The following is a 72,089-nucleotide window of genomic DNA, read 5'->3' as shown; positions in this document are numbered from 1 at the left end:
TGTTTTGTCATTAGAATAGCTTTAGTGAGTTTAAAAACAATGGAATTATTTGTTGCTACTTCATTTTCTGGGAGATAGAGTTGCTATGGTATGTTAACACAATGTGATAAACAAGATGCTAACTCCACAGGGCATTGCTACCCAACTATGACTTTTACTTTGTTTGAGATCTACCCTGTATGAGTACTGGCCTCCTACATTGAGATTTGCCTTACTGACTCTTCTCTTGATTCATGTAATAGCAAGGAGGAGCTCTGGCAGAAAATCCAGCAGTGGAGACTGGATCCAGGGAGCTGAGGAGTTTCTGTGTTTTGTTTTTTGATTTGTTGTTGGTTGGTTGGTTTGGGGTTTTTTTTAGGGCTCAGGCTGCACGCCAGTAGATTGCAAAGCTAAAATTGTAATAGCGATCACCTTCAAATGTGCCTGCTTCGTTAATTTTTTCAACACTGAAAAAAGACAGAGGCCAAGAGAGCAAGATTTGCTGACTTGAAGAGGAACCAAAATGAAAGCTGTTCAATCTGAAAGAGATGTTTTATTTTAAGGCTCTCTGAAGAAACTACCGTTGTGAAGCTCTGTGACAAAGGATGATTAATTAGAAAAGTGGTGGGGAAATGTTCATGTTCATTCTTTTTTATTTTGGAAGACAGTAAAGCCCCAAAACAAGAAGCATAATCAAGGTATTGACTTGGAATGTACACTCTATTCCCTCCAGGAATGCTACCAGCAACATCCCATAGGATTATTGATTTTCTCTTCCCCCGAGGCTAGATTTCATTTGACAGTTACTTTTGCTCTGAGACAGGTTAAGAAAAGTTCCTCATATGGTGGTGAGTGTAAAAAAGTAGCATCTTCAGACTCGAACATCAGTTTCCCTGACTTCCAGCAGAACGGTCGCAGGCTCTGACAAATCCAAATGAAGAAATCTTATTCCAATTTTCAGGTACTGAAATAATATAACCATTGTAGAGGAAAAGTATCTAGATAGTAGTAGCATCAAGTACTGCAAGAAAAATAACAACAGCCTTCAAAATAGATGGGCAAAGAAAGATATCAATTACTTCAGAGGTATGGTTCCAATTGTGCCATGGTTTCTGTTTTAAAACTGTTTTTTATGCCTTTGTGTAAAGAACGCCATTACTTCCCTGGAACTGATCATTCTTAAAACAAACTGCTTTATGGTTATAGGGTAAAAAACAGACAGTAGAAAGTATGCAGCAATGCTGAGTATGTAAAATCGTGACATTTTAAGCACATATACACATGTGTACGTACATACACATATATGAGTGTAGGCATGGACACACAAAACCAGTGTTTTTATTAGTCTCAGTCTGCAGGTTAAAACTGCAGAGGTGTTGAAGACTATGAACAGATAATGTTACAGATAATACTATGATATCCATATTCTTTTTATGAAGGTACGGAATGAAGAATAAAAAAAGTCATTACTACCTACTTATCAATCATTCTGCTATTTAAAATGTTTTGATAGAACATTCAGAATGTAAATATATTGTATCAGATCTTCTTGTACCATAAGCAGATATGCATAATGTGCAGGCTGAATTGTGTTTCCATAAAACACTGAGTAAAAAGTGATGAATAAATTATATAAAACAGCAGAGTTACTTATCTGCCCCTCTTGCCCCTGGTGCTCACTAGTGCACTGGTTCTGCTGGATACTGTTCAAAGAGAAAAGGGTTCTCTGCAGCATGCAAGAAAGAGTGGTGCCAAGCCAACATCATTCCTGTTCTATTCACACCTTAATATAAGCAAATGTTTAGCAGGGAGCGATTTACAGAAAGGAGCTGAGAGGTCAACTGCCTGTCCTCTGTTCTAACTGATCAGACTCTTGAAGCTTCACATGACAGACACTACACTGACTGGGCGGGTGTGCCATTCTCACCCTGCTTCACTCCAGCTCTGCATGAATTGCTGCTTTCCTTCCTCAGGTATGGCTCTACTTACAGATTCCAACCACAATTATTACCCAGCACAATTATCCTGAGTGGGTATCAAGGAAACCTCAATCTGTAGATTTCAAATTCAATGGTCTATCAGGACTGTGCTTCCAAAAGCCATCTGGAACAAAACCTAGCATTTAACAAGCACTTATTGTTACATAAAACATTCCCTCTTGTACATACACTATGTTGTTAGAATACTGCAAGAGCTCCAGTAAACAAAGTAATCCCTTCAGTTATGCTTTTCCCCAGGAATTTTTTCACAGCATGTGAGTAATTGTACTGAGGTGTTTGTCAATCTTATTATGTAAACAAGCTCTCTGTGATTATTTCACTTGGAAAACATCCATTTACCCATGAAACTCATAAGAAAAATCAAAATTTTAAGTTGTCACAGCTTTTATATACTACACATTTAGTGTTAGGAGAATAACAGGATAAAATCTGCATAAATGCACAAGGGTACTTTCTCTTGTAAATTTTTGGATTGGCTTAGTTCATCATAAATCTACCAGATAAAAGTATGCAAAGTCATAAAGAAGCTACTTTACAACTTAATATTGTAATAACATTGTTTTATTTGCTAGAATGAAGAGATATCTGCACTGAAGTGTATGCCAGGGTCAGTATTTTTTTCAAGTATTATTCCCCTGTATGTAATTTGCACATAACAAAGTATAATTGAAATATAATCAAGACATGGTCACTGGAACTTAGCTACAAAAATTTATAATGCTGTGAGATAACTCATCATCTGTCAGGATGAAGGATAGGACCAACTATTACTGAGCCGAATGAAGTTTTTTTCTAAATAATTAAATAAGACTTTTAGAATAATCTTGGTACAGCTGATAACATTGGGTTTAAAATCTTCAGTGTAAAGGCTTCTTTTTTCCCCCTCAAAAGCTATACATACAAGATTATATAGATTATTTTAGAAAACAGGATAAAATACTTGTGAAAATATTCTTGTACTTCAGGATGGTTAGGCATTACGAATATAACAGCTATTGCTATTTTTATGTGGAGTATCACTGCCTCTTTTATGATGCTCATTTTTTAAATAATACTAAATGAGCTGAATTTATGCACATAAATTAGTACTTCTACATTTTCATTTTTATTACATATATTCATCACAGAGTTGCACAAATTAATTTTTAAAAATTATTTTTATGTTCAAGAGAGCAGAAACAAAGGATAGCTAAATGAATATCAATAAGAAATTGTAGAAAATCAATAGGGGAAATTAAAAGATAACAAGGGAACTCCATAGCAGACAGTAAAGAAAATAAAGCTAATTTAAGCTCTATTTAGGACAGAAAGAATTCTATCAATACTATTTCGGTAAAAAAACTGATTTAAAAAATCATAAATGGCCTAAATTTTCAATAAATATTTCTACTTGCTACTTGGAAAAAAAGGAAAATCAGATACACATTGTGTATTTACCATTTTAAAAAAGAATATAGTTAACAGGTTACAAGATGGGTAAGAACTTACTGGGTGACTGCACTCAGAGAGTCATAGGTTGCTACTTGGAGCCACTGACAAGTGGAATAGCACAAGGGTCTGTCTGGTCTTGTCTGACATATTTATTAGTGACCTGGGCACAAAACTGGGGATACCAATTGTCACACTCAAAGGCAGATTCAGACCTAGGCAGGGCAGAGGAACAGGCAAATAGGGGCAAGGACAAATGGGAGTCCTGGGCCTGGGTTAGAAGAACCTGGCACCACATCATATCATCCACTCCTGAACTGTATGAAAACACTGCTTCCATGGTTGTTATTTACACTGCATTGTGAAAAGCAACAGAACCAGTAATCCTGGAATTCAATTCTCCTGAGGAAGGAACTCCTGCCCACCTATCCTTGGGTCAGTGCATAGGCTGAAAGCTTCCTTCTGTAACCCCACATGAAGGCTGCCCTTGCTCTGCCCAGTGGACTGGTCTTCCAAGACTCAGGTCTCACGTGACACAAGAGTAACCTGGGCTCAGAATTCCATTAAAGTGCTGTGAGAAGGTCTGTAAAGTGACAGAAGAAACAAAGTCTCATTGAGGCGTGGTATTATTGATATGATATCTCTAGTAGCTTAAATATACAAGAGAGAAAATACCATAATGAATATATGAAAAGACCTGATGGGAAAACAGCAGGGAGGTCAGCTGGGATGGTCTGTTTAGTTCAGAATGAGTTGTGAAGCATTGGGTCAAACTAGCAGTGTTGTCAGTGTTGATGCTGCTGGTAGCAGATAGCACACTGAAACAGTGAAGATATGTGGTGGTGTCCAACCCTTCCTCCTTCTGACTGATTCCACACTGTCCGCCAAGGGTTTTCACACCAGAAGTTGTGGGCGCACTGTCGTTTAGACTAACAGCTTGTTCCTAGCTATCTCTTTTATGTTAAATAATAAATCCTTGGGTTTTTACTTTTAAAAAGTGCAGGTGCATCTCTCCTGACCTCAGGCTGTCTTTATGCCTGGATGAAGATGGCCAGGTGAACCAGCCCAAAAGGGAGCATAACAGCATTGCAGAAGCTCAACAGTCACATGGGTTGGCCTTGGGGCACGTACTTGTCTCACAGATGGGTCAATATTTGCCAAGACTCCTCTTAGTAATTGCAATTCCTCTGGAGACTCTACAAGCATTTCCCGGGAACCAAGAGCACAGAGTAGACATCAATAGACTAAATTACAAAGTCTGACCTTGTGGTACTTGTGCCTCCACTAACTAGAACTGACTATGTGGATATTTGTCAAAACTCTAACTAGGTCTCATTTCACTTTGTTTTTTCTTCCCACACAGTTCTGCAGAAAAGACTTTGTATAAAGTTGCTTTGAGAGACATCCACAGAAGAACAGTCAATGACAGATGTCACCACCATTACAGCTGACAGATAGAGGTCCTGAGCTGAAACTGTGTCCAAGGCCAGGAAAAACAGATTAGGCAAAGATTATCAAATCCCAGCACCTCACAGTGCTCCATTAAGAATGCCTATGTAGGCATGAAATGGATGTCAATAATCTCCTTTTGGCCCTTTGCTCCCAATTCTGTCTGCTGAACTGACCCTGCTGAAGCAACTCCTCCAGCAGAATCCCTGCAGAGGTTGCAGGCGCATCCCCTGTGGCATTTTGGATTGGTCCCCTAAAGCAGGGGCTCACATGGCTGAAAGTATTTGAGCTGCCTGTGACACTGGAGCCACCACAATGCTCAGCCGCAGCTGGCAGCACCTGCAGGAGAAAGCTGAGCCCAGGGAAGCTGTGGAATTGTGATTAGTTTCTGTTGTAAGAAGGGTTGTTCACTGATGCTATTACCGAGGTAGCAAGTGAGAAATGAGGGATTGTGACTCTTACTTAGCATTGGATAAGAGTATAAAGTAGTAGAAAACCACATTATATAATGTACATTATATACAGTGTTGAGCAATGCACAATGGCTCATAGAACAGTTAGCCTTGCTCGGCTTTTGTGCCCCTATTAAGAGAAAAATGTTGATAAACTGGCAATTAGCTCTCAGAAGAGGCAAAAAATTACTGAAGCAGATTCTATACTGCAAGACTTCGGGATTCCTTCTAAATAGTTCAGGAAGGATAAATACATATGCAACTGTTACAATATTGTTTGTGTAACTGGCAGGATATGGCCAAAATTTTAAGAGAACCGCGTAAAATTAAAAGTAAGTAATACATCTGAGCAATTAAAAAAAAAAACAAAACCATTGATTCTCCAATGCAGACATCATTCTAAATTATAATCAGGAGGTTTTAAGGAGATGTGCATAACTTCAAATAGCTAGCAAATCTTAAAGACTTCATTAAACAGGGCTGCTGGGTTTTGTTCTTAATGTCTCTTCCTTTTTTTACATTTATTAATCTACAAATTGCTGTATCCTGATGAAATTCAGCTCCATGTCTCCACCCAGTGGGCGTTTCTTGACCAAAACCAAAAAGAGACCCTAAGAAGTGCATGCACACACACAGTACCAGCAGAAGCATTGGTGGTGTGAATTATTTCTTTACATCTCTTCTGTAGAATGCTTCAGCTGAAATGTAGACACGTATTTGAAATTACCTTCTACAGCTACACAACTACAAATGTGAGATCTTTAGAAAGAATATTTTCCATAATATTTTTGCCATTTCTGTAGAAATGGTAATTGGCAAGCATCCAAATCCAGTTGGCACCAGACAAAAACTTGAATGTCAGAATGGGTCTTTTTTAATCTAAAAATCTGAAATTAGTTTTTATTTTAAAAATAAATATGAAACAGCACTGGCTTGTGATTATAAATAACCCCTTACTTCCTAGTACTTCTTTTCCATCCTAAAACTAAGGAAAAGTATTTTCTACCTTTTTTTTTTCTTTCCAGTTGAGATTATTTATTGACTTGCAATGGTACTCCTACCTTAAACTGAGAGAACTATCCTGGATATATATCCTAAAGAGCTTATAACAAAATGAGTTCTGTAGATGTCAACTTCTCTGTTAAGTTACATAGGGTATTTCAGATACATGCATTGGTTTTGTTAAACAGTGGTTCATATATGCTGAGTATCATTTACATTAAGAAACACATGGTTGTTACCAGTTCTCCAACTGCCTTTGCTTTCCATTCCTTTCTTTTCTGTCAGGCCTCCAACTAAACTGTGGTATGTCACTATACATTAAAAAATATAAACTTACCAGGAAGTGCACATTTAAGAAATCGAAGAAGAAAACACAGTTTAGGGAACCACTTTTATGCCAAACCAGGAAGAAGAACAAGATCCATTTCTCCATTCCACTGAGAAATAAAAAATACCCTTTTCTGATCCTCCACCATTTCAATGATGATGTCTTCCTTACATGTAATACCAAAACCACTCCAGAATAAACCTCTTTGCCATACAATAGCTCTACTACTCTCTGCAATGATCTGTTTACATTTATTACTGCTACCATAGAACTGAAACTAAAAGACAATGAAATTAAAGGGTAATAAAAAGCTTTTCAGTCTGTAATTCATCTGCAACTACTAACAGATGAGAAAATCTGCAGTCTTCATTCAGTACAAATTAGATTTTGGTGGAGTAGGAATAATAGCCCAAACATATTAGATAATAATTCAAACTGTAAAGAAGTCATACAGTAATCTTCTGTTCTTACATTTCTTATACCACAGGTCAAAGAATCATTTCTGTATCCAGTTCATAATTTTCTAGGAGACTGCACTGTTTTGAGAGATACCTAATACAAACTGACAAGATAGAGATGCTTCTAGCTATTCCTGCTTTTTTGGCGAGCAGGGTGGGGGTGTGTGGGGGGGTGATGTTGTTTTTTGTTGTTTCATAATGTGGATTTTTTACAGCTGCTAAAGGTCTGAGATAGCTTAATTTCACATTTGCCAAATGACATTCTAGGGAAATGGAAAGAGTCTTACCTACACATTACAGTTTCAGGTTAAGCTCACTTCTGATCTGTTTTTTTCCTCTTTTTTTGGTTTTCCGTTAGAAGGTTTTCCTTAAATAGTAAACATCCAAACTTCACCATACCAATGTTTTTGGTTTGTGAATCCAAATCCAAGGAAGGTAATTACTTATTTTAAATGAGTTTACAATACAACCCAAGAATCTTCAGAAAGTTGACAATATTTTAAAATTGTCTTAGTGAGAAAATTATGACCATATATTACTTTTCTAGAATACCTGTACATTTCAGAATCAAGAAATTGGGCAAACAATATTCATTTGCATTATATACAGAGTATTAAATGTAGGTCCATCTTCTAATTAAAATCCTTAGGCTTTCTTCAGTTGTGAATGCTGAAGGTATGAACAATATTCAGAACTTACTTGGAATTTAAAACTTTCATGAAAAAAATGGTGTAGAAATATTTCCTAATATCCAGTCTAAACCTTTCCTAGTGCAACTTGAAACACGATTTCCTCTTGTCCTGTCGCTCGTTACCTGGGGGAAGAGGCTGACCCCCATCTGAATACAGCCCCCTTTCAGGCAATAAGGTCTCTCCTGAAAGAGTGTCAAAGGCTTTGCTTCTAAAAGCTTTTCTGAAGTTGAGGTGGTTAATTTCTACACTTTTTCCCTTATCCAATAAGCACATCACCTTAACACAGAGTGAGATTAGGTTGGTCAAGCAACATCTGCTTCTCATACTCCCATGCTGGCTGGGCCTTATCTCTTGGTTGTCCTGCACCTGATGTGTGATGGCAATCAGGATAATCTGCTCCATAACCTTCCCTGGCATTGAGGTCAAACTCTGAGACCTGTAATTCCCCAGATCCTCTACTGGTTCTTCTTGTAAAAAAAAAAAAAAAAAAAAAAAAAAAAAAAGGACTACTCTGCCAGAAATTAATAAGACTTAGGTTGCAGCTTAAGGAAAAAATCCAAACGAACAAGATAAGAGGTTAGAGGAACAACGAGGTAGCTTTTTATTTTTCCTTTTTGTTTCTCTTACTTTATCTGATTAACATCAAGAATATGCCTAAACCCCAGCAATTGGAGGTGCCGCCCATTCCCGGTGTGCTGCTTCTGAACAGATAAAGGAAGTGAGGATGTGGGCTGGAAGAGCTGCCCTGCCCCCATTTATACAACTGAAAGTTAGAGAACTTGCCCTAATACAAAATACGATGCAGAATGTGATCCTGTGTATGTTGTAACTGTGTTTTGTACCCTTTCTGCACTCTCAAAGAAAATATTTGTTAAATACAAAACGTTTGTAAGTGTTGGCATGATCTATTGCTCCAAGTGCAAAGGCAATTTATCACCATACCTTCACTGCCTTCGGAGCCGAGTACTGTATGATCAAGGAGCAGCAGCTCATATGGTTGAATGTTCAGCAACTGAAATTACAAAAAAAAATTGCATATATATATATAAGACTGGTTTTAAAGTAACATTGACAACAGTAATCACTACCACCTGGACAACAAGACACCATTTTAAAATAAAAAGTGATTATCTTAAGATATTGCCTGAAAATCAACCCGTGTCTACAGGTAAGTATGTGAAGATATGGGTGAGTAAATTACAAGCCTTTTTTTTTTAATCTTGAGCACAGTGCATATTAACTAGTTCTGTGTTTTCAGACCTGCAGTGCAATTCAACATATTGACACCACACAATAATTGCACAAAACACACCTCAAATACATTGATATTTTAATGTCTGTTGGTTTATCAACCACTAAATGTATTTTAATGGATACCAGATTACTTTAAAAGGAGCCCTGTCCAACTCATTAAATTCAAACACCATTTTCAACTGAAGATAACAGCATTATTTACATTATCCAAAATGAACAAAATATAAAACCCCACCAACATTAAATAAGAGACAAAATTATTAATATCAGTAAAAATGTTGACACAGCATGAATTAATGCTTTTTATAGATATAATTTGTACAGAATGGACCATTTTGAGAAATCAAAAATCATTAAAAAAGCTTTAACTGCATTGTCTGCACTGTGGATAATTAAATGTATGTGCTGTATTCACAAGCAATTATGTTAACATATTTCTCTGAGATGACAAAATATCAAGTTAATGATGACAGTGGAATACAAAATATAACATATTACATCTTTATAGAGTGAGGAGATCTGCCTCCAGCAGATATATGCTCCTTGATTTTAAGTGCAGAATGCTGGGGGATTTTTAATTATCATCAGGAAATAAGATGCAGACTGAAAAGCAACACCAAAGCAAAGGGAACTACATTTATAAAAAATAAGGTTGGCTTTAATTTATTAACAAATAGGGTTATTAAATATTTGGTGTTAGTGGACTTTTTGTATCTAAGAACATTGTCTGATGAAGTTTGATGACCAAAAGTTTTCACATAACTGTTGAATATGCAGTAGTGTGGATGCAGATTTGGATGTTGTGTTGCCAACATTCAGGGATGCTGAGAAAGATGGTTTTGTGGATTGTATGTAAATGTTGTAAAATTTCTAGAAGCTTCAAATGCTCAGTATCTGTGCAGATCAGCTTCCTGCAATAATTCTGATGAGTCTTGGCCAGATCAGATATACTGTGTGCACACCAAAAGCAGAGTTCATACAAGCACAGCTAATCCTACATGCTGAAACCAGATGAACTTCCTATCAACAGGATGGCAATCTGTGGAGAGCAGCTTCTTCCATTCCTCCCTGGAAAATTCTCAACTGAAATACAACAGTCCTGTAACCAGTGAGCAACCCAAAACTGGTGTAGGTAGGAAGCATGAAGTATATCAGCCTGAAGACTGTTTAATATAAACACTCAATTAGCACATGGAACTTTTGGGGAACAAGCACTTCAACAGCAGCAGCCTGACTATTCTGGTGGATACTTTTATAAACAAATCTACAAGTGGTCCTTGAAAATGAGAAAAAAAAATCAAAAATTGTTATGTAAATTAGGATTCTGTTTTTTTAAAGTGTCCTGGGTTGTAAGGTAGGATGTACACAAAGTATTTATTCTACCACCATCTTCATGAACTGTTGAAACCAAGTGGGGCAGTGCTCTAGTGTTGGGCTGTCTTCTGCTAATGGCCCATCAATGCCTTGCCCATGACTCACAGGTAAGTCCCTCCAGGAGTTATCTCTGTTTAATGGGCCATCAAGGACCCACTTCACAACTCATCATCCCATTGTAAAATGCTCCACCCAGGGGGAGGAGCCAAGCATTCTCACCTGGATATAATCTGGGGTTTGGGACAGTACAAGCAGCCCTTACCTACTGGATTCCCAGAGGACCAGAGCTACCAGACCTTTCTACAGGATCACTCCTTCAGGAAGAGCACCTCATCTGGACTGCTTCCACCATCCTGCTCAGGTTGTATTCTGACTCTGTCAGTGATCGTTTGTGTTATTGCATTTATTTTATTTTTTACCTTTTTACCTTTCTTCTTATTAAATTGTATCTCTGACTTGGAGCCTCTCACTCGTTTTGCTTTCAAACCACAACAAAAAGAAGTGTATTTATTTATTTATTTATTTATTCTACATTGTATTTGCTCTAACTTAACTGGACAATAAATTGAATGTAAATATTAACTGAATGATAAAAAATTAAGTTTTTTCATAATCTAGCATTATCATTCTCCCATATTTTTCACCACCTGAGTATTCTTAAAGTAATCTAAGCAATGGGTAACTGATTTGTGTTGAGGACTAACTGAAAATATCCAGTGTATTACAGTAGTTTTAATTTTTTAAAGCACTGAAAATAGAAATTATTTTCAACTTTATGCCAGCATTTGACTTTTAGACTCAAGTGACACATCAGCAACTGTAGATCATGTACTTTCCATCTGCCATTGGCAGTTCAAGTCCTCGTACTTTATTCTATCACAGAAGGAAAAAGAAGAAAAAAGGAAAATGGAAGTGAGAAAAAAAAAAAGGAAAAAATGAAAAAAACATAACCTACCTTGTACTAAATCATTACTATTCAACTAAAAAATAAAATTTAGGGTGAAAGAGAGAAATCACTGTCACATTTACTCACTGCTTTCTGAGTCTCAGAATACCTTTCCCTCCATGGCAATACCCCTTTGGTCAGCTGTCCTGGTTGTGTCTCCTCCCAACCTCCCAGGCACCCTAAAGCCCCATGCCTGCGTGGGAGCATGGAAAAAAGGCCTTGGCTCTGTGTAAGCCCTACTCAGCAATAACAAAAACTTCCACTATCAACCTTGTCTGTGTTCAGCACAAATCCAAAACACAGCCCTGTACCAGCCACTGTGAAGACAATTAACTCTACCCCAGCCAAAACCAGCAAACATTTTCTAGTGAGCAAGAGTGGATTGAACAGATTTCTAAAACATGGTAAGCTTAGTTTTTAATTTCTTTTCCTTTAATCCACGAAGAGGGATCCTCAACTGTAGTTTCTCAACTGACAAATGCGTTTTGTCAACTGGGTTGACGGCAAGATATTGAAAAAATGTGGGGATAACCTCTCTTTTGGAGAAAATACATAAATCCAGACTTGAAAATATTGATCCAAATTGCTATTAATTAAAAGCTACATAGAAGAAAACAAATTTCATTACAAAGCTATACATAAAAGGTAGAGCAATTCACATGTTAGAAGTTACAAAGAAGCTTTATAAATGGGTCAACAATTATTTTGTCAAGATCTTTGCCCAGCCACTTTTGGAGCTTTGGCAAGTTTTATTCTTTGTGGAGAACAAATAATAGCCATCCAAGTATAGTATATGTACTTTGTTTTCATGTGCCAAACCTATCTAAGAGCACACAAAACATGCTCCTAGAACTGGCAACTCTTGAGATATCAGATACGTCACATGCATCATTTTAATCCTCCCAAGTGAGTGCAATTTTAGGAGTCACAGTTGGAGGAAATATTAGATTTATGGTCAGATGGTGCTACAGCCTATTATTTTGAATTCAAGATGTCACACAGCTAATAGAATTTAAGTTTTGAAATACAGACCATTTATTTTCAAGGTACCAGATCCTTTCACTCTCAGCACAGAATACGTATTTTCAGGGTGAATGTGTCATTACTGATATATTCTGAATGGACTGATGAGATAAATCAAGGCAATAACAAAAGTAATACAAATGCAAAAAGACATTATTTATTAAAAGTAATTTAATAAAATGTTCACAGCTAACTTAAATATATGTAGGGGTTATGTATTTTGCTGTATTTTCTGAAGAAGAAATTCTACTTGTAAATTTAGATTTGGCTGTCCTTTCTTTGTCTTCTTACTCAGTATTTTATAAGCTTCCATTTTCTTTTTCTTGTACGAACGTTGAACTTCTTCTCTTTGTTGTTTTCTTTTTTCTGCTTCCTGAAATTAAATAAATAGGTAAGATTGTGAAACAATTACAAACCTTCTGAGACTGCAAAGCTATCGATAAGCAATAAAGTTCACTTTTGTATAGATACTGGCAATTAGCTACTGTACTGCCAATAGAAACACCATTTCTTTCAAGTTGAATCAGTTCTTTCAGCACATACTGCAACTAAAGCAAATCATACAGCCTCAAGCTTCAAGAGAAAAGCCAAGTTTTCTTCAGCAGAACATCCTACAGTAAGGTTTGCTGCTGCAATGTATACCACTTCCTTTCTGTGAAATGTGCCTTGACTACCCTCCTTAAATGACAAACTGGCAAAAAAATTCCCCACTTTGTCCCCTTAAGTGCAAGAAAGAAAAAGGTGATACAGCAGCTCCCATGTGAATATCCTGTCAATCCAGACGTGCTAGGATATTGGACACCTCTGCATGGGATAGGCTGATAGATATGGGACATATCTGGACCATGAGTTAGGCAGGTTTGTGATCCTAGGACAGCATTATCCAGGGAAAAGTAATCCAGACCAAACTACTAGTGACCTGTCCTCTTTCAAGCAACACAGACTGCTGCCTTTACTTTTAAGAGATGGAACAAAACAACAAACCCTAATCAAATTTTCTCCTGTAAAACCTCCTATGAAGCACACATGCAACAAAACTACTAATGGAGTGTTAACTATATATGGATGGACTCTCAACACTATATAGATAATCACCACAATGTTGTGTTCAGATTTTATCCAATATCTCACACCCTCTGGTGTTGTAATTTTACTCAGTAATTTGGGCAAACATCCACAAGCCAGATAAACAGCTTACTTCACTTTTATTGTGTCCTACCAAAATATGCCAGACATCACAAATCAGACTGAAAGACTGCTTGAGTTCATTTGGATAATTTCTTCTCATAAAGTTTATTCTTTGAAATGCACTGCCATGCTGATCACATAGGCAAGCATTTCTGCAGAATGCCTGAAGAGATGATAATTTATGGATCATATTCTTGTTTTCCACAGCATGGGTGGCTTCAGTGCTACACAAAAATTACTAAGAATTCCTCTCTGATATAAAATTTACAGGACATAACTCAAGGAAGGATTTCTAAACAGAAATCTAAGAGGCATCAGGAAAAAAAACCCAAGCAATCAAAAAAACATGCATATGCAAAAACATGCACAGAGAACCTCTCTCCATGCAGAATCCTTGATTTATTTTACCATAATGACTAACACAATTTACTCCCTCTTTTTTAAAAAAAAACAGAGCAGCACCAGCTCTAACTTACCTGTAACTCACTTCCTATCTAATATTTTTTCTGCTGTTCAGCATATTGTTGTAAACAACATCCAGTTAAGCTACCAACCAAATGCTTACTACAAAGCAAGAACATACATCTTACTGAGACAGTTGATACATAGATCCTTTTTTTTTTTCTGATCTTTAGTAAATCCTAGCTTTTTTCAGGCCAAAAAGGGCCTTTGAGGAGGCCAAAATTGTGCTGTTATGCTTATTTCTCTTCCCAAGATAAGTAACAGCAAATCCCTTGTTTGCTAATACACATGATGGTGAAGTACATACTTTACTTTTTCATCATGCTCCATTAAGTACTCCACCTAAATGATTACTGTTATTGGGGCACTTAGCTCCTGTTTTGCCTAATTATCTTTAGCAAAACTAAAAATGCCAACACCTGCACTCAGGCAACTCCTATGTGCTGCTCAAAGAGAACTCCCTGCAGTCCTGCTGGTGTTTTGCTTGTTCCCATCTTCTCTAAATAAGCTGATCATAACATTAATTTCTTTTGACACAATCCAATATGTGCTAATATGCAAAAAAAGCAGCCAGCAGCTGAATAACCATGTATCTCACCCAGAATCACAGATCAACTTGCATAAAACTAAATATAGCTGAACTAAAGAAATAGTATGTTTTATAGAGCTATATAGTTAATATTTATACAGTAGCTACTGAAATGTAGTATGTCACCAGGAAGTACTAAATGTAAACATTCTACAGTGTTACACTGTGTGCCATTTTACAGTGCAACAAACAATGTCCTGGGAGAAAAAAATACTAGTTAAATAAGGACTTTTAAACTTAATAATTCAAGTGAGCTATTTGACAATGATATTACAATACGTCCTGTAAAATAATTCCAATTAAATTCAAATGAAGGGAATTACTACAAATTTTGACTGTGGATACTACTACATTTAATTGTGTCACTGATAGTCAAAGGACATAAAAAGGTAAAAATGAAGACTGCATTATAATAATGCCCTAAGAAACAAGATAGATATTTCATTTTTCATCACAAGATGATGGTATTGTAATTACTTCCCCTTCTACAAAATTTAAGAGGTGTAATATAATCCACTGGGGTATGCAGATCAAGCTCTAAGCTTTTCTTGATCTATCAACTGACCTAATAAAATCCTGCTATTGGCAACTGCAAGATTAAAACAGTAAGAACAAAGAGAATGGTCCTTTGAATGTCTGCATGCCTGAATAGCACCATCAAGTCAGAAAAGACTGAAAGAGTTCCAATACCTCCTGTGGTCTTCTCTGGGTTCAGATGGAAGACTGAGAAGTAGAAATGGTACTAATCTAAATTTTGTTTAGAATCAAGGAAGAACTCTGTTCAAGATTTACCTCTTTCTTTCTAGCACGCTCAGCCTTTATTTTCTCATACTCTTCTTTTGCCTTCTGATTGGACGTTTTGTTTTTAAACTGCTCCTGAGTCACAACAGACCTGAAAGAAAAAGTACACATTCTTGAGACACTGATTATCATCAATCACACAAATTCAGAGATACCACAGCCACTGCAGAATCACAGCACAACCTTCCACTGCTTCTCAAATATTCGGGGAAGTCAACTACAAATACAGGTTTCAGAAGACTCATCCTTCTATACTGAACAGATTATTTGCACCACTCTTACATGATACCCAAAACCACCCCAGAGCATGCATGAGCAACCAACTGAACCTCTCCAATGCCAAATGTACCAAAGACCAGAGGGCACACAACTTTCAGTAGTGCATACACCCTATCTTCATGCATCTTCACAAGGATCATATTTCCTGAAGCTAAAAGTAGGCAGAACTTCCCATCATTTCAGCTCCTCAGAGCTAGAACACCTGAACATACAAGCTTAGAGCTGCATTCTCTCTTTCTAGTTCCAACACATGGAAGCAACTGCAGAGAGACAAGAACATTTAGAAAAGGAATGGAAAAAGCCCGAAAAATTTTTGCTTTATTCTCATCTCCATCTGGTGGCAATACCGTGCAATGACACCTCATGTCTCAAGTACAAAACTAGTTACACTGCCATTTATTTTTCTAACAACCAGGAAAAATATTTAGGACATGATGGCATTTTTAGTAAAGCGACTCACCACACTAAAGTCCACGTGAACTGTTAAGATCTAAAATAATTCTTTAGTGATGGAAAGAATTATTTTTTTAAAGAGCCTTTGAGAACTTACTCTGCTGCTTTATTAAGCTTTTCTTCTGATGACACCGAATCATCTGGAGTCCTCCGCCGCCTCTTAAGCTTTTCCTCCTCTGCGAGGTACAGATGTTTCAGGTGCTCTGGGTAGGTCTCAGTAAACTGATCACCCTGCTGTGAGTGCACTTGTTTTCTCTTTTTCAATAATCTCCTGTACTGTCGTTCAATCTTCTGTTTCCTCCGAAATGCAAATCCTCGTCCTGAAAGCAGCAGGAAAAGGGAGTTAAATTCCCCTGCACTAAAATAGTACCAAACCATTCAACTGTTGTCAGGACCCTTTCCATCTGTTTTCTTCCCAAACTGAAAAAAGCCACTACATGGGACAATTTTAATAAAGACCAATCACAAGTTCAAGGAAAAAACTATTATTATTAGGTTGTTCCCTACTTCAGCATTGCAGCTGCACAGAATTACTGAGGATTACTGCCCAAAGCCCTGGGAGAGCACTGCAAACATCAACACTCAATGGCCACTAACACACCTCTGCCAATGTTTTATCAATCCAGAGAAAAGATGTATTAACATTTCAATTCACTCCTACTTCTGACAACTTCTGAAGCAGTATCAAAATAGATCCCAAAATAAGCTCCTAAAGGCAGTCTTAAGAAACCACTGGTAATAATGCTGGCAGGAAAAAAGTCACTAATTCATCCTATCACTCTACATTAATAATCCACTACCTCTTTTCACTTAAATAGTATTTTATTGCTATTACTTTCTTTCTACACATGTCCTGGAAGAGCTTTTCTACAGCTACATCACAGAATGATTACTGCTTAAAGGAAAGCTCAGACTTTGGTTGTTTCCGTCTTGACCGTTAAAGAAAACTTATGTAAGTTCTAGTTAAACATGCTTTTTTCCTAACACCTTATTTTTCCATTGCATTAGTCTGAAGATCTACTGAGTTTCATAATATTCACTAACAAAACAGTTTCTAAAGTGAAGTCAAATTAGTTCCAACTTTTCCTTTTATTCTTTCTCCAAAGCTGCCGCTTCAGCAAAGTGCTGCTGAAGCCCACGCTCTTTTTCCTATTCATTTTCAAATCTGCATAACAACCTATGACTAATCTGAACCTTTTCTCAAACAAGCTTCCTTTTAAAATGTACGCCTTTCTATGGAGAAAACTCAAAGCGAATTCTAAACCCGAAAACTATCGCCGCCTGGCCCAGGGGCTGCAATCCCGAGCCCCGGGAGGTCCCACCTCACACGGGCCGCGCCCGCCCAGCCCTGCAAACCCCGGCCTCGAGCCCACGGCCACGACCTCTCGGGTCTGCGGGTTCCGCCAGCCCTAGCCCCGCTCTGGGCCTGGCAGGGCTGGCCCCGGCCGGCACGCTCGGGTCGAGCCGGCTCACGGCTGGGCCAAGGAGTCGGGCCTCCTTCGGCGCCCCCTCAGGCCCCCTGGCGGCCCCGACGCACCCTCCTGGACGCTGCCGACAACGCTGCGCAGCAGGACGGGCCTCCACCGCCGCTTTCGGCCGGGCCCGCGGGCCGCCTTGCCCGCCTTGCCCGCCGTGGGCCCGGACCCCTCGCCCCGCGCCGCCGCCATCGCGCTCCCGGCGCCGCGCACGGAGATGACGTCAGCGAGCCGCGCCGACGGGCCGCGCGCGAGGCCATGTCGCGTCCGCCGCGCGCGCTCCCGGCCCAGCCGTCCCCGGCGGCGGCGGCGCGAGCCCTGCGGCGCGCGGAGCGGTTCGTGCGGCGCGCGCTGCCGCTGAGCCGCGCGCACACCGTGGAGTTCTTCACGCGCGGGCTCTGGGAGCGCCTCGTGGCCCCGCCCCCGCACGTCGTGCTCGAGGCGCTGCGCGCGGCCGGGCCCCTGGCGCGCCCCCTGGCGGCGGCCCCGGGCGGTGAGTGGGGCGGGGCCGGGGGCGGGGCGGGCCGGGGGAGCGGGGCCCGAGCCGCGCCAGGCGGAGCGCAGAGCCCGGGCAATGCCGCCCTCGGGTGTCCCGGCAGTGCCGCCTGGAGCCGCGGGCTCGTGTCGTCAATTTCATCCTGTTCATTTGGAAACGAAACTCCAAACTGTCAGAGTCCTTCACTCTGACAGACTCCTGGAGGACACCATTAAAATTTTTAAAAAACAAATAAAACAGAACTTACGAAAAGCCTCCGCGAGTGTAAAGATGTAACAGCTAAAAGCCCTCCGAGTGTTGAGGCTGGAGGTGCGGAAGAAGCTGGAAAAGGCTTAAACGCCGCTTTCCTGTGCATCTGTCACAGTCCGTGTGTCTGGCACGGAACAGCAGCTGGTTCACTTTGACAGATCTATTTAAGAAGCACTTCATATGTTTAGTGATTTTCCCGTAACTGAGGAGGCCAGCCGGGCTGCTGACTGTGCTGCAGGCCAACAGGAGGGAAAGGCACCAGTGACGCTCCTTGGGCCGGGCACAGGAATGAAGATAAAGCACCTGAAAGCCCCGGTGCTTTGTGGTGTTCGGAGGGACCGAGCACAAGCAGAGATTGTTTTCAAACCCAAGGTGAAATCTCTGACCAAGCCCTTAGCTGGGAAAAGCCATCGCCGTGCCAAAGCGTGTGGAGTGTGGAGGGCTGTCCCGCTGCCTCAGCCCTGAAATCCTGCGTTACATGGATTTCCAGGCAGGAAAGCGTGTGGGGTGTCAGAGAAGCCTCCACTGAAAGCAGCATGTGCTTTTTGGCAGGGAAGACAAGCTAAGATAATGATGTGGACTCAGAAAGAGATTGAAGAACTGTGAATTGCTACATCACTAGCAACATTTCTCTGTTGAATCCAAAAACCTCTCAAAATGTTAACTGTAAGACTCATTTTTAAAGCGTTGAGTTATTTGGGAAAAATCCCAGAGTTTATTTGTGCATGGAAAAGACACTGGGTTATGAATTACCACGACAGTGGTCTGGTCAAAAAGAAAATGTGTTGGGAAGAGGCAAGGATACACTTAATGTTCTTGACAGGTAATGTCAGAGTCAGAACTAATTCAGGGCAACAAGACATAAAATAGAATGTAAATAGAGGCTGGACCAAAATAATTATTAGATGAAATCATTATAAAGAAAACAGTAAAGGAAAAATACTCTGATCTAACCTGTTTCTGTGGGGAAAGTTCATGGAATGATTCAAACCCTGAAGTGGTGGCCTGTAGAGTAGCATGAGAATCAAGGGGGCAGAGTATTGTTTTGTCGATTTCAAAATAGGAAAATAATAATCTGCATTCAAAATGCATATTACAGAATCTGATGCAGAAATTACTAGAACAAAAAGACAATTTATGTCCAAAATTAAGCACATCTTTTTTAAAGAGTATGAAGCTTTCATGCTGTGGCTAAAATATGACATTTCCTCTTTGGTTTCTGCAGGGATTGTTTCTGCTAATTAAAAGAAAAAAGGAAGAATTGCCATTTTTTCTGACTTTACAATTCTGATGTGCTATTTAGCAGAATGCACTGTAGTGAAGCGGGCATACCCTTGCTGATTAGTTGATTCATGCCTTACTCTCTTGACTGCATGGTACCTGCCCATCCAGTCATATGATGAAAACACTTCATAGTAGAATATGAATTGTTCAGTGAAGATACCTGCAAAGATCTGCTTACGTTTGCAAATTAATGAACTGCTACCCTGTATTAAAATTAGGAAAGAGAGAGGGAAATGTAGTATCATAGCTTATTTGAGTGCATTAGTGCAACTCAGTAACATTAGGGATCAGAAACCGACCATTAGAGGTCTTGAAACCCAGTGTAAACAGAAATTACTCTTCCTTGTTCAAAGTCATTTCATTATAATGATCATGTGAAGGATGGAATCCTTGTTTTTACTTGTACCCTGCAGCAAAATGTAAGATCCCTTTCCAGTTTCAGAAACTGGTTTAAATACATAGAAAAGCTGACACTTGCCATATTGCATTTTGCTTATCACATAATTTCTGTTAATTAGACACAGGCACAGACAAATCTGTGTTTTAAGTATTTTCATATTTCGCTGTAAATTACTGTTTGTACTGTGATTCCAACTTTGGGGCATATGTTTCTTTCCTCTAAAGATTTGTTTGCAAATGTATAGACTGACTGGTTAAAAGACATTCTAGATTTCCTCTTGTGAGCATCCAGAGTAGAAATGTATCAAGAAACCTAACAGTTTTAATATTCATAAATAATGCAAAGTTTACCAATTGCCATTCTGTAGCTTGAAGTTAGGCTTCAGATGCTTTAACTCAGTTGGTTCCTTTTTTTCACTTGTCAAACTGGGACAACAATTTAAGTTTGGTGGGAGTGTTATTACAGGTGGTACTCCAGCAATCTTGTATGAGATCCTGCTAGTCCTATCATGTTCTTCCATCAGATAACCTAGTTAAGGAGGGTTATAGAACATGGGTATTGCTGCATTGGATTTCACTTAAGTGGGATTTATAAGAACAGTAATTACATTTTATGTCAGCTGCTGAAAAAGTGAAAGCACATCTATTTTCTTATATTTCTGTAATAAATCTTACAGAAGAGACATTGGAAAGCCAAGTTGCCCCTTCCCCCTAAAAGCTGTGGTCTTTATTTCTCATCTCTAATATCTTGTTACAATCTTACCCTTCATGAATGCTAACTAAAATTTGTTTAGACAAGGAAGTTGTTTGTGGAGAAATGTGGCTTTCTTTTTAGATTTTGTAGCAGAGAGAAGTAAAGTAAGAAGTGCTGTGCAGACAACGAAACTGTGTTAATTCTTAGCTTAGACAATATTTATGCTTTCTTAGATACAAAATCTGTTTACTGCACTTGAGGCTTCGTAGTGTGAAATCGTGAAAATTGACATGGTTTGGGTCTGTTTTCAGTGGAATGTAATATGTGCATGACCTTTAATTGTGATCATGCAAGGAAATTTAGAGTGTTAGAGCTGAGGTCAATCAAAACAGCTGTGTCCATTCATTGTCATGCCAGATTCAGGAAAGCTACTGTGCTAAGTATGAGCTTCCTCAAAATCTACCTATGACACAAAAGAGAGCCAGGAGACTTTTTTCAAATCTTTGGAACAGTTGGATCGCTGGACTGGTTGCCTTTTATATATTGACAAGAATTACAATTATATAAAAATTATTAGCAAAACTATGTAGAATTCACAAATAGTTTTAGGTAAAATAGAGAGGAATTAGACAATACAAAACAAATTCAGAATTAATAAATTATTCATACTAATATGTTTCACTTAAAAATAAATGTACATTTTTGAAACTCAGTACTAAGTAATAACAAAATGAAGTATTTCATCATGCATCTAACATAATGCACATTGGAATCTAACTATGGCCCACACCTGATTGGAAATAAAAATTAATTTAATTCTCCCAGTATTCATCAGTTGCAAAGCAGCTTGGAAAGGATGTGAATTGAGTGATTGTGACTGCAAACATTTCATATACTGAACAGCTGCATTCCTTAAAAAAAAAAAAAATAGCAGCATATATTGGCAGATAGGGCTGACTAGGACATGTATAATGAGCAAGTTTGTAAACAGAAGAGAAGTGATAATGTTGACTGAATTAGCTTGTCAGTTACACTGAAGTAGGTCTGCTGAAGTAACAGATTTTGTCACATTTACACTGATTCAGCTAAAAGCAAAGTTTGACCTCAGTTCTGAAGGGGGAATACAGCTGAAGAAAAATAATGCATTTTCTCACTTAGGGAAGCAAGGTAAGTGGCCAGTTCTGTCTGATACTAAGTATTTATTCCCTGTAGTTCTCTGTCAGCAGTATTAGAGAGCTGTTAAGCGCTGTTTACAAAAATCTTTTATTTTATGTGCAGATGATGACATCTTTTCCAGTGCATTTTGTGAAAACTCCGAGAAGCTTATCAATGTACATTTGTTTGCCCTGGCTGCCAACTATTATTCTTTGTCCAACCTTGGAGTCTGTACCCCATTAGAAGACGTGCTTGAAGCACTGAAAGGAGACAGTGAAGGAGCAACAGGTATATTTACATTTGTATTTTAATGTTTATTTATTCACTATAGGACTGTAAGAGAGTTCTGATTTTGGAGATTAGTTTGTTTTTTGAGCGGTTTTTCCTACACGAGCCTCACTTCCATTTTCATTTGTTCAAGGACTTTCTTTATTGTCTTTGTTTACAAAATGGATTGTCTTGCTAATATTTGAGCATTTGGTCTCTATAGACCCATCATTTCAGTTTTAAAGGGGATGGGACAGAAAAACAGGCATATTTCTATTTGAGGTACTTTGTTTATTCTCTATGTTTGTCTTGTCCCCAAGTGGCAAGAATCATAGTTGCTACTCATGCTTTTCTTAGAAGTATCACCCTAAACTATGGCAAATGTTTGATGTCATAGAAAAAAAAGATTTTATTAATTCTGTATTTTTGGGACTAATACCAATTAAATGTGATAAAACAAGAGTAATTTAATTTTCTGTAGTTAAAGAAATTGAATTAAAACACTTCTAAATTGGCATGAAGTTGGATACTGGGAATCTTATCGTGATTATAATTTTTAAATCAGGTGATAAACTGACATTTATCCTTACTTGGACTGCCATCATTTTCACTGCGAATGTGCTATTCAGCCTCTCTAGATTTGTCACTACCTTTGAGATGTCTCATTAGTTTTTAAGAGACAGACTGAGCAGCTCTCTGCGTTTGCCCTCTAGTGCTTCTTATCTCTGGTGCGTTAAAACTTCTGATGTTTTTTATCATCAGTGATTGCACCATTATACAAATGTTGTGCATCTCTCCCATTTTCTACAGTGATCTTTTTCCAGTGTTGCCATTTTTCATGGTTGGCTTCCCAGGTTTTTTTAGAAGTACTAGAATGCCATTGCTGAGATACTCCTAATGATTTGTAGTGCGTCCCTCTTACTTTCTGGCTTCATTCCTTATGTTCTTAGTTCATCAGAAATCCTTTTTTCTTCCTTGATAGCTGTATGCTGCTTTTCTTTCCCACCAGCTTTTTAGCTATTTTCATTTTTACTGTATCTCATTCCCCATTTTCCTCCTAATCTTCTGTAATTCTCTAGTTCTACCTTCTTATACTTGTACTAGAGTTTGTACCTGGATTAACATTTTAGCCAAAACTTTGAGGATTCTTCCATCTTCTTGTCATACAGGAATGGAGCATCAGGAATAAGGCAATTGCTGAGTATTTTGTTCTCTGTGTGGCAGGAGTGATGCTTGGTTGGGTAACTGGGGCCTGGGTTTGTATTTTTGCAGTACTTCTGAGTTATACTTCTTGGGAAAAATAAAATGTGTTCCAAATGTGTACAATAGAATTATAATTCAAAACCTTTGTGCTGAATTGGCAGTAAATATCAGTTAAATTAACTTAATTGAAGTTCCTGGCAGAGGCAAAATACCAACTTATGGATTCATAATGTGCAAGTTGCCAAATGAAAGTTGTGATCTTTTAACTTTGAGCTATTTTAGATATTTTGGACTTATTTCTGTATTTCAGAAGATATGTTTGTTCCCTGACATGCTAAAGCTTGCAATTCGAGAGAAATGTAAGTCTGAGAAAACTGGCAACTTTATGATGGCGTTGCTTATATTCTGAAAAACATGCATCAGGATAATTCCATTTAGATGTTTTTAACATGTTTTCTTCTTCTAAGACAAACAGACTTTTCAGCCTATTCCCACAGTTTGCATGCTTACATAGTTCTCTAGCTTCTTTGCAATCTTCATGTAGATACATTGCTATCCTTCCTGGGAATAATTGGGAAGCACGAGTATTTTAAGCATGTTGTGGACACAACTAGTCAGAATGGAGTTCTGAGTCTGAAGGGTGTTCAGCTTTGCTTTGTAACCACCCAGAAGTGAGGGTTGGATTGAGAGTACTCCACCTTTCCAGTATTTTTGTGGCCAAGCTCATAATCATGCCATGCAGTGACTGCTAATGAATCCATCTTTAAATTCCATATGCTGGAATATCACTCTGCCTCAGAAGGGTTTTCTGGAGTATATGATTAGTCCACTTCCTCACCCTAGATCCTGGACTTAAATCACTGTAGTAAACTTCTGTATAGAAGGTGTTGTATGGTGTGGACTGTGGATTTATACTTTTTTATCTGGTGTATCTGAATTTCCACAGGCTGGGGTATAAAACCCCTTCACCCTACTACAGGAGATCTTAAAAATGTCTGTATTAGCCCTGTATAAAAACAGTCTCTCCTCAATTTGCTCAGCTTCACAACTAAAGGTGTAGCTGTAGATAGCACTACAGAGTTAAAGCAGTCCTTCAAATGGAACACAGGTACTCATGCTAGGGATTCCCAAAGGAAATGAGCAGCATTTCATTACCAACTAAAACTGGCAATATTAAGCTTTCTGTTACTCTGTCATATCCAAGCTACTTCTGTAAAGTGTTTGAAACCACATTTTATCTTGTTTTCATCACAAAGGGAAATGGTTCTCTAAATTCATGGTTTTTTTGAAATTAGTATTTGTTCTGCCTGCATCAGTTGTACACATAATAAGAAAATGTACATGTATAATTATTTGTTTCAAGAAAGTAATTTTGTGATAGCAGAAAGAATTTACAGTTTGAGTCAAACTAGTACTTTTCTAATTCAAATTTTCAGTTGTCCAGGCAATATAAAACAGTCCCTAGATACATTTGTTTGCATTAATTTGTAATATCTGCTTGTTTTTCAGAATAATATAAAAACTTACCAGAATGTTGCATAAAAAGCAGGAAAAAATATTTCTTTTTAAAACCGTAATTTTCTCCAAAAAGTATCATTTTCCTTGAGCTGAAATATAAGTAATGTGTTATCCTGCAGAAAGCAGGGAAATAAGTCAAAAACTGCTTAAGAAACTTCCGTAGCTAAGGTGATAAATAAACTATATGTGTAGATATAAACAAATTATGCTTTTTCTGTCTGGAACCTCAGCTTTTGTAAGTTAGGTAATTGTTCTGGATTTCTACCAAGTTTGAAATACTTAATTTGGATTAACTACTTTCTGACATAGGGCTTCATTACCCCATTCAGTCTTTTCATAACAGAGAAAAGAGTAAAGGTGCAGTATGTGGTCATCATCCAAAGTGACAGTGCTGCTTTGGAGAAAAAGCAACTTTTATTTCTGTCAAGAAGTTAAATGTCTGTTTCTTCTTGTTCCAATTCTGCATCTTTTTCTGATGAGCCTACCCAGACACAAAAATGTTCCAACATAAACAAAAAGAGAGACCTTTTTTCTTTTAAATTTTTTTCCCTGTCTGTTTTTCTTTAACCTGATATGGTTACAAATTAAGAGCTTTTTGGGATGCTGTATAGATCTTTACAATTTTAAAGTTAAGGAGATTCTTCAATGAGATGACAAGCACTTGTTTCTGCTATTTGTATTGTTTAAGTCTTTTAGTCTATTTTTCCTTTTGTCAGTTCATAGAGCCTACATTAGATTTTAAGTATTGTCATAACAGTTTATTGTAAAAACCCCAGATGTTTAAGGAATAGACAGATCCCTTGGGGTTTGGGAAAAATAGAGAAAACGCTGGGTTTCTTATGAGCTCAGTTCAATTCCCCACTCTCTTTTAAAGAAGTGACACACTTGGCTCTGCTCCCATCATGATCTGATCAAGGAATGAACATGGTTTTTGCCTAATGATCAGTTTCTGGACAGATGAACACATACTGTGCATAAAGCAGAAAATGGGAAAGTATATTAATCTGCCTAGTCAGGTAGAAAAGTCCTGTTTTCTAGAAGCATGCTCATCAGTAATGATCCAGTTTCTTCTACCATCATTCAGACTTACCATCAATTTAACTAGATCCAAGTGTACTGCAGCATTGGACCTCTAAGAGAAAGACGTGGGTTTCTCCCAAGGGAGTGACTTCTGAGCTCCTGCTTTGTCTGGGTGGCACAGAGGTTAGCAAGTGAGTTCTGGGTATTCTCCACAAGCAGTTAACCCATGATGGAGGTTGACTTCCATCTCATTAAGCACATTCTCCAGCAACACTGAAAATGAGTGATTTTCTGCCATAAAGGTGTAGCAGTTCTATAACCAATCCATAGGGTAAATAAAGAAAAGGAAAATTCATCTTCCTCTGAATTTTCCTAGTATTGCTCATAACTTTTAGTAGAGATATCTCCTTCTTGATATTGTCAGCAAATCTGCACCATTATTAACAAGCTCTACAATGTGATTATTTATTGTCCCTGCCCTTATATTTCATTTATGGAAGAGTAAATGTGACATATGAGACAAAAATAAATATCCAATGAAAAGGAAGAATAATATAGTTTTATAGTTGTAGCTATTGTCTAATATTTGGTCAGGTATTAAATATGCTACATCTTTAAAAACCTGAGTTCTAGGTGTGTTGAATGTTGTTAATTCATCCATGATTCAGAAGTTTACTCTTGTAATAATTTAGTAAGCTTTTAATTAAAAATTACTATCCTGAAAATATATAAACAGTAAAGTATATTTTAGCTTTTTTTTTTTCCTGATTGATCACAAATCCTTATTATTACAGATTGTGTTAATGTGTTTTTATTTTCCTGATACAGGTATCAAACCAGATGAGTTTATGAATAATAAGAAATCACATGAAGTGCAAGTGATGTCAGAGCTGGTAGACAGCATAGCAAATTATTGTGGGATAAAGCAGGTAAGAAAGCATTTCTTACTGTGTGTTAGGTACCTTCTGAGTTACCTTACAGGTAGCTTCCAAGTTACTCTCCTTTTTGTGTGCAAATGCAACACTTTGATATTCTGTCACTGCTGTTCTTATTTTTCCTGTACATAATAGGACTTAAAGAAGAGCTGGTGGGGCCAAACTGAAGGACAATGTTTATAAATGTGTTGTTCCAAAGGAGCTGCCTTTCAGTGGTTCATAATCACTCATGAGTAACATTAAAAAGTTGTGATCATCCTCTATGTGTTGAGCAGCTCGAACCTGTTCTGCTTTTTGGACCAGTCCTACCTCGTTTGTCAGTATTATATTGCTGGCAGTTTTGCACATGTGTCAGTAGAATTGCTGCCTTGTGTCATGCACACAAGGGTGTCACCTAGAGACCAAGGCAGAATATCCTGAGAAATTTTCAAAGCTCCTCTTACTCTGACACAAGATATAAATTATTTCCTATTGTTTAATACTGTTCACCTTTATTTAACATGGATTGAGATCTATAAATTAGAAAGTTATGATGTTTTTAGTTTGAAAAGAGACCAAATTAAGCAGAGATTTATGTAAGAGTGTGAATGAAATACATTTGGTAGGACATGTATGAGGCCTGGACATCCAACACCATTATCATCCAGCAATTACTGCATGAGTTGGCTGTTTGGTACATCAGATGGTACGTTTGTCTTTGGGCAGTGAAAAATTGCAGGATTCCTTTCTCAAAATCGATTGTAACTTAAATGGTTTTTTAATATACATATAATTATGATTGCACAGTGCACTAGATCACTTTTTCAGTAAAACTTTGTGGAGGTTTATTTATGGATCTGTTGACAAAACACAAGCACTCCAGCAATACTTGACTTTTTTGAATAGCGTGTTTCGCATTCTGTTAGACAAAATGCACCAATAGCATTTCCTCAGTCTACATACATATGCTTTCTTTGTAAGCTTTTTCAGTGTTAAGCCTTATGTTAGATTGTTGGGAGCTGCTTTCCGGCCAGCTCTGGCACCGAGCTCGCATTTAAGGGTACAGCTTGGTACCTTTTCCATCCTGTGGGTCTTGGCCTCAGGCTGAAGCGTGGCAATGGCGAGAAAGAAAGGTGCAGTTCACGTGGGTTTCAACTGGGGTTTATTTCACCCAGAGGGCCCATGTAAAAGTGAGTTTTTCCTCTTGGGTTTCAGCTTAAGAACAGGGGGTGTGGAAAGGGGCCAGGGAACAATCTAGAACCAATCTTAGAGGGAGGAGGAGTTACCCAGAACAAGAGGATGATCAGTAGGACCATCCCATACATAAAAAAGGGAGAGGATGGCATGGACTCTGCCAATCACCCTGGCCCCCCACCAGAACTTTCTATCCATCTGGGCAGGGCTTCAGAGTGGTGAACAGGACCCATAATTAAGGAAAAACCAAAAAGTGTTTTAACATGGGGGGACAGGGACAAACCATAATAAAACAAATAACAGAAGCATGCAGAAATTTCGTAAAGCTAAAATTCACACCACAACATTAGGTTCCATACCTTAAGCCTGTGTTGTGGTAAGGCTAAATCTTTAAGTATCTGGGTGAGCTGAGTTTGTTTATTCATTTTAAGCTCTCTAATGATGGTAACTGGCCAATGTAGCTTCATCCTTGCTTTAAACTAGATGTGACAGGAGGCTCTCGACACATTTAATTCCTCTCTCCATCTGAACTGCACTTGCTTTCCATGCCAGGGGCCGTAACTGTAAATGGAGAATTATTTCCTTTCCATGCGAGGGGCCGTAACTGTAAATGGAGAATTATTTCCTCCAGGCTAATAATTCCCACAAAGATTTGGGGAGAAACAAACTGTATTTTTTAAAAAGCAAAGGTTAATAAGGTACCTGCCCAGATTTTATGGTGAGGATATTTTCTCGGCGTATTCTTTTTTGTAAGTAAATGAGTATAGTTTAAAATTAATATACCTGCAACATCCCAAGTTACTGTTGCTCCCACCACAGGGGAAGCCCCAAAACTTGGATTTGCCTCTGAATTGCTGAAGCTGAACTTTGGTTAGGAGGTTATTTGGCTCAGACTGAGTTTAATTTAGATAAGTAATGCCGTACTCTTGCTAGATTTGTGTCAGGCCTGTGGCATCCTTGGAAACAGATCAAAATTCTCAGTCCTGACCATCTGTTTTGTGAGGAACAGCTGACGAAGACAAAGTTTTAGGCAGCTTTCTTACAACTGGGATGTCAAGTAAATAGAGAGGTTTAATTAAGGCCAAGCATTACTGGGTGAGCCACAATCAGTTTGTGAGCACCTGCGATCCCTTACAGCGATGGGAGGCAGCCGCTCCAGCAGCCCTTGAAGGGCCAGATGCAGTGACAGACCAGGTGCCCTCCACAGCCCTGAAGTGGGAGTGCCCTGTAGAGAACAGAAATACACTAGCAGCACATTTGTGAAAGTCTTGTAGTCGGTCACCAGCATGTTTTTGGCCTTGTTTACCTTTTGTTTCAGGCAGCTATTAGCTGTTTAATTATTGAAGACTTTCAAGTGCTGAAAAAGCTGTAGGAGAGTGTAGTTTGCTTATATTGCAATAGTAAGTGGTCTCTATGTTTGCTGGAAAGTGGTGTTTCATATAGCATTTTCATTTAGATTTAAATAGTTCCTGTGAGATTCAGGAATGAAAGGAATGCAAAAGTCCTGTTCAGAAAGTAAAAAAGTAAAGCCATCTTGATAACTTAACTGAAATTTCAGTGTAGCTGGTTACTAATAAAATCTCAAACCAATCATTATTAAGTATCTGTCAGTATCCTGCAATTTCATCCTGGGATTATAGACTTTTATCAGATAATTTGGAGTATCTTGATACATAGGATTATTTTCTGTTTACATTTTAAAAATGTAAAATTTTTACATTTTTCTGTTTACATTTTAAAAAGTCACCTTAAAAATTATAACATCAAATGAAAAATATTAATGCAGTATATCACTGACTATGAAATGCTGACTGCTCTGTAGTAACTTTTTTCCATTTTAGTCATACACTGTACCAATATTTATTTGTGCAAAGTTACAAATCCCTAATATATGAAAAGAGCTTTCCTGTTACTTTGGAAAATAAAAAAAAAAAAGCCTCCTTCTAAGTCTTTAAAAAGCAACTCCTTTTGTTTTTGTTTTCTTTCAACTTAAAAAAAAAAAAAGTAGCAATTATAATTTTTTAGGAGTTTTTTCCGTATTGATTTTTTCCATGCTTCTTGCAAAACAAAATATATGTAGCATTTAATTAAAGAATCTAGAGCCATGGAAACACAACACATATTTTACAGCAGCACATGTCCTCAGGGTGTTTCTTTCAGATATTACAGATCACTGACAGCTTGAAAAATGCCCTCCATTTCACCCCCATACACATGCTGTATATAATGGGTGGTAGAGGATATTGCTCTCTGTTGGTATCTTATAATGTACAATAGTAAATAGTAAAATAAGAATAAAAGCAAAAATTTTATTACCACTATGATCACTTCTAGGTTAATGATTTGAATTTAAACATTAAAGCAAAATAACTGGAGGGCTTTTTTTCAGTAGTTTGCTGACCCTTTTAAGCACTGTTCCTATCATACAAGTGGAATTTGTTTTTTTAAAGAAATTCTTGATTAAACTCTGAAAAGAAGCCAGTGTTGATTCCTCTTTGCTTAAGTGCACATTTGTTTTATTTAATGTATTGGTCAGAGTTTTCCTTGGAAGTTGCAGCATGTGCAGCAAAACTTGGAGTGTGTAATGTAAAGATGATATAATTCTGCATTCAGCATCCATTACATTTGTGATTTGATGCTGGGAAATGTTGGAATGCTTGATTGTGCCAGAAACTGTGTTTAAACATAGGACCCAACTCACTGTGGACAAGACCTTTGGAGTTTATTAAATCATGGAAATTTCATTTTAAAAGTTCATGCTTGACAGATATGCTACGGATTGCTTATTACCTTTCCCTATGTAATCAGTGGAAGGTAAAGCAGGGAATAATTTAATGCAGTTTATTTCTTTAGTGCAAGATCCTTCCTTGCTATTTTTAGTCAATTTTTCCTTTTGCTTTTAAACTGCTCTCCCAGTGCTAATTACTATTTTCTATTTACTTGAGAAACTTTCCCCAAACTGCAGCTGGTCTCCATAGCCACCAGGGGTCACACTTAGGAATAATTCACTACCCCTCTCTTCTGTCCAAATGCTGCTCTTTACTGAAAAAATTCAGAACTTGAAGAAGTGGAAGAATGCACACTCTACGTAATTGTAATCTCTATTAAATAAAGGAGTGGGTAAAATTATTCCTTCAACACTTCTCTTTTCTTTCCAATTCTGACAGAATCACAGAATGGGTCACGTTGGAAGGGATCACAGGGGGTCATGTGGTCCAACCTCCCTGCTCAAGCAGGGTTATCCCAAAGCACATGGCACAGGATTGCATCCACATTATTCCTTAATATCTCCAGTAAAGGAGACGCCACACTCTCTCTGGGCAGTAAGTTCCAGTCCACAGTCACCTGCACAATAAAGAAGTTCTTCCTTGTATTTAGGTGGAACTTCCTGTGCATCAGCTTCTGCCCCTTGCCTCTTGTCCTATTGCTTGGCAGCAACGAGAAGAGCCTGGAAACCTCCTCTTAACACCCTCCCTTCAGATACTTATACTCTCAGTTATCTTCTTTCAAGGCTGAACAGGCCCAGCTCCCTCAGCCTTTCCTCATAAGAGAGGTGCTCCATGATCTTTGTTGCCTCCTGCTTGACCTGCTCCAGCAGCTCCATGTCTCTCCTGTGCTGAGGTGCCCAGACCTTGCTCTCCAGGTGTGGCCTCACTAGGGCTGAGTAGAGCAGAATATTGGTGATAAATGTGACAAATAAATGACATTTTAAAAAGTATGCTTAGGTTATATAAATTCCATTTCACTAAATTCATTCTGTGATTCCTGTACAGATTTATTTTGAAAGATTTTATGATTGTAGCTTGTCTAGATTGCAAATATTCATAAATATCACATGATGACTATTGATGAGAAAGCAATGTGCTGCCTGAGTAAACAATTTTTACCTAATATTATGTATTCTCAACTGTTTTGAATAGTCTTTAGTGACATTGGCTCAAATTTTTCTTTCCAATTCCATGGCTGTCCAAATCTTTTTAATAAGATAATGAATAAATCTTTCTTTCTCATTGAGTAAGAATATTGCTATATTGAATATTTTTACCTGGTAAAAAACCTGTGCAGTTGAGTTTAAGATGCATCAATTAAGTGTATGCTGCAATTTGGGTTTAGCAGTATCAGTGTAAGCTTTCTTACCAACATGTGACAGACCAAGAACAAAACATAGATGTTCTTGAATCAGAACACTTCCAGGAGCTTCTCCAAAGTCATTACATCTAATCAATAATATTTTTGGTCGGTACCTGGACAGAATTGAACTTTATAATTTTTTCTCCTTAGAGAAGTGTCACTCTGCCAATTCTCATAAAATATTGTGTTATGTATTTATTACATATTAAAACATGCTATATATATAGGGTTATATAAAACTGTGATTATGTACTGAAAGATCTCAGGTTACTCTTGTTTCTCCTAATACTTTGTATGGTTTTTTTTTTTTTTTCTGGGTTACATCAGTCACTGAACTAGCACATGGTATCAGCTTTGAGACAAACTAAACTGTCTCCTGTCACTCCTTCATCCAGAACAGGCAGTGCAAGATCCATGTGGCTTATGAGCCCCTTTATTTTATTAGAAAAGCATCCTCATGTTAAACAAAGCTGTATGGATTGTTTTCACAGAATGGGAAAGCAGAATAAACAAGCATTCTGGCATAATAGAGTATCAATATCACCCATCATTAGTTCAAATCTGAAGGGATTAAATCAGGCACTGAAACTAAAGATGCTTTTTGCTCTGCACCCATTGGTACTAGGCTTCTCAGTGTGGGAATTATGAGCCTAAAGCTGAATACTATGAGTGGTCTGTTTGCTAATTCTGATCCAGTTTAGCAAGGGCAGGTGGACTTGCTGGTGGTTTATAGTTTTTTTTTTAGCAGAAGAAAGGTCTGTGTCAAAAAATATACTGTAAGTCTTTACAAGCAGCAGGACATGTGCATTGCATAAATATTGCGGTCTCTGTTTTCTAGAGTATATCAGTTAAGACTTAATTCTGTGTTTAAAAGTCAGAAGGTGCACCAACAAAGCAAAAGAACTAAGTGCATTGAGAAGTATGATACTAATAAGCTGTTAAATCCATGCTTAAATTTTCAGGAATAATTTTGCATTTGAAGTGTGCCTTGTTGCTCATTAATACAGCAAATTTTCTTTTCCTTTATTTTCTCCATTGTCTAGGTGATTGATATAGGTTCTGGAAAAGGCTACTTGAGTTCATTTTTGTCCATGCAATATAACTTAAAAGTTTATGGAATTGACTCCTCAAGCTCCAATACGAATGGTGCTCATGAAAGAAATAAAAAATTGAAGAAACATTGGAGAGCATATCAGAGTCGAGGAAGAGAAAACCGCAAAAAACAGAGTTTGGAAAACACAAATGACAGGCCAGTGGAAAGGGAAATTAATTGTAAAACAATCAATGAAGAGCTCTTAACTAATGTCAGCCATCTTCAAAATCAGGACCAAGTGATTATCCAAGATTTAGTTCCTTCTCGTGGTTCCACAGAAATGGCTACACCTGAAACCGACACAGAAACGGAAGCTGATTTACTGACTGGGACACAATCTCATGAGGCCAAACTTTCTGAAGAGGTTCTTGCTGTTCTAAATGTTCTTCCTGCTGATGCTGTAGAAGATTTTTCTTCATCTCATTGTAACTGTAGGGAGCTCAGTGAAGAGGAAAAAGTACAAAGAAAAATGGCATCTCTCAGGACTAAAGCAAGAAAGTCAAATGAATCAAACCTGTATTTTCCATTGACCTCTTGCATCACTGCTGAAACAGAACTCAATGACATCATAACAGATCTGGAGGTTATTTTGCTCTAAATTTTACTGGTTTTAGATTGTCCATTGTCTTTATATTGCCATTTCCATGTGTACATTTGCTGAGTGTGCATAGAGTGCTATCTGTGGTGTAAATTAATATTCTGGCCCAATAATGGTTTTTAGACAGGTTGCAGAAGTATGCTCTTGCAGTTGATGAAGGAGATAATTTATTGTTGCCTTTTTTTTTTTTCCTTAGGACTGTATGTTGGTGGGTCTACATACATGTGGAGATCTTGCTGCAAATACACTACGGATTTTTACTGCCAAGCCTGAAATCAAAGCCGTTTGCAGTGTGGGCTGCTGCTACCATCTGTTGTCAGAACAGTTTGAAAATCAAGAAGGTAATTTTTCTGAGCTTAAATTGTGGCTGCCAGTTTGTATGTTGAGAGTATTATACCTTTTATTTAATAACCTCCTTGTGTTTGCCCCTTTTCAGTGGCTTATTTCGTACTGGTTTTAATTACTTTATGAAGATCACTCACTCCCAGATGCATTGTTGCTTTTCTGTTATGCCAGTAATCCTAGTATTTTTACTGAGATTAGGGACATTAGTGCATGTTTTATGTGGTTATTGCTACTGCTGGTTTTATTCCTTTAATTCACTTATAAATGTATAGGCTCTTTTAGTCCAGTATGTTTCCATCCTTTTGAAATATTTTGTACCAGATTTTGTCCTAAGCTGTTTGTGTGCGACATCCAGTTATGTTAAGTTGTACATATAAAACAATGAGCAGAATTAAGTTTTTGTGATGTAAGGTAATACTCAAAAAAGCCACTCATCTGGGTGCTGTGCTAGGCTTTGCCTGTTTAGCCCATCATGAAACAGTACATATATAAGAGTTTTTCTTGGGGAGGTAACCTCAAAATTATTTGTGGATTCAGAATATAGGCAAATTTTCCTACAAACTGGGGGGGATTAATTTTTGAGAGAAGGTTGGCATTTTTTACTTGAAATTCTTTATAATAAAAACATTTAAGGAGCTGATTTTCCTGAGACAAGTGGTACATAGCTGAGCTGTCTAAATGACCAGCTGCCAAAGTCCTAGACCTGCTCATCATATCAATCAAATGTGAAAAGGGGGTAGCTTGCCAAGATTTACTTCAGCTCTTTCAGGGAACTTCACAGACACAAAGGCATGTGGGACCCAGGTATTGCTCTTTAAGAATTAGCTGCTTAGGCAGTTCCAGCACAGCTTCACACTGACCATGACACATGCTAGCTCTTGCTTGCTTTAATAATCTTTTCATGTTGTTTTTAATTTGCCCTGCAACTATTTTAAGAGTTTTTTTCTGTGTATTAGTCTTAGTAATTTCAAAATACTTCATCTCACTCCAAAAGCAAAGGAAAAGAAAATACAATGGAAATTTCTGTGCTACAGAAATGCAGTTAGAGAAAAAACATACGATCACTTTTACATCAGAGTTTTAAGAAATTAAGAACTTTTCAGGTACTTGTCATTAAGTCTGAGTGTCTGAAGCATTTGGTTGTTTCTTATTATTGCAAAGAGGACACAGTTTCCTGTGCTAGCTTTATAGGATTACTTTTGCAAACCAGTGCATAAACTCAAACACCACCAAAAGATCAGGCATGATAACCTTTTCAGAGTTCAAAAAAACAGATACATGTGCATGGTTAGAAGAGATAAATGCAGTTTCATAGCAGTATGGAAATGAAGTCAAATTGCATGTTGGAATTTCTAGCTGTTTGATTTTACTCTTCATGCAGAACAAAATTATTCTCAAAGGAGAACATTTGAACAGAACAAAAGGAAATTACAGTATTCTTTTTTTGGGAAATAATACATATATTGTCCTAGTAATGCTCAAAATAATTATTTTTTTTTACTATTACTATGAGAATGCATATTCTAAAATATATCATGCTGTTGTATTCCCCTACTAAGTCATTTACCATATGGCTTGTTCTTAAATGTGCAGCGGAGGGCTAAGAGAACAAGGGCTGAGAGCATCTAAGAGTTAAGATTTCTTCAAAGGGAAAATAGGGAAGAATTCAGACTGTGTCTTGTGTCTGCATTTCCTATGCATGGACTCCAAACTGACAAAGCATTCTAGAGGGTGCTAGGGGACTCTGTAACTAATCAGATGGTATTGATCCAACAGTTCACTTGTACAAGCAGTAAACAAACTCCTCTTGCAGCTGTCAGAAGCAAGCAGATCTTAATACTGCTTCCTGAATGGACCAAATAATAGCATTTAAGCAGCAAGTAACTTCTGGAGGTCATCTGCACCACATCATGGCACCTTAGAGCATTTCATTCAGGGCCTTGTCCCTTCATGTTTTGAATATTTGCAAGGGCAGTGATTTAGTAGCCCATTTCAATGTTTGCCCTCACCATGAAGTTCTTTCACTCATATCTATTCAGAGTTTGCAGCTATTGTGCGTTATCTATTGTCTTTTTCATTTTGCACTGCCAGGAGTAGTCCAGCTTAATCTTCCTTGTTCTCTTTCCTTTAGGTAGTTGAAAACAGCAGTTAGATCCCTTCTTGACCTTCTCTGCAGCCCTTTAGTGCTCTTGCCTCCAGTAAATTCATTTCAGTCATTATGGTGGGCTGAGGATCCCAAAGAAGCACTCCAGATACTCTCACAAGTGCTAAAAAGGGAGAATAATCACTCCCTTAATCTGCAGGCTTCACTGTCAAACTTCAGATTACTATCAATTTTGTGCCTATTTTAGAGTCCACCCATCTGAGTCATACCTTTCCTTTTTTTCTCTAAAGATACTAAGGAAACGTTGCTGAAAGACTTCATAAAATCAATATAAACTATGACTCTGCTGTCCCCTAGTTCATGGAGCCAGTCACTGCATCACAGAAGGCAGTAGTTTGTCAGTGCCTGATGAATTCCTGCCAGTTAGTGTCGACCTTCTTCTTGTTCTTCATGTGCTTGGGCATGGTTTCCAGGAAAATGTGCTCCATAAACTTGTTGAGACTAACTGAGCTTATTCAGGTGAAGATGAATGTGGTTTTCACCTGTTTCCTGTAATCAGGATGGACATGACCTGCCAAAGATGATAGACTATGGTCTTCATGGGACATCAGTGAGTTATGTGATCCTGAAATGCATCCCATCTGCACATGCAGTTTCTGGTTGGCTTGTGTGGTACTTCAGCCAATATAATCTCTGCTGTAGATAGTCCTTTGCTTGCCCAGGAACTCGGGAAAGCTACTGGCTTCTCTAGGCAGCAGTCAGAGATTGCAGAGACACGTAGATGCTTTGTGTGGAGAGACTAGTTTGAATATATTAGGAAGCAGTTTAGAGCTACATCTCTGCAGTGATGGATAGATCTTCCTAAGAAGCAAAGAGAATTGGGCAGAATTTGCTGCAACACAGGAAATGACTTACTCATTTGAAATCAGTCCAGTAAGTAAGGGCTTGCATGTGAGGACACAGTGGGAAGTTCTGTTATAAAGCATTCTACAGTTATTTTATCTTGACTGATTAGCCTCAAGGTTTTTCAAAACTGTTTTTAAAAGGTCATTTTTCTTCTTTAAGAGCTTTTTTATTTTCTTGAGGCATGCACCCTTAAATTTAAGATTATGACAAGTCCACCTCAAAGCTGCTGCCCCCAAAGTATCCCATTTTCCATCTTTGCTGTTTCTTTAATGTCAACTCAAAGGATTGTTCCCATAAGCACAGTTGAAGCAGGGGAGCCAGCTCACAGAGGAACTGCAATGGACTTCTGATTGCCATAACTTGGTATGGCTGGACAGTATATTCTTCAGCATTTAAGATTTAATACCAAGATCAGTCTTGTTTGAGGCCAGTGAAAAATTACTTTTTCACTTCATATCAACTGGAATTAACTGGTATTCCTAAGAATAAATTTTACCTGTGATGATGACTAATACAGTGTTTATAAGTCTGATGTGTTGAGTTGACAGAATATTAACAAAATGTTACTATGTTTTTTTGTTGGGCTACTGAATTACCTTGGTTATCACAAGTTTGGGTTTGGGTATTTTTTGTTTCTGAGGTGACTTCAGGGAATAATGCATTATGTTTCTCACATACTCTAAAAATAGTACAGATATTGCAAGACTGACTGATTCAGTTTGCTGTTGGACCTGCTGTGAGTACTTTGGGAGCATTTCTGATGAAAGTAGGTGCCAAGCAGTCACAATCTTGGATTAATGCAATCAGTATCCAGTGTCCTTGTGTGTGTCTATATATAAGCTGAATTCATCTGGAAATTTTTGTAATGAGCCAACATTTCCAGTTATGCTGGGAATAATTTTGAACTGTTAAGATCATGAAAGCCTTTGCTTTGATTTATTAGTAGCTAAAAAACCAAGAGATGCTGTGTAATTCAAATTTCAACTCAGTTTTAAAAAGTTGAAGCCAATGTCTTTTAACACCTGTCTTTAAATTTCACTGCTGTTATAAGCAGTATGAAATTCTAAGTTTCAGTTAATAAGGAATAATATGACAGCACTTGGAAAATTTTAAGTAGTTGTACTTTGGCTCTCTCTAAGGAGAATTGTCTGTTTATATAGAGATTCTTGTATGGATAAAATATATGTAGCCATTAGTATAATTGATTCCTTTGGGGATTTTCTTCTCTGTTACTGCATTGGGTAGTCAATTACATCAGAGTAGAAAGGATTTTACTATTTGTTAGGATCATTTTACATAAACCTATTTACATAGTGAGCTGTTATGTCCGTTTTTCTGGGAAAAAAATCAGTTTGCTAATGATTTTTAGGTTAAAACAAACTCTGTTGCTCTGTTCAGGAGATATTCTTAGGATTTTTGAGAGCTGTTTTCTCTTACATTCAGCTACCACATTTTTGGGGCAATGTACCAGCTGGTCTGTGATTAACAAAGAACTGAAAATTTAACGCATTTTTAAAAAGATTTTACTTTCCTTGAAAAGGAATTTGAGTGTCCGTGTTCTGGCTCTCTTCCTTCCATCCTCCATACCACCAAATATATCAGTAGCAGTCTAAAAACCAGTGAAATTCTTCAGTATTATGTCCTCTGTTTTGAGGAAAAAAGACGTGAATGTTGCTCTTGCTCTGGAGCTACTGTTAAAACTCACCACAGAGATGGGGTAACTGAGGTTCTTTTTTATCTATCCCTTGGGGTGGATTAGAGTGGAACGAGTGACAGGTCTGTGTACATGTATGTGTGTATATATTTATGTGTGTGTGTGTGTAGGTATATGTATTTTAGAACCATTTGTTGCAATGGAAATGTAGCCATTTTGGTTTTTATCTATAGTAATATGACATAAAAGCATGAAAGTATCACTGAAGAAAATACATAAGGAAGAGGAAGAAATGGTAAGAGTAGCTATCAGCAGGAAAAATATCACCACCCATTATTTTTTCACTTCAGGAACACTTTGCACTTCAGATGTCCGTTAGTTGTAGTGATGGTCGCAGTCTTGATAAGTCAGGGGTGGTGGAAGCCATGAAACAAACATTTCAAGGGCTAATGTATGCTCAGGTTCAGGTGGGAGTGCTTCCACTGTGAGGGAGAGTTTTAACATTTAAGATCATGTGCAGTCCTCAGCACATGTGGTCGCAGCACTAAGCCTGGCAGAGTTGAAGAAGTGTTTGGGCAACGCTCTCAGGCACATGGTGTGATCCTTGGGGATGGTGCTGTGCAGGGCTAAGAGGTGATCTTGATGATCCATTGGGTCCCTTCCAACTCAGCATATTCTTTGATTCTGTAATTTGAAACAAGAGATAGGTGTAGTTGTGTAGATACTTTCAATGACAGCTATCTGATAGAAGCTCCTTTTGAGGTTGGCTTAAGTACTACAAAACATAAACTCCAGATTGTGTAAGGATTTCCAAAGTCAGGTCACTTCTGGGTAGAGGAATTCTAAAACTCTCCAAGGAGCTGTAGAAAGTAGCTTCTCAATAAGGTGCTCTGAAAGAAGTCAATAAAGCTTTTGCAGAATAAACTTTGACTGTTAAAAGCTATTGAACATAATTAAGGGAACCAAAAGGGTTGCAAAGGGTTGTCAAAATTCATGCACAGAATTTTATCGGACTAGTGAAACCTGGGGAAGCTTTGAGCAAGGTGGATTCAGAGGAAAAATACTCCAAAACTGAATTCTCTAACAGATTACTTACACAAACATAATGGCTCCATATCACTCCATTCCACTCAAATATGAAAGATTACTCGTGTTTCAGTGTATTAGAGTACAGATGATTTATGTGTAGCCTAGGTATATTTCCAAAGATATTCCACAGCCAATGTCTTAAAATAGCTACCACTGATACCATGGCAACACAGGAAAACACTTCCAAGCAACAGATCAAAAAGCCTAATTTCCTTCCCAAGGCATCTTTAGAAATTGCTGCATAGGGAGCCTTTCCATGTATTTGTGACACAGCTAGCTAGTCACTAAACCCCAGATGTTTTCTATAAAAATTGATTCTGAAGAAAATATGAAACTTGAAAAAATACTAACAAGGTAAGCTTTACAGATGTTAAATTAAAGTATTACTATTGAAGTTATTATGGTATTTTTCATTAATGAATGTAGCAAGAATATATTAAAACCTGAAACGATCTTACATTTGTATTTTTCTCAGTGTGTACAAAGTACCGGCTTAGAATTGAGAATGACAAAGTTTTAATGCACCTAATTAAAACATACTCTAGGTTTGGATTTTGGAAATGATTTTGGTGACAGCTGATTCTAGTTCCTGGAATTAGACAACATTTTTCTTCCCCACTGCCCTCTGCTTCCCCCAGCAAAATCCTGCTTAGTCAGGGGACTTTTTTTGAAAAATAAAAATTCAAGTAACAGTGAATTACATGGCCAAGGAAGATTTAGTCTTTCTTATGGAGGAAAAAGGCATTTTAGTAGTTTTCTATTTCATTTGGAATAACAGAAGTAGACTGAAAATCTACAGTGTTGTGGAAGATAGAGGCTATGGAGGACCTGAAAAAGGTTATTTGTGTTTTAGTACTACTTTGGCAAATTTCACAGTATATACAGAGACAAAGTAGGGTGTATCTGAAAAAAAACCGAGGAGGGTAATAAAGATTAATTTCCACTGAAAAATCTCAGATGAAAAAGTACCATTTCAATCCATTGAATAACACAATCAGCCCAAAGCAGCCATTAGGTTTAGGGTTGGGATTCAGAGATTCCCACAAAGCCTACAGCTCCAGGGACACCAGGGCTGGAAAAGGCGTGCCAAGGGGAACATGATGCTGCACCACCACACCTTTCTGATCTGGCCCATCCCATGGAACTTAAGGCAGGCTTATTTTTCCCAGTAATGTTAAAGCTTACTGGTCTCGTTGTATAAAGACCGTATTTTACTGTAAAGCTTTGGGAAGTAAAATTTGAATATTAGCATGCTAAAAATTGTAGTAATATTCTTAGAGATGAAAATCTATGGATGGCCTAATATTAAAGGTATTGGAGAAGCTTGTCCATTCTCTTGAACTTCCTTGTTATCACTTGTGCACACACAGAGTTAGCAACTGTGAAAAGGATTTTACCTTTATTTTACTTGTATTGCCTTATAGTTTTTTAATAAATACCATATTAAGAAAAAAAAAAAACCAGCTGATGCTCTGTTGCAATATTTGCAGCATTTTATTAAATATGTGATTCAATCTCTTTTAGAAGTTAGGTTAGAGGTAAAGTCCTTGCTATTTAGCTAATGTCTTCTGATATTAAACACCAGTAGAGCTTCAGTCCAGCTCATCAAATGGCAAGGTAAAATTTCCCATTTTGTTAACTGTTCATAGAAGGAATTCTATGTGATTGGCTACTCTGTACTCTCTGTACTGAATTATAATGTGATTGCTTCATGCGCTATTGAACACTTGAGCTGTTTCCTGTGAAATGCTCCATAGAATACTTAAAATGTACTTAAAATGTTTCTTGAATATTTTTTGAGATTTGTACAGTTTAGAACAGCTGTTGTGTTGTTAAATAGAAGTACAATAAGGTATTTAGTGAGCTATATAATATTAAGTATATCCAAAATAGTTGCAGCCATTAAAAGAATTTCGAGGTTTTTTAAGTGTCGCTTGTAAATATATGAACTTTATAGCAATATATTAATCCTAAAGTTTTTTAAAGTGTGCTTGAGAGCAGACTAGATGTAAAAAATAAATAGAATGTAAAGCAATATTGTAAATGTGTGGTCAACTTTTGATATATATACAAAAAAAATTCTTTCTAACTTAAAGCGTTAGTTTCCCTCTCTTTTTCTCCTAATTTACAGTTTCAATAATTTAAATGAAGATGGTGCTTTGACTGATAATCTTTTTCAAAGAGTATCAGAATTATGCATGAGTACAGTGCGCTGATATTGAGATTGTTGCTGACAGGGTAGTAACTTTAACTTGAATGAATGATTAGTTTGCCTGGAGGACGGTATAAATTGGAAGGGATTTGCTTGAAAAGATCAAGGATTTCGTCTTTCTAACTCACTTTGCAAATATATTTTGAAATATATTACCATACATATTAGAAAGACATATTAGTGAGAATCATACAATAGGAACCATGTCAGTCATTGTTTTCTTTGCAAAATAAATATATTTAATAAGTTCTTACTGCCATCCCTGCAGTAGAAATATCCGTGTATGCCATGTACTCCATAGTTAGACTTGAAGTTAATTAATATTTTAGAGCTTGTCATGAGGCACTTACAAATTCTTAGTACATTCCTAGTGCTGAAACCAATTGTAATCTGTTTGATCAAATTTCATCTTTATTTCTGAAGAATTCTCCTTCTGCTAATAATCTGTAATTAAAATGCTATTCTTAAATCACACTTCTCAAACCAGTATTCAGCGCCTTAGAGCCTCTGGCGTTCCTCAGGGCTAAAAGGAGAGCAAGGTGTGAGGTTGCCTGCAGAGGATTCTTGCCTGCTTGCTGTTACTCTCTAGTGATCACCTGAGACTGGGCACTTCTGCCAGAAAGCCAGAGGCTGTCATGAGTTGTGGGGAGGGTTCTTTGTTTCTTTTTCTTTGCTTAACTTTTATGGAATGAATTCTACTTATGTGTATGTGTCTCTGACTGTTGGTAAATTTTCTGCTGTCCCCTCTTTTTAACCCCATTACATGATTTATTCTGAAATTTGCCCCAGTCACCTTCCTGTGCTAAAAAGCCAGGATCTCAGCCAATTTGTGGGGGTTGTTTTAAGAAAGCAGTAATTCTTATTCACCATTCTAAAAAATCAGCTGATAATGTGTTAATGAAAACTCTAAACATTTAGAGTTTGTGTACATTTAGAACTGAATATTAAGAACATCTATGAAGTAATCTCTGTACTTCAATTCTCCCACATTTGCATTAGTGTTAAACATGAATAATTGTCTTGTTATTCAAAATACAAATGATACTGAAACTGAGCACAGATTGTGATGTAAATGCTTCATGGTGTTTTGAAGAAACAGCAAGAGCCTTTGCAGCTGCTCTTTTCTGGAAAACAAACATTCTGCCTCACAGCAGAATGGTCTTTCAGAACTGGAATAAACAAATACACATTGTTCTGTGTGATGTTTGAAAGATGTTTGGGATAGAATAAGAAGAAAATGAGAAGTGGTACTGAAGGACTGCTGCATAGAATGACTGCTTGGCTGACATCTTGTGATTCGTGGCATGGTGTAGGCTTGCCATGAATATGTGCGAACTTCTCTCTTGTCCCTTTGACTGTTTTTTCAGTGGATTTATGTAAAGGACATTCACTTAAAATTGTTTTGGAAAAGGTGAAATTATCAGAAATTCAGCATAAACCAAAAACATCTGCTACAGGGAAAGCATGTTTTTTGTAGCACCATCTCTTTGGTACTGGATGAGAACAGTTAAGTGTTTCTGCTACATTACCTACTGTTCATCTTGCTCAATTCATTGTGTTTTCCATAAGAGGAAGACCTTTCCCTTTTTTTTTCCTCTATATTGCAGAATGCCATGACCAAGTCTGGGGATTTCCCATGAGTCGGTACCTGAAGGACAAAGGCTGGTGCTGTGGTCGCAATGCTAGGATGTCAGCATGCTTGGTATGATTCCCCTTCCTTTCTTTTTCCTCCAGAGAGCTTTGTCCAGATGTTACAGGATTCATTGTTCTTGGCTTCTGATCCTGAAGCCATGACTTTAATCCAAGAATCTACAGAATAACATCATTAATGTTGTAAGCATGATGAGTTATATCTAAAAAAATAGTATTGACCTTTCAGCTTTATATATTTTATACTTGCTGAAGGCATGAAAAACTGGGTATTGACAGAAATGTATTTTAAGAGTGGACAGAAAGGCCAGAACTTTGCTGAAACCTAAACAAGGTAACCCCTCAGGATAATAGTTCTTGGCCAAGGACTTAGGGACAAACAAGGTAATTGTAGAAGGATTGCAATCAGTAACTCCCCTAATGCCTTCATGATTCACAATATTGAATGAACCTGAACAACCTATTCCAAAAACTAGAGGAGCTCTAAAATCCATGTGTCTTAAGAGTCTGGAAACATCTTTTTAACGTTGCACCAAGAGATGGAGTACTTTTAAAGACTTAGCGTCATCAAGATAGGATGAGCTGTTGTCTAATTTGAAAAAACTGGTACTAAAAATTTTGACCACTGTTTCAGTTAGAAGACCACTATTTCTTCCTTCTATTAATTTTTAATTTATGGTATCCAGATAAATCACATCAGGTTCTGGCTAGGGTCTGCTTCTAGCTCTGTACCTCCATTACAGAGAAGATTATAGACTGAAGACTCAGTGTGGACTGATCTATTGAGGTTATGTAAACTTGAACTACCACGATAATTAAATGCTATCAGGAGAGAATATAGGAGGACAGTTGTTTAGGATACATAAGGCTTAAATGTGTTACCCTTGGCAAAGTAAAAGGAAAGAATTGTTCATTTTAGAGATGTAGCTGTAAAACTTAGCAGAAGTGCTTTCTAAAGAGATTTGCCTTTTCTCCTTTTCTTGTCAGTGTCATACAATACCAGTCCTTCCTCAGCTGACACATTAGCTGTTTCCTATTCCATTTCTTTTGGGGAGAAGAAGGTTGGGCTGTTTTTCAGCAGTGGCAGGAAGATAAATTTTGTAAGCAAATGACCCCCAAGAGAGCACTGATCATGCTGTATATATCTATTTTAGTTTTCTCCGAAATCACAGAAATTTGGCAATTAAAACCTTTTTGTTTGAGTAATCACAAAAGGCAGAGAGTTCTCCTGTGTAACTAGATACTTTTCCTGTTAGTTTTGTAATTTGTCTATATGCATTTTTCATGACTAGGATTTTCCTTGCCATGTGGGATGTACAAGGGAGCCAGCACAGAGCCACTAAGCACCCACATTTCTTGGGCTAATGGCTGGATAGCAGAAAGCCTGCTGAGCAATGGCACTCAGAGTTCAAATTTGTTGAATTGCCAAGGGCCAGAGGTGTTGGGCAAGAGTTCCAGTTTCAGAGCCTTACAATATGTCTTGGAACCCATATCCATCTCCTCAGCAACAGCAGATAGATGCTGCTATAAGAGCTTACACAGCAAAAGGCAAACCTGATGGTTGGCCAAAGCCAGGAATGGAAGAACTGCAACTATATGGACAGTGTTTGAAGAACAGGGTGAAATACAAGGTTAGTTCTATAACAAGGAAAAAGAGGAGTGGGTGATTGTGTTACCTGCAGTCTTACTTACTGTAGGGAACTTCGGCATTAAAGGTGATAATAATCTGTAAATGGCAAGGTATTTTTTGTTTGCTACCTAATTTGATAAGCTCATCAGATGCTGAGGTTTTGTCTTAATTTCTACTATGAACTTTAAAACTGTTGAAATTTTTGTAGGCACACTGTTTTTTCAACTGTGAAAGAATCTTACATGCTTCTAATTCTTTGTCATTCTTTGTCACTATGCATCATAAAAATCAAGTAGTCTTACATCTACATCAGCATTTATAGTATAAAGACTCTAAGTGATGAATAATGCACAGTATTCACAGAAAATAATCCTCTGAATTTCTTGCACAATAGAAAGAAAAACAAGCAAATTTTCCATGTATCTATTTTCACAGTTGGATGTCATTGCTTCTCCTATAAATAAACCAAAATAACAGGAGTAGCTGCTTTTGAGTGCCTAAAGGTATTAACACTTTAAAGTGTGCAAGCTCATGTTATGTCACACCATTAATCTTTTAAAATGTCGTCTCCTCTGACTTTTTTACAATGTGTTTATAAAATGTTATGATAAAGAATAAACATATCAGCAGTTTAATTCCTTGTCTCTTAAAGGCTTTGGAGCGAGTTGCAGTTGGCCAAATGGTAAGTAATATTGTTTATTTTAGCCATTCTAAGATAAAATGTGTTTTTCCCTCTTGAATGTTCTTAATCCATGGCCTTTTATTGAACTTCTGCATATCTGGAACCTGAAAGACTGGTCTACACTATGTCAAATCCTGATAGATAGCATGTGTCACCATGAAATCACATTTTTATTGCTGTGGTTGTACTTAGTGAATCTGTTTTCTTTTGACAATTAAGAGTCTGAGAAAAAAAAGCACAGCTTAAAATTTAAGGCATTAAACTACCCTTCCTAACTTCCTTTGCTATCTTTCATCTAATACATAAATTCAGTGCAAATGTCCTTCTGATATCCCTGGTTTAGATCACTCTATCCCAATGTTTTATCAACTAATGTAAAAATAGACATTGTTATGACAAAAGCTTGAACCTGTTAGAAACATCATCATTCTCATTTTTAATCCCTGTATATTTTTTCCCTGTGAATATTTTGAATTATTGGTGTGCAAGTTATCCTTAAGGGATGATGGGCACCAACTGTGCAAGTAAATAAAAGACCAGGCTGAGAGACTTCTTTCCATCTTCTGTAAGCCCACTGACCTCAGCAGTCTTTTTCTGTGAATTTTTAATTGGCAATCATTAATTGGTTTTATGCAAACAGATTTTTCATAGACAGATGAAATTTTTAGAGGGGGTTTTTTGTGGATTTTTTTAGCATAGTACTTTCTGCATGGTTCAGACTACAGTCTGCAGATGATTCAGCTAGGTAATTGCTCCTTTTGTCTTCAAAACAACTTAGATAATTGTTATTTATTTTGCATATTAGAATTCAGATCATGAACAGTGCATTTTCCTCTGTTGTCTTTCTTTCCATCAGGAGAGTCTGGCCTTGTTTTTTTTTTCCTTGCATTTAAGAACATTAGTAAATTGTTCTCTTAAATCTGGTATGACTGATCGTAAAATATACAACTCAATAAATAGTTAAGAAAGCCAATACTGGTTTTGTTACTCTGATCTTAATTTCAGTGCCAATTTTAAATCCTTGCTATTGTAAAATCTTTTGCAGCTGCCTACAGAATCATTGTTTTATCGAGCTGTTCTTCAGGTTATTATAGAAGAAGTTTATGGTGTCACCAAAAGGTAGGAAGCTCTGAATTCACAGAATACCAGCCAAAGATTGATCTGATTTTCTTCCACCTCTGTGTTGTAGAGGAAGTATGTTTTGGAAAGCAGAAGGATGTAGGAATCAGTCTCATCAGGTTGTATATACACATCAGTATTAAAATGCAATATAGATTTGCTCATCGTAAATCCACATCACAAATGTATTGTCCTTCCTTTACCTGTAGTGAAGTAGGCCCTCTTTGGTACTGGGTACATGAGTAAAGCACAGCTTCACCTGAGAATACTCAGAAAATGCACTGAAAAGTCAAGGCAGTCCTGGGCTACCCTGTCATGCAGAGGTCCTGGCAGCTTTGATATTGCAGAAAAAAAAGCATGCCTGTTTGTCCTGAGAAAAACTGCTGACAGTTCAATGGCCATCATGGCTCTTAAAGAGCTACTCACTGCCTGTGCCTGCACTAGCAAGTGCTGCTTCCTTGTAGGAATGGGATTTGGAGAGCTGCTGCTGAGGACCTGACATCTGCATTATACTCTTCTGTGGTTGCAGTTGGATTAGATTTTATCTTATTCTGTGGGCTGTATGCCTGTTAGCACTTGGAGCTCGTCCAGAAGCACACCTTCCAGTTTAATTTAGTTTGAAAATAACACATTTTTTGAGCTCTGATACTATTTCATGGTGTAAGCCAAGGCATGAGAGGTGGGGAAAACCAGAAAACTCACTTCAGAAGTATACTCCTGATCTAAACTAAGTGCTAATGCAAATACCCTTGAAACTTTTGCTAGATAGTCAGACAGCTTACCCTTCAGAAAGTCAAATTCCTGAAAGAAGAAATGCTTCTTTAATTTAAAATTGCATAAAGAATCACACAAAAAGTCATGGCTGCTAAATAGTAAAGAAAAGAAAAACTATGAGGTAGATTTTTCATGTTTTAAAGGAAGTATAATTTGGAGGACGTAATTAAGATTATATGTCTCTAATGAACATAATGGCTACCTTGGAAAGGCCTCTCTCACACCCTTTTTTTTTTTCTGAGCATGGTGTTAAATGCCCATCTTCCTAGGAATGACATAACAACATAGTCATTAACTGATTTTCAGACTGTGTCAGCCTAAGTGTTTAGGTAGTTCTGAATATTAAATATGACAATAAAAATTATTTTCATTGAGTGATGGTCCTTGACAGCTGAACAGCATTAGAACCGCCACAGAGTAAAATCTTTTGAAATCTTTCTGTTGATCTCAGATGTTAGTTCTGGATTTTAGATAAAGGAGATAGATTCTACTAAGAATAAAGAGGGAGAAAAGTTCTAAACTAAGATACTTCTATTCAGTTTTTCACTGGAAGGGTGCAGGGAGAGTGCATTTCTTGTCAAGTAATTCAGTAGCTGAAAATTCTGTACCTGAGTATTTAGCTCCTACATGGCACATGTAGTAGAGAAATAATGTTAAACTCAGTCAAGAAAGTGAATTCAGACTAAAAAAAAGTCTGTTATATCTCCAAGATATTTTAAGTACAGAGAAGAGAATAAATATGGGTGGTCTGCTGGGATTCATTCTTCCCGTATTTTTTTTTTAAGTTTTTGTGCATTACTTTAGCATATTTTTTGAAACAACACACATTTTCATCTGGCTTTAAATGCAAGCTATTGAGTTGAGAACAGGACAGAATTCTGACATCATTGAGTGAAATAAAAATTGAAAGGATAAGAACACCAGATAACAAGGAAAAGTAGCATTTTCTCACTCCAGTGGTTGCTGTTAAGTAAATTTCAGCAGCATTATGGTAGATTATAGAAGTAATATAGAAGTATAGAAGGAAATGTCTGTCAGTGGAAATAATAATTTTGTCATTCATATAAGGAAATAAAAAATGTTAGTGAAGAAATTAAAAAGAAACTTCAACCATCTCTCAAAATTTTAGGTAAAATAGTAACTGTATTATAACCATAATAAAATTATACAGTTGCTGTGTCTAGAAGTTACTTCAAGTATTAGATTGTTTTAAGTGGAAGGGGGGAAAAGGAAAGTTGTTACTAACTTGGCAGTAGTAGCCATCCAACTGACTTATTTCTCCTGTTAAAAATACCTAGATTTCTGTTGTTGGATGTATAAAAGCCTACACCTCAATACTGTATTTGCAGTGATCGACATGTTGGAAAAACCTTCTCCAAATCATCCTCCTTCATAGATTATGTCAGACGGTCTCTGAAAAAACTAGAACTGGATGATTCAAAGGTGAGTCACTAATTAGTGACTATATGAAATTGTTATATCTATATAAGTTCTTAAGTCAGCACCACAATGCAATATTTGAGATATTGAGTTAAGTCATATATTGCTGTATAAATACCATATTTGAAGACTTAATACCTTTAAATTGGTAAATGTTAAGGGAATATATGAGGATTTTAAATCACTTTGTTAGATAGAGAAAAAGAAGTAAATATAGAGTAGAGATTTTAAATCCTTTGGAGATTTTATTTATGTTCTTCAGTATCTTGTCTTAGTCTTAGTCCTACAACTGCTCAATTGGTCAACAGATGGCAACATAGCATTAGGCATGGAATTTGACTGTGTGAATGAAGATCACAACCATGTTGTGAGAAAAAGTTGTGCAAAGGAGACCCTGGAGAGTACTAGACAGATTGTTAACAAATTAAGTACAATCAAAAGAAAAGTGGGAGTGGCAATCATGTAAAATATTTAATGTAAATGTTGGTGCAGTCTTTGGTAAAGTAGTGTTTAAAACCTGTAGTCCAAATGTCAAATCACTTAAAATTTGCCAGGCACATCAAAGTATGAGCTGGGAGAAACAGGCATAACCAAATAAGCAAGTAAATTCAAATGACATTGGAATCATCCTGACATTATTAAGAAAAGGACTTATACCTGAAGTGTGCTGTATTTTAAAAGGATTAAACTTAATTCTGTAGTTACCAAATCACATCTAGTGAATGTAGTTACCTGTCTGCTTTTCTGTATGAATAGGCAGTAACAGGATGCATTCACCCCAGCTAGAAATAAAATTCTGTCTTTCTTCATGTGTGTACAGTCACCCAAAAGCAATAGTGTTTTTTTTGTGTAATCAGTTCACTAGAGCATTGATTAAACTCTGCTAGTGTAGATTTGTTCCCTATTTTCTTTAAAACCAGTAATCATAGAAAGTTTGTGTCAAAAGGTCTGATTTTAAATATGTTGCCTTTTGCTGAGAAGGATCTGGACAAATGCAAGTTGCCCTGAGACAAAGATGTCTGTCAACACTACTTCAAGCTGCACATTTATGTGGTTGCTAAAGACCTGATTCAAGTAAATGTTCACTTTTGCTCATGTTTCTCCTCATTTTATGTGCAGCTGGCTGCATACTGAAGACCGGATTTTATGCTGATGTAAACAATATTATTTTTTATTTCCCAGCTATATTGAAATCTGCAGCAGCAAAAACCAGTGCTATTTTGATACTACTCAGAAGAAAGTTCTTACTGCTCCCTTAACAGTGGTTCTGACCCTGCAGTTTTCATGGTGGAGTCAGCACTATAGCTACACAATATTGGAGAATGTGTTTAATGCCTCTCTTCAAGAAAAAAAAAATACTTACATAGCTAGAAATGTGATGAAGCCTAAACATTTGCTCTGAAAGACAACAAAAATCAAAGAGAAATATATGTGGAATTTGTTTTTTTAGCTCTATTTAGAAATGAACAAAAGAGCAGCTGTACTGCATAGACCAAATGTCTACTTTGTCTCTGGCAGTGGACAAAAACTGATGCCTTGGGAAGACTATAAGGTGGGAGTAAGCATATATGAAGCACACTTCCAGAACAATCCAAAATGTCCTTGTCATTCACAAAGAAAAAAGGAGGCAATGATTGTCTTAATGCATAAATATATTTAGGTTATATTTAAAAAGCAGCTAAAACTTAGTGACACTGCATAATACAACCAAAGAAAAATGGGAAAAAATTGTTTCCATATGATCTCTGTTTTACATGTGCAAAGATATTTTCTAAAATACAGAAGTCAAGAAACTGCAAGTCTCCAGGCTTTTACTAGGCTTATCAGAATATTAAAAAGAATTTCATCTCTGTATAATAATAAAAGTACTGGAAAGGAAAATAGAGGGTTACAGGCACTGTTTCCAGGAGTCTCTGCTAGGGTTTGGTAGCTTGTCATGTATGGTAAAATCTTGCATGGTTTTTATCACTGGAGCTGAATCTGTACTGTGGGACGTAAATACTCTTCCAAAGTTAATGGTTCATGATAAGCATCACAGCTGCTTCCTTTATATCCTGTTTCTGATCAAAAGGTAGCCCTAGTGCAATCCAGTCATTTTCCAGTCTGGACAATTGTGGAGGCAGGATAAAGAGTGCAAGTATATAAAACACCTAATATGCCTTGATACTCATTTTTATAAGTGTGTGCCTTTTGGTAAATATTAAACTGATGAAGACTGATTGGGTGTAATTATCCAAATACTAAGGTTTTTTTGGCTGTTGATTTTAAGTAAAGATAAGTTCTTGAATCCTGCCAATAATTCATATGAAGAAACCCCTCTGCTTCTTTCCCTTGTGAAATAGATGTGAAGCTTTTGCTTATGTGAAGCAAGAATCAGGCTCTTTATGATTGGTGTCTCAATCAGAAATGAATTAGAGTGAGACAACATAGTAAAATAGTTTTTCTACAAAAAATAAGAAAAAGGCATTTATCAATAACCTAGCACTGCTCATTGTTAAGAATTACTGTTCAAGGACTGAAGTTTCCTATTAAGTGAGCCAAAATAATTTCCTCCATTCATGGTGTTTCTTTTTAGTGTGGAAGAGCCTGTCAGTTAAACACTTAGATGCAAATGAAATACTTTTATCTGCCTTTTGGTACAGGACCATTCCCTTCACACATCTCTTCACCTCAGCAGTAAAAACGAGGTATAAACCATGAGTACTGAATTTCTGACAAAATATTCTCATTCTTTGAGGGCATAGAAAGGTCTTTTAGTGTGAGCATGCTGCTTCACAGGTATGGTTATATTGCTTATAGCTTCAGAATTAATGGAATTGTTCTCTGGGCCATGGATCATAAAATCGTAGAAGGGATGTTAATGATCATCTAGTTCCAACCCTCCTGCTGTGGGCAGGGACACCTTTCACTAGACCAGGTTGCTGAAAGCCCCATCCAGCCTGGCTTTGAATGTTGCCAGAGATGGGGCATCCACGGCTTTTCTTGACAACCTGTGCCAGTGTCTCACCACCCCCATAGTGAGGAATTTCTTCCTTATGTAATCTAAACCTACCTCATTAATTTTAAAGGCATTCCTCCTTGTCCTGTCACTACATGCCCTTGTGAAAAGTCCCTCTCCAGCTCTCTTTTAAGTCTCCTTTAGGTACTAGAAGGTGCTTTAAGGTCCCCTCAGAGCCTTCATTTCTTCAGGCTGTGCAGCCCCAGTGCTCTTAGCCTGCAGCCACAACTCTTTTAGTGTGGCTATTCAGTGAATTCCTTATTCACTGAGTGGTCTCCAGTTTAAAGATGAGGATGTCATGTAAGATAATGTGAAATGTTTTGCACAAGTCCAGGTAATGATGTCAGTTGCTCTTTCCTGACAAAAATGGAGAATGTGCACATTTACCTATAGAAGCTTTTTTTGTTGCTATGGATGTCAGTCAAGCTTAATTCTCTGAGAGCTTTATCTTTCCTAATCTGATCCCTGGGTGCTCAGATAATATATCTGTATTCCTCCCAGGCTACCCTTCCTTGCTTCCACTCTTGGTAGCCTTCCTTTTTGTTGTTTGGTTTGGCTAGAAGATCGTTGTTCATCCATGCTGACCTTGTGGTATTTTTGCCTGACTTCGTCTGTAAGCTTGGAGAAGGTAACCCTTGAATATTAACTAGTCTTCGTGGGCCTCTTTTTCCTTCCAGGGCTTTATGCCATAGTACTCTGTCAAGCTGATCCAGAAGTCTGGTCTCCTGAAGTCCAGGGTAAATGACTTTGCTGTGTGCTCTCCTCATTGCCCCAAGGACCTTGAATTCATCCACTTCATGGTCACTGCAGCCTGGTCTTCCCCTTGAGCTTCACATTCCCTACCAGCCATTTCTTATTGGTGAGACTTGAGAGCATTGGCTCCCCTATCTCATAGGAAGGAAGTTCTCATCAATTCCAGGAACCTCTTGGGTTGCTTCTGCCCTGCTGCATTTTCCCTCCAACAGATACTGGTATGGTTGAAGTGCCCCATGAGGACAAGGGCTTGTGAAAGTGAGGCTGCTCCTTTGTGCTTGTAGAGGGCCATATCTAGAGATCCCTGCACAGGGAACAGCAATTGGTCTGGATACATACCAAAGCACTATTTTGTTCCTGATTTGTTCCTGATTATTTTCTTTGTGATAGTTCACTCTGTTCCTATAGACTCTGTGTTGTACATACAGAGCATTAAGGGTCACATAGATTTTGTCTATCACAAGATTTCCCTTTTATTCACCGTTTTACTTAATTAACATGAACAGGGTCTCTTTTGGGAGAATGGAGCATTCATTCCTGTCCTCTCTCCTAGAGTATCAGAGAGAGGCCGCTCTGATACTTGTTAGCCTTTCTTTGCTTTCAAGCAGCCATAGCAATTCCTTTCTCTTCAGCACAGAGCATGTTTCAGCTGTTTGTAGCTGCTTTGCAGATGCATTTTAAATTACTCCTCTTTATTAACACATCTGATTACTGCCTAAGGCAATAAGTGCTACAAATAGCATTGCCATGGCAAAAAAATCCTCATACAAATATTTATGTATTTCTAGAGTTTTTAAGAAAGAAAACTCAAAACTCTTTAGGTTTCCCGGTGTCCTGTTCTTACTGGGGTAGATTAGCAAAAAATCTTTCATAGGGGATAGCATAAAGTGGTTAAATGGAGAAAGTGCTTACAAAGCTAAGGCCTGGATGTGTGTCTGACAGCCTTTGGGATCTATTGACTTGGTGCTTTTGCAAACTCCAGACTATTTTAATTTTGAGTGTTAAAACTGGCAGACAATAATGAAATCAGAATTTGTGCAAAAATACTTTTTTTTTTCATTAATTGCTTCTTTTTTATCAGACAAGTTTGAGGTTTTTACATTTGATAAGTGGAGATGGGTTACTCTTAGCTTACTGTAGACTGTCCTTGACTTGCAAATCCTCCTCAGCAGTGACTAGTGGAATATCATAAAATGTAGTTTGCAAATTAAGGGAGAAAACATGAAGCTTACCATGTGGCTTAATTTTCTTTTGCTCTAAAAAGTGTTGAAAAGCCACTCACTTAAGACTGGGAAACTGTCAGTAGTGGAATTGTGTAATACATTAAGACATTAACTAACCTGAATATATGCAGCTGTACTGGGAACTAAAAAGAATTCTTGCGGAAACTGGGGAAGAGAGGGACTTTTAGCCTGAGATTTCTTACAGTCTTAATGTCTACCCCACAGCGAATGTTGGTGTGGATATCTTGAAATGACAGTGAGTATCTGAAACTGGTTGGTCTTTGCTAAAAATATTTGTTATTTGATATGTTTTATTGTATTCAGCTGTTGAGCAAACACAGAGCCAAAGCCAAAACAATGCTCTCCACTTTCCTCTGAATCCTGAAACATCAATTAACTGAGATTAAGCAGTCAAAAAATGAAGGTACTACATGGATTTACACACTTAATGCATTTTGCAATTGTTGGAGAGTTGACTTTCTTCACTGTTTTCTTGGACAGAAGGAATTTCACCTTACAGACTTCCTGTTTCCTTTGTTAGTTAGGGAAATACTAAATGATGGCTCAGATAACACTTGCATAGCTCTCTATAAAGTGTAAGCACATAGTGCTGTTTTTAAGCATAACTGTTTTTCACATAGACAAAATACTATCCCAGTTATGGTACCGTAGCATTTTACTCTGACAAGGACTCCCAAGGGATGGGACTTGTATCTCAATTAGGTATGATTATAAATAATATAGATTGCATTCATTTGAAATGCATTTTAAACAAAATTCTAAATAAACTTAAGCCTCTCAGTAATTTAATTATCTGTTTTACATTATTTTACAGTATATAACATTAGATTATTTTTAACTACCTTAGTCATGGAAAAGTTGTAAAATTTCCTGTTAGGTATATTTTCCCAAATGTTTTGAACTGATCTAACACACTGCTCTGCTAGCAGGATTGCCTTACGGTTTTCTTGTACTCTAGTGTTCCTGATAGTGCTGGTACAAGTAAAGAGAGGAAACATGTAACTCTGCAGTTGGTGCAGGAAGAAGCAGTCCCTTTGAGGTAGCAAAGAGGAATTGCATTTGACAGACTGGAGTAGCATCCTTAGGCTGTCTCTTCTCTGGAAGGCATGCACAGCACTGGACAGTAAAAGAGACTTTCATTCAGTGAAAACACTCTTAGTCTAGGAAAGGTTACAGCCCTGAAAAAATGCTTCCTGAAGAAACATGAAGTGTGGTATCAGTGATTGCCTTACACCTTGTGCCTGAATATTTTCTTTTCAGCCTGTACTCTATCAGTATGCCTGTGGGACAGCAGTCCACGGTGGGTGTGCTGAGATGTGTGATGTCTCACGTGCTCTCAGAGCTCTGTGACTGTCTCACTGTGTTCACAACACATCAGTCAGTCCTAGAGCTCATGTTTAGTGCCATCTCCACTGTATGGTATTTATGGTATATATGGTATACCCATATGGTATTGTTACAGCTAGGTCACTGGAGATCTTGCTAGGTCCTCTTGCTTGTTTCAGGTGTTTGAGTGACCACATCAATCCACAAAGAAATCAGTTCAAAATAAAGCTTGCACCACCATCACAATGCAAAGGGACTGAGGTCCTTTTGTTCACAACCTGGATAAAGACCAGGAGACATTGCAGCTGTATTAGGGAAGAAATACTGGCCAAAATGAAATGGAAGTCACTTGAGTGTCAGTAACATAAGTTAGATATTTGAGTGCAAAGTCATTATTAAGACAAATTTATTTGAGTTTTTTTCATATTCACAGTATCAATATCAAAATGTAAGAAAAAAGTTCAGTGCAGATATGTGAAGAATTTTTTTTGGATACACAAGTGAGAGACAACGCAGAGAACAGTTGCTTGGACAATTTCAGTGGCTGAATGGGGCTTGCTTTGCATGTGGAAGTACAATTCTTCTTCAAAAATGCCAAGAGTAAACCACTTCTAGCTTATCTTGAAGGAGAGCTGAAGGTTATGTTAGGTACCAAAGGCAGGTGGAAAGCTGTTGCAATTTCAGACAAAGCCAGTGTTACCTGGATTTTAGTTGTCTTTCAGTAAATTGACCACATGGCTAACTACGAGTTACCCTTTTCATGCCTTTCTCTACCAGTGCTTTTCAGTGGACACTCTCTCTTTTCCAGCTGAGCTGTTGCATTGAATTGGTTCCCTCACCAAACTTTTATCTGAGGCACAGTTTGGAATAGTACCTAAGTCTGTCCATGACCACAAAATATGTTCAGTCAGAATGTGTAATAGGCAGAGAAGGAATGGAAAAGTGCATACTTGAGTATGGCAGTGTGCAAGAGACGTTTTTGACCCACTTTTTATTTGCCAAACATTTCACAATTTGTTTTCTTTTAATTTGAATGCTTCATCTTGAAAAATGGAGAGCATAAAGGAAGCAAAAGCAGAAAGGTTTCAAGATCACATTTTTCCAAATATAGATCTTTGTATTTTAATTCCAAATAGCCTGTAATTTCAAAAATCCATTATACTAAAACCCTATTAATACTCAGATGAAATGAAAAGCTTATAGGGCAGAGGTTAATAAACTCTTTTGTTTATTTCATGACTGATATATTTTAGTTGGTTTGACTGTTTAGAGTGGAAGAGAAAAACAAAAAGACATCTAAAATATTTGCACCGCTTCACAGAAAATAAAATAGCAATAAGACCAAAAAGTTCTTGTTAGTCCATATTAGTACTGCCAGATAAGCTACTCAGCCTTGCCTTTGCAGTTGGGAAAATGTACTTTCTAAATTGAAAAAATATGACCGAACTACTACAGAAGTTTTTTTCTAATCTCTTGTTTTAAAGTGGAGTTAGAATTATGCATCATTCCTGAAAATAATATTTGTCAGATCTTCTAAAAGCTTCCTGTGATGGAGACTGACAACCTCACCAGTCCTTAATTAACCTCTAAGAGAAAATGTTTTGTCAAGGCTTTGGCTGACTTTTTTTTTTTTTTTTTTCTGCAATTCAAGCCTATTAATTCTTGCCCTATCACACAGTGAACAAACTGTTCCCTACTTCTTGGTGATAGCCTTGTAAAAACTGTTATTATCCCCACTCTCAATTTTGTCTCATTTAGCCTGATCAGTTCCAGTTCTCTGAGTCTTCATAGGTCATGTTTTCTAGATCTCTGATCTATTTTCCCTCTCAGGGCTTTTTCAGACAGTTCATTTCTTTCTTTGAAATCTGATGCCCAAAAATGGATGCAGTATTCCAGCTAGAGCTTTTCCACTGCCAGAATTGAAGGATTATTTCCTGCACTTCGCAGGCTGCTCTCCCATACATGTCACAGAATGGTGATTGCTTTTTTTTTTTTTTTTTTTGCAGTAGCACAAATGTGACTCTCACTCAGCTTATGATCTGTTCTATCTTTCAGACTGTCACTTGGTGCTCCCCATCCTGAACAGCTGATTATTTCTGCCTGAGCCTAGTCTCTTCTGCTTTTCTGTACAGCATTTCAAACTTCTCTAAGCAATGCTCCAGTTTCTGAAAGTTATTTTAAGTTCTGGCAATGCCTTCCTGTTGCACATTTGCAGACTTAGCTAATATGGTTTCTTTTCTATTGTCTGAATTCTTAATGAAAATACTGCATTCCATAATGGACCTCCAATCACCAGGTTGTTCCAGTTGCTCAGAGACTCATTAGGAACCATTCTCTAGTTCTGGTCATTCAAACAGTTTTCACTCACTTTTTAGTACTTTAATCTGAAGCTTGTTTCCTAAATTTGCATGTAAAATTAGTATAGGAAATGTTATGAAAAATATTTTTGAAATCAAAATATATGAGAACCAGTTGTTTTTCTCTGTCATGAGTCCTTTTACCCTCTTTACAAGGGAAGTAGACTGACTTGTGATTTATTCTTGATGAATTTGTGTTATTACTAATTTGTGTATCTTTCAGTGGTTTAAAATTCTTTATTTGTTCCATTTTTTGAGTGCATTGAATCTGAACTTTCTGCTCTATAATAAAAGGCATATATCTGCTATCTGTCTGACATCCTCTCTTTGAGGACTTCTCAGTGACAATGAGTAATAGTTCTGAGGTCACTTCAGTCCCTTCTTGCCTGTCCCACGATAAAGTTTATAATATTCACCTGATTTGAAAACTTACATATTCTTTAAATGTTTCCTGGTTTGTTTCCCTATTTTAGACAGATTTTACTTCTTTGCAACTGTATTAGCCACATGCTCTCAGATAATTCTTCTAATAAGATGTGCAAAAATTTATTAAGCACTTCATCTTTCCTAGTCCTTTGTCATAGAATCGTAGAATCATTTAGGCTGAAAAAGGCTTTTAAGAGCAGCAATTTCAACCACTAATTCAGCACTGCAAGTCCTCCACTAAACCACTTAGTGCCACATCTCCACATCTGTCAGAGCCGTTACTTTTCTGCTGTTTGGACTCTATCGTTCCATGATCGTGACAGACCAGCCATCCTGCAGAACTCCCAGTACTACAGAAGTGCATCAGGCTTTCAGCTCTGCTCTTCCCAGCAGCCTCCATCAGCAATAATGCTGCAATCCTACTCCCTGCTTCTTTGGCGTGTTCCTTACATGGCCAGCTCAAGTGTCTTGTTTGCTGTCCAGGACTGTGGTCAGCAGAGCAGACACATTGTGACCTTCAAAAGCCAGGCAATGTGGTGGTCTGGCTGCCCTACAGAGAGCATGCTTTGTGAGGAGCAGTCATGGTCACAGCTGCAGCACCTGCTCTGCTGCACTGGCCAGCAAGGGCTGAAAAGGCATGGTCATGTTCCCGAACTGCCTGTGTATTTGGCTGTCAATTCAGCCCCAAATCACGGCATTTACAGTCGTGGTGGTAGTGCTGGCAGTCTCACATTAGATGATTGGGAAAAGAAGAGAGGGAAGATGAAGTAGTTCAAAGTAAATAGAAAAAGTTCTGTTTTAAAGATGGGTAATTTTAGGTACAGGGAAACAAAGCATTATTTCCAGAATCTGATAGTAGGTTGCCTAATAGTAGCATGTTACCCTCACACCAGAGTTTAATTCTCAGCTATTTAAATAAATCTCTTGGGAATGGAAGTGAGGAGGTGATAAGGTACATGGAAAGGAAATGAGAATGTTATCTCCACTTTACTGTGCAATTCTCATTTAAGAATGACTGGAGCTTTCTGAATAATGAATATATCTTAGTATTTCATGTCAGTGGAAAATGTTATGTGAAGAAGAATTACTGTAAATAAGAACTGAGAAACTGCAACTGGAAAATTATTATAAATATTAGCAAAGTGCTAATTTCAAAAATGAAACACGGATTTCATTTTGTAGTGTGACAATATTTAATTCTAAAGTTCTCTTGAAGAAGTAACTAGAATAACTGATTTTTGTTTTTTTAATCCCTTGCAGGTCTCAGACAGCTGTATAATGGATTACTATGAAAAGTACAAGCATAGAATGAATGAGCTTGAAGCATTTAATATGGTAAAAGTTATAAGATTAATACTACTACCAGCATATATGCTAGTCCAGAACAAAGCCCTGTTAAGTTTTATGTGGAGATGGACTGTCATACACTGTGGTATGCAATCTCAAAAAACAAAGCAGTTCCCCCTTCCATACTTTGGAGCGTATCCTATTCCAGAGCTATATTAGGTGTAAGTAAAGTAATAAAGTGAACACATGGAAGAGTCTTTTTCAAGAAGGACTATTGCACTGGAAAATGGAATGTCAGTCTCCTTTTAAATCTAGACTGGTCTCCATGCAGTTATTTAATAAAAAACTCTTTTTATTAAAATTCATTATTTTCCTCTTTAAAATTGTTCTGCTACATTTAATATTATTTTCTTGTTGGACAATGTCTGAAAACCAACTAAATAATGTTGTTCCCTGACTTTATGGCATTCCATGTATTTTTGATCTTTAATATAATCTTTTTTTAAGATGTCCGTCCCACAGGGAAAATTAGCAAGGTGACATTTGTACAACAGAACCACTAAAAAATGATTGACCTTCCTGGAATTGTTCTGAGGAAATGTAGCCATTTGGAAGTGTATTGCTTGTCTTTCCCAAAAGGATTATAGCATCTAATCTTTATTTCAGTTGAAGGTTGTTCTGGCTCCTTGCATAGAAGTTTTGATACTTCTGGATCGTCTTTGCTACCTCAAGGAGCAGGTATTTTTGCATTCTCTTTTATGATACCTAAAGGCTACATCACTGAAATGAGGCTATTTCAGTCAATTTATTACTGTGCAGACGGAAAGTCTCTGTTGCAGAATTATTATTCTCATCACATTTGCAAAAGTATAAGCATTCATTCCATTTAGTATAAACATATGCCCAGCAGATGTTTTTATTTCAACAAGGCAGCAAGAGTAAAGTTTATGCTCTTTTAATTGTATGGTAATTACTAGTCAATAGGTAGTAAAAAATAAATTAATCAAAGATGCAGCAAATCTCATTTTATACAACATAATGAGATATTTAATAATTTTTTAAAAATTGGAAATGCTAAACAAATATTGTGCTGTTAATACTCAAACTTCCAATTAATGTACTTTGAAACATATAATTCAAAAAAGTTTGAACTAGATCCAAAATGTTTATGACTTTCTTTTACGGTTTCTTAATTAACATCAATACAAGAGATGGCAGTTTTTCTGACTGTATGGGTCAGCTGAGGTACATTTGACTAACATACAGCCTGAATGTATTTTACAAGTATAGATCTGGCATATAATAAGCAAATGCTACTACATTTACTCCATGATGGATTCTTCCATTATTACACTGTTTCTTCTAACACTGATTTTGAGCTTGGCCTGGTTAACTTGAAAGCAGTGGTAATACTTTTTCTGCACCAGTAAACATTTTTTACACAAATAATAATTTCCTAGGAGGAAATAGTAGCATCTTCCAGCTTCTGCTCTGGGCCATGGTCAAAATAAAACTCTAAGATAAAGTTTAAACTCATTCATATGAATAGCTGTGTTTTTCCACTATAAACCTTTCATTTTATCAGCTCCATTTTATCATAAGTGAAAACTCACTTTATTCTCTGTCATGGTGCACTTGGAACAACTGAATTGTAATAAGTGTATGCCTTTGTTCTAACTGGTATTTTTACATAGAGGCAATTTGAAATAGTTAAATAATGATATATTTTCCCAAATGCCAACCAGTTAAAAATTGTGTAGAAATCTGTCTGAGTTCCAAGATGGGAGATCAAACTTTCTACTAATTCACCTTTTCTAAATGTAATACATGCATTGATTTAATCTTGTACTGATTGATTCACAAAATGTGTTTAGGAAGAAAAATAAAAATTATAAAAGCCAAATGCAGCATGATGACCAGATCCAGCCAGCCCGATTCATTTGAGAAGTTGGTTAATTAGCTTCAGTAGTAGAATGTGCAACATAAAGCAAGTATGACATGATCCTTAATTTCTTTGCTCTAGTTCAACTAAAAAGCAAAGCTTTATTGATGAAGCAGGTGGGAAGCTATCACTTGATAGCACCAGAAATAATTAAATTACTTTAAAATACATCCTGTTATGGGTGTCCTTTTTTCACAACAAACTTTCCTCCAATTTTCATATTAGATAAGTGGTTTTCCTGCTTTGCATTAGGATAATTCTATTTATTTTCAATTTTGTAATTCAAAATGTGGACCTATTACCATATTTTAGCTTATAAGTCAAACACATTTTTATGCACTTCAATCATGTATCGTTTTCAGGAAAACATTGCCTGGTCTGGACTTGTGAAGTTATTTGATCCTGTGAAGTCCCCCAGATGCTATGCAGTTATTGCTCTGAAGAACCAGTCATGTTCTTAAGTGGAAGCAAATTGCAAAGAGGTTGGAAATTCTGAACTGATAGTGCTGTGACTTCCCTTTTATTCTGTTATTTTTAATTGATTCCTCAATACAATGTTTGCTTTTCAGATACAAAAAAAAAAGTGCAACGCCCTTTTGAATCTTCAGAAATAAATATCTCCTTTATAAATATGATTGCCTCCTTATGTCAGTTATTAATGTTGAACATCTGGCTTTATTGTAAATGTTATGGCCCATACTATGGGATTATTATTTAAAATAACATTTATGTTTCTTCCTTTGAAGGTATTATGCTTTTGTATCCTTTTTCTTGATACTCTAAGATAATTTTTACTAATGGCTCATATCAACAGTCTCAGACTAGGCTCACTTCTGTCCTTTCTGGATTCAGATGGTGCAGATTATAAACAGAAAAATAACCTGCACTGTAAACAAGAAGCTCATAGACTAAATAGGATCTGTGTACTACCTCTTCTTCAGGTCATCAGGACCATCTTATTTATAGAGCAGCATAGAAGAGCCTAAGTAGTGACTATCTGTAAAGGACAGTTTTGTATCAACCCCTTCTTCCTTCAGGCATTTTCCTGGCATGCACTCATTTGCTTGTCACTCTGAAGGAAAGATATGTGTGCTCTAATGCAGTGGGAGATTTCCCAGTGCTTAAAAATCAGCTGCCCTGCTGGGATTCACTCTGTAATCCTTGGGTTGTATTGGAAAGCTGTTATCTGGCTCAAATCTGTTGGGTATAAATACTTGTGTACCCAAATGAATTGAAACTTCCTAGGCAGTTTCTTGTTAGCTGTGCTGCATTCATGAGTGGGAAATTTATTTGTTGATGCATTTATCTCAATGGGTTGCCTAATTAAACTTGCAGATTTTCCATCAATTCAAAAACGAGAAATGTTTATTTTCTAAGTCCTAGTGCTTTTATTAGAATTTTCCAGCATACGTAAAATATAACTACTAGTGCACAGAAATAAAGGACAACAAATACATAATAAAATACAGCATTAAAGGAGAAGAAAAAGGGGAGAAAGAAGAAAAGAGGAGAATACACATGGAAGATGATAATAATGAAAAATATTTTATATTGATTGTATAATGACAGTAATTAGACTGAGACTGAGATATGAGTAGGAATGAATCTTAGTCTGTCACACTTTGCAAAATATGAGAGCTTGTGAACATGGCCGCTGAAGTAAAGAGAAGTAAGGTGTTTTTGTAACAAGTCGCATCTTTCTTGACATATTCACATGGAAGAAATATTTTGGTTTTATGTCTGTCTAAACTCACTGCTCTCTGTTTTAGAACTCCAGTCCTTATTAATTCCATGGTTCCAGTATAAGCTTCTGATATTTGTTTGTTCTGAGTATATTCAATCTTTAGAGCTGCTGAATTTCCTTGGGTCCTGAAGATGTTCACCCAAGGGAATTAACAGAAGTTGAAGGTCTGGAACAGTAGAGCTAAGAGAAAAATGAGGCCTTCCATATATGCCACCTTTTGTTATACAGAGAGTACTGAGGAAATTAGCAAGCTGCTGAATTTTTTTTCCAGGAGAGGAATTAAAAGAAGGAAAATCCGTTCCTCTAAGTGTCTGGAAGGAAAAAACCAATAACATCTGATATAAAAAGGCAATCTAAAGTACATGATGTTAAAAAGAAAAAAGGTGAACAAAAATCCTAGAAAATAGGTTTTATTATATTATGTTCTGTTAAGACATGATGACTAATTGTTACTGAAGTGTTACAGTGTTGTCATCCCTATCTTACGTGCTGTTGAAAAAATGTACTTGGGGAAGAGATTGCCTGTTTTTTTTTTTCCTGTTACAAATTGGTTCTACTTTTTCAGACCAAATTCTAAAAACTGGCCATATAGGATGTTTAAACAAAGAAAGTGCAGTTTCTCACTGAAAACAAGGGTTTTAAAGTACCTTTTTATGGTCCAAAAATACTCATTTGAGCAAGCCCTGTATGGTTTAATCTGAACACAGTCAAAATTGCAAAGGGTATACAGGCTAGTGTTAATTTTATGTGATATGTCTGTAATGCTAGATAAATTCAAAGTTAAATTTTTATTACCATCTTAAGAGAACATTTGCAACAGTTTAGAAAAACAAGCACATCTCTAGGATTAGCACAAGGGCTTGTCTACTGTTTTAAAAAGGTCTGAATAAATTTGCATTCCCTCTCCCAGCAACTTCTCAGACTCTTTTCAGTACTTTTCATGCACTTTGTAGTCTATGCAGGCAAAAACAGAGGCAATGTGCTTCTTAGAATAATAACTATCAAGAGGTTTATATGATGAGTTTGGATTCAAGCTAAGTCAGTTGCTGTCTGCTCTCAAAGCTGTTTCAAAGCTTTGGGTGCCTGCATACCTATGAGTTATTGTTTACACAATGGAAAAATCCCTGACAGTAATCAAGATGAATAAAACCACTTTTCCTCATGGTGATTGCCAGAAGTTCTCCCATAAAATAAACTGTATCCTAAGTATGATGAAGTCCTTTGATAGGAAATAATCTCCATTTTCTTTCAGTGTGACAGACCATTATCTATCTCGCTGTGCTCCCTAAGGAACAGAGGATATACCTGCTTTCCATCGGGTAATGTGCCTGATTCCGTTTGTGGCACAGCTATGCATTCTATAACAGATTCAGAGTGTTTTATTTATCTTTCTTAAGGTTGAAGCCTGTTCTTAGATGGAGAAATAAGAGTATATGCAGGGTATGTGTGCAACGTTAATATTCAAGAGATCGGTGTATAAAATCTGCAAGCCTGCTTTCATGACAAACTTCAGTTCTGCAGGTGGAGTGGGATTCCTCAGGGGTTGGTATGGGGGCTGGTGCTGTTTAACATCCTTGTTGGAGACATGGGCAGTGGGATCAAGGGCATCTCAGCAAGTTTGCAGATGACACCAAGCTGTGTGGTGTGGTCAGTGTGCTGGAGGGAAGTGATGCCATCCAGAGGGATCTTGAGAGATGGATGGGCCCATGAGAACCTCACGAAGCTCAACAAGGCCGAGTGGAAGGTACTGCCCCTGGTTTGGGGCAATGCCAAGCACAAGCACAGGCTGGGCAGAGAATGGATTGAGATGAGCCCTGACAAGAAGGACAAGGGGGAATAATCTCAAGCTGAAGGAGGGTAGGTTTAGAGTAGATGTTAGGAGAAAAACAGTGAGGCACTGAAACAGGTTGCCAGAGAGGTTATGGACTTCTCATCCCTGGGAGTGTTTAAGCCCAAGTTGGATAGAGCCCTAAGACCTGGTCTAGTAGAGGTGTCCCAGCCCATTGCAGAGGGATTGGTACTAGATGATCTTCAAGGTCCTTTCTAACCCACACCTTTCTATGATTCTAGGTCTGATTCCTGACTTGTAACATCACGCCACAAAAAATTTTGTGCTGTTATAGTTTCTGGGATTTTAGTTTCAATAAATATTTTATAATAAAGTTTTACGTATTAGGTGTATTTATGGTAAATTATCTTCTTCATTGACATTATTCATTATTGTTAAAGCGCTTAATACCTGCTTAGAGTTAACATGCTTTTGCTGTCTTGATGGACTTAAAATCTTGAGACACATTCTATCCTGAGATGGCATAAATTTGCACAGGGAAAGCATGCTAAGTGTATTTGGCTTTGTGGCAGCAATATGTCTTAAATGACTAAATGACTTAAATGGAGTACTTACTAGCTTATATTTACTTTTTTCCTAAAAGCTATCCTAAGTGTGTCATTAGATTGGCAGATATCACTGGTACTAAGCGCAAATGGTAAAATAGGACCAGCACCAAGAAAGTCCTCCCTGCTTATGTGTGAGCTAGCCAACTTAGTGTGATGTTTCAGACTTTCCTTTTCTGATGAAGTAACTGAATACCAATCATTGTTAGCATCTTTAAATCTCTTTATCCCATGCATCTTAGCATTCTCACTAATATCTGTTCTCCTTCTTCCTAATGTATAGCCTAGTGCACTGAAAAGAGGGGAATTCATGCTACACTGTGGGCCATGAAAAATTTTCAGTATTTTGTAAGCAAATCAGAACTGAGGTATAATTGTCCAGACACTTAAAGCAGCTGTGTAACCCTAAGAACTGTGACTTTAGCTACCTAAATTTCTGAAGTCCATTCAAATTTTGAGTTGCAAAATCCTGCCAGGTGGGAACATGGCTTAATTCTCTGGGAATCCAGCTGCAGTTCTCTCCCTTTGAAATAATCAACTCAGATTGGTGGGTCTATATTCTGTATCTCCAGGCAACTGCTGAATAAGTTGGTTTCTTTGAATTTGCTTATCTCTGCTTGTTATCTCTGTCAATGTTGTATTTCAGTGTACTTTGAGATAGAGTAAAATCCTTCTGAGATTTAGGATGCCTCAGAGAGAAGCTACACCACAGTTATACTTCTTATTGCTTTCTCCCTTAAATTAATTCTTGATGATCTGAAAGATTAGTAAGCACCAGACATCCTGAGAGGCATAGGCTATTAAATATTACTGTGCACAATATCTTCTCACAAGTCTTTCTCAATTCAAGAGCTCTAAAGCATTTTCTTCACAGGAATTCCAGAGCACATTATCATTAAACTCAGACATCTAAGGAACCCACCAACATAATGAAGATTGGCCTCAAACTGTTAAAACATGCTGTTGTGCACCAATGTTCCCAGTATAAACCTACATTCACTTCAAGGCTGTGTGCAATGCCTGTGTCAAACTGGAAACAAATAGACACTTGTCTCACATGCACAGTGATGCTGTTCATGAAATGAGCAAGAGAATGACATTCCACTCTGCTTTATGTTAAAAGACAGCAAAACCCTTGGAATGGGTATGCCAAACATTCAAAGATTTCTCTAGATACTATGATTGAAATCCTTTAAACAGATTTTTTTTCAGTCAGTTTAGTCTTATTTACTTCAGTCACTACTGACTATCATCAACAGGTCTACAAAGTCTGGTGGTTTATGTTCCACAGGTGGGCCTTTCTCACAATACACTCTCCAAACAGTAAATTACTTCAACTAATTGCTAGGAGTGCAGGCTACTCCTAGGTTTATTTCTGGATTTCATAGTAAATTTGTTTTATCCAAGAGGAATCCTGCTAATATACCATAATTTTCTCAGAAATGTGCATTTGAAGTACACCAGAAAATAATTTCTGGATTACCAATTAAATGTAAAAGATACTGAAATTGTACTGTGTAACTGTGTTCTTGGGTAGCAAAGAACAGCGTATGTCGGGTTGCATCATGAGGTGCACTCTTGGCCAGAATTTGATATCTCACAAATAAAAAACACATAGAATTACATGGAGAAAATATCTCAGACATTTGCAGTTACCATAAAGTGAATTGCTGTCCTTTATAAACCACTGGAAGTAATGTAATTTCCCTGTAATACAGGGAAACTGGAACTTTCAGTAAGTAAACAGGAGTGTCACATTTTAAACTTGCCTTACAACTTAGGAACTAGCTGCAAAAGTGATAATTTTTTGGGGAACAACCATCTGATATACTGTTCACCCCAGGAAATCAAGCTGTTTCCTACACAACATTTATTTTGTACTGTTCTGTAATCCAAGTCTATGCTTGTTTTGTTTTGTTTTGTGTAATAGTTGATTATTAAATTATCTCTTTTCAGTGTTTTGCAGTTACAGTCACAGTGGTTATGTGTAATAAGCCAGGACTTTTTATTTCTTCTTGTAGCTACCACATGCTAACAAGATACAATTATTTAATACCTTTGTTTAAGTAATAAAGAGTGTCCAAAAGCAAAATATAATTTCTGAATTTAGCTCGATTATCTGTGGATTAAAAAATTCTACATGAAACCTGTGAAACTCTTAAGTTTTCATTACAAAATTCTCAGCTTTGTACAAGTCTCTTTCTTTTTGCATCTTGACCAGTATGAACTTACTGATGTAGATAAAGATGTTGTCAGGGTAGCTGGTATAGGGTTTCACATGGAATTTATCAGGAAAATCAAGATGCACTAAATCTACTGAGCCAACAAATCAGATTGTTAGACTGAAGCTGAGATGGCCTTAACACACTGTCAACTCTTTCATGACTCACTGATGAAAAGAGCAAAGCTGTCTGCTTACTGAATAACTCAGTAGTGTCTGGCACTGAAGGAGAAAATTCCAAAGCAGAAAGGAGCAGTGATCACCTCTCGATTATACAAACCTTCAGAAACAATAATTAAAACATACAGTTGTAAATCTATGCTGTTTATTACATCTCCTATTATTAGAGTAATAAATAAATACTGACAGCAGAAGCAACCATGCTGTTTCTCAACTATAAATCCTAAATTTACTTGTTAGTCTTAGAAAGGCTAAAGTCATCAAGAGGACACACAGATGTTAAAAACTGCAAAAAGAGCTGTACATTGCTTGAATAAATGTGCCATTTTCTAAGCTTTTTATACTCTGAGGCATGGGCATCAATTCAAAGAACACAACTCACAAAATACTCAATGACCAGCATATAGAATAAGTTTTATAAATTTTAAGCTCTCCAGTGTTTATTGACAGACTATTATTAGCTAATACAAAAATGCTTTCATTTCAGAAAAATTTTAGTTTTGAGACTGTGAATAGTGGTAGAGAGGAACATAGTAAAAATGTATATAATTAAGATTATGCCTAGACAAATTCTAGATATAAGTAAAAGGGGTCTGTCTAACAATGTAGTGAAGACCTGCATTGTCTTTTGAATCACTGGCCAATTTCTGTTGATTTCCAAGGGAGCAGGCTTGGATACAAAAGCATCTGCTGAAGACAAGCAGTGTGGATGATCAAATACCTTTTGTACGGGGGCAGTTCCAAATTTACATTTCTGAAGGTGAAGAGACTGTGTACGCTTCCTTTATCCATGCATATTGAACAGTATAGAAATGATTATGAATGCTGGTTCCTCATCGAAATCTTCCTGACATGTAAGAGAAGGTTTAAATGTTTTTTTTGTGGGGTTTTGGGGTTTCTTTTTGTTTTTATTTCAGATAATATGTTTGAGTGCATCCAAACTCTAAGGATTTTCTCTTCTCCTCTCATTAGTCCTTAACAAGGGCACTGACTACAGTAACAGAGTTAAATGGCACTTTTTGTTCCTAAGAACAACTAAAGTGTCACAGCCTGTACTTTGACTGAATCCAATGGTATAATTCTCATGAACACCATTATAACTGATTCTATGAATAAAGAAAGTAAGATTTTGCCTTAATTCTTAAAAAGAGCAACATTTGTCACACTATTTCAACAGAATATTTTCATAGCAAGGTTGCAGTTTGCAGTCACTTTTCATTTTCCCCTGTATTTGCCTTCCTGTCTTTCCTTCTATGCATAAATTTTATAAAATATTGTAAAACAAAAATTGAATTTATCTGAGGGCTATGTTTCCCCAGTTAGCCACCTCTACCAGCACTTTGTAGGCATCACATCCCTTATTAATGAACCATGTGTGAAAGAAAGGAATGTTAATTAATAACCCTTTCTGCACAGCCCATGAATTCAATTGAACCTATAAATATTGATTGTCAACAAAAATTATTAATTGTTTTTATAATTCTGTTTAGAATGTATTTTAAGAATGGATTTCCACAGAAAACATTTTAAAGGTGATTTTATGACAATATTTTACAGCAGGACTTGAAAATTATGTAACTGGAGGTAGAATCTCAGTGGAGAATTAAAATAATACTTCAGGTTGTCTATAGGGATAATTTAATACTAATCATGTTTGTTATGATTTAGCGACAACAGAAATTAATAAAGTGTAAAAGGTATCACAGTTATTCATTCACTTTTAGTTTATTGAAATATTACAGCCTCATATGTTGCTAATTTACTTGTCTTTGGTGAACTGCACATAAGATTTTGGAAGAGCAAATCTGGGAACATTCATGTTTTTATGCATTAGTGTTTTACAGTTCTGTTGAATGAAATAGAAGTGTATGATATGGTAAGCAATGTCGTGTTACTCCATAAAAAAGCTGCCAAAACAAATCTGAATACATGCAAGAGAAGATTAGAGTTCACAGTAAGCATTTAGTTTCTTTATCAGTTTGTTATCAGAAGTTAATGTCAGCTTAATTCATTGCTTTTTAGGCAGTTGAGGTTTGAGACAGCTTCACATTTTGATTCTCCACCTCAGGAAAGGAAAGATAGATGCACTTTGCACCAGGTAAAACTGCTGTGTTATTAGCTTGTGTTCCAGAGGCCACATAAGCCTGTTAGTCTGGGATTCCCCCAAATTAATTCTATGCTCTGCAGCATTATCAGACTGTGGTGGAGTGCTGCCCTGATATGGTTCTACTCCTGTATAGCCCAGGGGAGGAGCATAGCCCAATGCTCTGAGCATTATCTGGGTGTTTGAGACAGGATAACAAGGAAGAAAAAAGTTTTATTACTCCTCCCACACAGTGCTTGTGTTACACCTTCAAGCACTTTAACCAAGTTTTCTCTTACTGTCTGAGGGTAGCAGTGAACAGCTCACACAGTTATTGAGGGTCAAGCATTGCTCCTGTATATCACTTCCATGTAATTGGTGCCTGGAACATGCTGCCACCAAAGGCTGTATAATTCCCTTTGTGGAAGTCAATCTGATTTGTACCTGTTATGTCCAGTCCTTGCAGAGAGTAGCCTTATTAATGCAATGGTGTGTCATTTAGGGAGCTGTTTTCTACAGGAAACTGGTGCAGGATTTACTTTCTCTTCTAGAAGTGACGCTGTGCTTTGCAGCACAGTGAGGCGCGCTGTTCCAGGTTGTTCTGGGCATTTTTTGTTGAACTGGAGTTCTTCCCTTGAACAGTGAAATCACAGGCTTGCCATTGAACATTGCAATACATCTTATCATTCCCAGGTTGCCTAGAGGATATTAATAAAAAGAAACAAAACAAAACCAGTTTTGTGTTCAGACAGGTGAGTATTTTTATGTGTGATAAATCATAAATATCCCCCTTTGCTGGCAGAAGAGCACATACACTATGTGCATTATCACTACGTTTGCATTGTGACAACCTTCCTAACAACAAAATGCTCTTCAAAGTGCTTTTCAAGAACTAACCTTCACTCTTGAAAGATCTCCTCAGGGCAACTATCTTTTGGATTAGTAATGTAGTTTTTATCTCTAATTTCCACGGACTTCGCACTTGTTCTTTTTGGGCTTTTTCTTCAGTTGAGGGATAATGGAGTGTTAGAGAGAAGTACCATTTTCCAGTTGAAGTAAAAGTTTGTAACACATATTTTGGAATAATTTAAGTAAGATTTCATGCAGATAAGAAACCTGAATTTTGTTTTGTAGATGCTGAAAATGTCTGTTCCCATTGCAAAGTTTTAAACTTAGGAAGTTCTAATGTCAATATGCACAGTCAATATGTGTGGTTTGTATGGCTTTCAAAGACAGTGATGTGCTGAGCAACGTGAATTGCAGTGCTCTGCTTTCCCAAAAACCCAAGCAAATTATTCTAGACAGGCAGTTTTATGTAACAAAAAAAAAAAATCTCTAATGTTTGTTATGAAATCCAGCTACAGGCATATTAATATTTTAAAGTTTGGGGGGGGGGGGTGTTGTTTTGGGGGTTTTTTGTTTGGTTTTTTGTTTTGTTTTGTTTTGGTGGTTTTGTGTCTTTGGGGTTTTTTTGTTGGTTTGGCTTGGTTTGGTTTTTTGTTGTTTTTTGTTTTGTTTTGTTTTGTTTTGTATTTTTTGGTGTTTTTTTGGGGGGGGGTTGGTTGTTGTTGTTGTTGTTGTTGTTTGGTTGTGGTGGTTTTTTTGTGTCTAATCAATGTATCTCCTGTTGAAAGTGACCTTAGAAATGTTGACACTCAACTTCTGAAAAATTGTGTATTTGT

The 72,089-nt window shown here is 37.2% G+C and overlaps 2 protein-coding genes across 2 annotated transcripts; one reads left to right on the top strand and one right to left on the bottom strand.

Annotated features, from left to right (window-relative positions):
- Positions 1 to 11,898: 11,898 nt before the first annotated feature.
- Positions 11,899 to 17,824, bottom strand: CCDC59 (coiled-coil domain containing 59; the record flags this gene model as incomplete). Its single annotated transcript, XM_083859939.1, has 4 exons — positions 11,899 to 12,758; positions 15,417 to 15,516; positions 16,255 to 16,477; positions 17,695 to 17,824. 4 exons carry the CDS (start codon positions 17,822 to 17,824, stop codon positions 12,597 to 12,599), a joined length of 615 nt encoding a protein of 204 aa, XP_083716065.1. The 3' UTR covers positions 11,899 to 12,596.
- A 66-nt stretch (positions 17,825 to 17,890) lies between these two features.
- METTL25 (methyltransferase like 25) lies at positions 17,891 to 63,057 on the top strand (the record flags this gene model as incomplete). Its single annotated transcript, XM_083859938.1, has 12 exons — positions 17,891 to 18,125; positions 22,033 to 22,197; positions 26,746 to 26,846; positions 33,200 to 33,832; positions 34,044 to 34,188; positions 43,765 to 43,859; positions 46,090 to 46,119; positions 47,165 to 47,238; positions 49,362 to 49,455; positions 59,817 to 59,891; positions 60,510 to 60,581; positions 62,148 to 63,057. The coding sequence occupies 12 exons, from the start codon at positions 17,891 to 17,893 to the stop codon at positions 62,244 to 62,246; spliced, it is 1,818 nt and encodes a 605-aa protein (XP_083716064.1). The 3' UTR covers positions 62,247 to 63,057.
- Between the last annotated feature and the right edge of the window lie 9,032 nt (positions 63,058 to 72,089).

Source organism: Zosterops lateralis (genome assembly GCF_965231275.1).
Source record: "Zosterops lateralis genome assembly, chromosome: 4".
Taxonomy (NCBI): Eukaryota; Metazoa; Chordata; class Aves; order Passeriformes; family Zosteropidae; genus Zosterops; species Zosterops lateralis.
Note: the sequence above shows the minus strand (reverse complement) of the source record. Positions and strands in the feature narration are given on the sequence as shown.